Source organism: Durio zibethinus, chromosome 22, assembly GCF_047325235.1.
Source record: "Durio zibethinus cultivar Kanyao isolate XHJ-2024 chromosome 22, ASM4732523v1, whole genome shotgun sequence".
NCBI lineage: Eukaryota > Viridiplantae > Streptophyta > Magnoliopsida > Malvales > Malvaceae > Durio > Durio zibethinus.
In genome coordinates, this window is record NC_143183.1 from 16,993,950 (window position 1) to 17,066,038 (window position 72,089).

The 72,089-nt window shown below is 29.0% G+C and overlaps 2 protein-coding genes and 1 long non-coding RNA gene across 3 annotated transcripts; all 3 read left to right on the forward strand.

Moving 5' to 3' along the window:
* Positions 1-20,344: 20,344 nt before the first annotated feature.
* Positions 20,345-25,284, forward strand: LOC111307114 (protein ACCELERATED CELL DEATH 6-like). The gene is made up of 3 exons (XM_089752002.1): positions 20,345-21,715; positions 23,404-23,957; positions 24,613-25,284. Exons 1-3 carry the CDS (start codon positions 20,881-20,883, stop codon positions 25,150-25,152), a joined length of 1,929 nt encoding a protein of 642 aa, XP_089608128.1. The 5' UTR covers positions 20,345-20,880; the 3' UTR covers positions 25,153-25,284.
* Positions 25,285-33,413: 8,129 nt separating this feature from the next.
* LOC149512641 (protein ACCELERATED CELL DEATH 6-like) lies at positions 33,414-37,965 on the forward strand. The gene is made up of 3 exons (XM_089751408.1): positions 33,414-34,352; positions 35,982-36,523; positions 37,277-37,965. Exons 1-3 carry the CDS (start codon positions 33,551-33,553, stop codon positions 37,790-37,792), a joined length of 1,860 nt encoding a protein of 619 aa, XP_089607534.1. The 5' UTR covers positions 33,414-33,550; the 3' UTR covers positions 37,793-37,965.
* A 4,107-nt stretch (positions 37,966-42,072) lies between these two features.
* Positions 42,073-60,690, forward strand: LOC149512642 (uncharacterized). The gene is made up of 3 exons (XR_016331893.1): positions 42,073-42,111; positions 42,204-42,220; positions 59,614-60,690. It is a non-coding gene; the product is annotated as an uncharacterized LOC149512642 (long non-coding RNA).
* The last annotated feature ends 11,399 nt before the right edge of the window (positions 60,691-72,089 follow it).

The following is a 72,089-nucleotide window of genomic DNA, read 5'->3' on the forward strand; positions in this document are numbered from 1 at the left end:
ATGAAATTTTTCATTGGTAAAAACTAAAAATTCGTTGTTAATATTTTTATCGATAGTTTTACCAATGCAAAAATTTTATTGGTACTCGTTATGTCGATAATGCCATTCCTCGATAATGCTTAAAATCTATCGGTAAAATCTATTGGTAATTACGGATGGATTTATTAGTGACAAATTTACCTATGAAATTTTTCATCAGTAATTAGCTACAAAATTTTTTATCGGTAAAACCATTGGTAATGGGTTTTTTTTTTGTCGGTAAATCCATAAAAACAAAATTTCATCGATAATAAAAAAATTCTTCAGTAATAATTAAAATTTCATTAATAATAGTAAATTTTTGTTGGTATAGCTGTCAATAATAATCATAAAAATAATCACAAAAGAATTTTTTTCACCAATAAATCCATCTATAATAATAAAATTTAGTCAGCAATAAAAAATCCATAAGTAAATCCATTAGTAATAATAAAAAATTTGTTAGTAATAATAAAATTCTATTGATAGATTTCGTCACTAAAAGTATAAATTTATAAATAATTTAAATAAAAAGATTTATAATTATTAAAAAAACCTGTAATTATTTTCAAACCTTGTAAATTACAATTTAAACATGTGTAATTATTTAAATGTGCTATTATTATTAATTAAAATATCAAATCTAGGTAACATTCGCCAAATATATCATCCAACATTCATTGAATATCCATAACATCATAAAATATTAATTCATAAAACATCCATATTATCAATCCATCTAATACCTCATACAACTCTAATTGAAAATGTTACTGTGCTATTGTTACACCTTCTGATCCAAAATCTTTAGTATCATCATCAGGTCTAGAATATTGTGATCATGGAGTCTGCCTAGATCCTATCAACTACATCATCTACTCCATGAATGACCTAAGCTCAACTCTCAACTCAATCGTCAACTAATCAATTTGTTCTTTCATCTAAGGTTGGCAAGCTTAAGGAGGCAAAAATGACAGACCACAAATAGAGTTAGACGATCTTGTTGTAGCAATGGACTAAATTGAGTGAAGAAAGCTCCTGATCCATTTGTTGATCTAAAGCCATATGCATGAGTGCTTGTAGCTTCAGCCCCTCCAATAGCTTCAGTCCATGCTTATGGATCGAATTCTAGATGATTGAAACAGTTTTCATTGTATTTCTGAGATAATGCAATAGCAGAGTTTTTCGTACAAAAAGTTTAAAACAATAATAATTACTATAAGATCTATATAGTTCACTAAAATATCAAAACTTCAAATAATTCACAATTTTGAATAATTAACAACTTCAAACAATTCACAATTTCAAGCATAATTTTCACATTTTACAAATTCATTACGTTTCAATATACACCAAACTATATACTTTAATACAAGATTTCTTACAATGTCTTTGTTTTTAATTGCTTTACTATATACTTGAACAATAATCAAAATACACAAATGGAATAACAAATAAAAATACACAATAATTTTCACCCTTTCACAAATGTGATCTCAACTAAATAATACGCAGAAACCTTTCACAAATAAGTAGTTATCATAATATACTATTAACATATATTGTAGACAGCCAATTTTTTGTCCAGGAATTTTTCTAGAATTGAAATCTCATTATAATGTTTTTGAAAGATTTTTTAGATTTAATCCTAGAATCAATTCAGATTAAAATGATCTTAAGAGATTTTGGGGATTTAATTCCAGAATCAATTGGCATTAAAAATGATGGAGAGAAATTTTTAGGATTTAATTTCAGAATAAAATCAAATAAAATTATAGATTTAAAGAGAATTGATTGAGCATTAATTTTTATATAAATCTGTAATCAAAATAGGGGGAGCATGGAGAAAAAAATATTATGCAGAAACTCTTGAGAGAAGAGAGAGAAACTTTTTAGCAACTAAGAAGTTTTAGGTTCTGGATTTTATTTGTTTTAATTTTCTAGAATTCAGATTTGGTGTTTTTGGGTTTGAATTTCTATAGAGTTTTGCATTCTAGGGATTTTTTGGGTTTAGTTTTCTAGACAATTTGTTAGGTTTTTGAAAATTCTTTGTCAATTTTTGGGATTTATTTATTAATTTTTGGGCACCTATAAATTAGTTAAAGAGAAGACAGAAGAATAACTATTTTAGAAAGAGAGACATACTCAAACACTTTTGAAGAAATGCCTGAAATTAGAGGCACATAAATCTGCTTATTTTACCATGTACAACCCATCCTAATCGTAGGTATTTTCTTTCCATTTTCCACTTAAATTTTTGTTTTGATTTTATTTTTCTTATTTTATTTATGATATTTTTTTATTTTTATTTATTCTTACTATTTTATTGATTTTTATTATTTATTTATTTTTATTGAGTAACTTATTATTTATTATACATTTTGTAAAAATTCTTTTCAAATAAATTCACGAATCCTACCAAACTATTGGAGAATTTTCATGGATTTAAATTTTATGGAATCCACTAAACTATTGAAAAATTTTATAAATCAGTTTCCAAAAAGAAATATTTTTATTCTAGCAAACTATTAGAGGATTGTTTCTTAAATTAAGTCTTATCAAATTATTAGGAGATTTAATGAATTTTTTCTAAAAAAATAAAATAAAATTTTATAAACACTTTTACAATAAAATCTCACCAAACTATTAGGAGATCTATCTCAAAGTAAGCCCTACCAAACTATTGGGAGATTTTACTAATTTTTTTGAATAAAATACTATAATAAATTCGACGACAGAGCCTCTTTAGGGTGAAACATTAGTCTCCATGAATACTTCTGAGGTGAGAGAATTATGTTAAATTGCTACCAAACTATTAGGGTAATTTTAAGACTAATTTTCAATATTAAATATTTTGAAAAATCACAAACATGTTTTAAGGCTTGGATAATTTAAAATCAAATTGATACCATCTTTTGATGGGCGTTATAAGGGTGCTATAACCTTTCTCACATGTAACCACACTCCTGAACCTAAATTTGGTTTTATGGATCAAAATCTACTATTTAAATATACCTAAGTCAATCTTGGGACTCCTCTTTAAATAGGATAGGTTTAATTAAGTGGTCAATCACACATAAATAAAAAAAATTGGTAGTGACTCCCTCTAATCCATGTCTAGTGGTAGGTACATAGATCTATATGTTATGACAGTTTGACGACTCCACTGGGGACATCGAGAGTCAAGTCGATAAATGATTTCTTATTATCCAAGCCTTGCTTAATAAATTTGAGATTATTTTCTTTCTTTCCTATATCTTTCTTTTCATTGCTTATATTCTATTTAGTTATTCATTTATATATATCTATTATTCATTTACATATGCATAACATAAAGCTTTCTACTCGAGCTCTGCCTTTAGGTAAGAGTGAAGTACCTATGTTTTCGTGAGATTTCATGTCTCCATCTATGCCTGTAAAACACTATCACTCAAATTGAACCATTTGCATTTGTAGCCTATGATAGATAAAGATCGAGATGCCTTACTAGTTTGTGATGGACAATGATGTAAGGAACAATTTGAAAATCTTTTAAAAATGAACTAAACCACATATAGTTAACTTTAAGAGCCTAACCATAAGTAGAGCCATATCCTTTCACCCTTTATAGTTAACCTAAATTTTGGGGTCATGTTGTTATTTTACTTGCTTTATAGTATTTATTCTATATTTTTTATTGAGGTAATTAATCGATTTTCTTGTCTTCTTTATTTTTTTTTCTTCTTGTGCATATTCATAAACAGACTTTTATGTTGTATATTATTCACGCAAATTGAATTTCATAATCTTTTTTTTTTTTGCATTCATTTTCATGCATAATCTGATGGTTCCATAAACATCATTTTAAATTTGTACCATAATTATGAGAAATCAAGGTTCAAGAATAGCTCAACACCAGTATTACACTAGAGCCCAAGCTAGAAGAATGAAATAAGATAATGATAGCTATGTTGAGAAATTAGAAAAAGCCCAAGAAGAGATTAAATGAGAGTTGATCAAAATCTTCAAGGCATTAGGCAAGTTGATTAAAGGGAAGGCAGTAGAAAAAGATGTTGCACATGAAGTTATTGATCCTTTATATCCTCTAAGTTATGATCCATATCAAGTCCAATCCACTCCAAGTCTTCCATCTTAATAATTTGCATTTTTAATAGGCTATACTTATTTAAAAATATCACCTGCACTCAGCAAAGGGAATGTTCAAAGCTATAACAACTCTACCCTTGCTAAAAAGGTAGTTGAACCTGTCCAAGTTCCTAATTTGGACATCCCAAAAAAGAAATTGAAAATGCTTGAGGCTTTAAAAGATTCAAAAGTTTATTACAAGATGAATATGCTCGATGAGGGATGGCTAGCTATTAAAGAAATAGATTTTTATAGCTTTATAGATGCCGTTAGCCTTTGTTTAGTCTTGGATGTTGTGATTCCTTCAAAATTTATAGTTTCAGAGTTTGAAAAGTACAATGATACCAAGTGTCTAATAACTCATGTCACTATATATTATTGAAAGATGACTGCCTACATCAGTAATGAAAAGCTACTTATGCATGTATTTTAAAATAGTTTAACTAGTTTTGCTGCAAAGTGGTATGTTTAATTAGATAGGATTTGCATCTGATTATGAATTGATTTGATATGTTCCTTTATCAATCAATATTGTTATATTATAGATATAGCTCTTGATCACCTTTCTTTGTAGAGTATGGAAAACAAAGTGATGAAATCATTAAAAAAATATGCTCAGAGGTGGTAGGATATAGCTACTCAAGTTCAGCCACCCTTAACTGAAAAGAAAATAATGGTTTTATTTGTAAGTACTATAAAGTCACTCTATTATGAAAAAATAATAGGGAACATAACAAAGAATTTTACTAATATGATGATTTCAGGGGATATTATTGAAAATACCATCAAGAGTGGTAAGCTTGAAGAGGGAAAAATCGATAGTGCCAAGAAAAGTGGGATGCCTAAAAAAGAAAAAGATGAAACCCAAACAGTGAGTTTTGAAGGGCAGTAATCCATAAGTTATGCTCCATATCCACTATATGTTCATCTTGTTTACTACCCAACCGCTAATAATGTTACACAAGTTTTTTACTAGCTTTAATTTCCAACCATAAACAATGTCGCCTTAAATCTTCATCAACTAGCTTTTCAAGCACTTACATATAGGTCTAATCCTACTACTACACCAGTTTCAAGGCCTAAAAATTAAGCGAGTGATTTAAAAAGATCCAGGAGCAATCAAGCGAAAGCTCACATTGATCATATTCCTATAACCTATATTAAGTTATTTCAAAATTAATCAAGAATGATCTAGTATCTCTAGTTTTTTTGGAACTAGTGAAGCCACCTTATCCTAAATGTTATAATGTAAATGCCACATGTGACTACCATAATAGGAACGTCGGTCACTTCATAGAAACCTGCATTACTTTCAAGCATAAGGTGTAAAGTTTCATTCGAGCAAGCTTGATGAGCTTCGATGAATCAAAGAAGTTGAATATCTATAAAGAACCTTTACCCAATCATCTAAGGCCATAAAAAAGTAAAAAAAAAAATAAAGTAAAAAAAAAGTGATGAGTGGAATGTACAGTAAAAAGCAAAAACTATAGCATTTATATAAAGAATTAAGCCAATCACGCATCTGAATGCAAAAAAGATTTTGAGAAATAATCTATCATAAAAATTAAACAAATTAAAAGAATCCTGTGCCTATTGGTATGGTTAAAGATTGTTTAATTATTATTTAATTTTTTATATTGGATACACTTTTCTTTCTTTAAATATCAGTCATTAATGTTCCGTAAAATTAAAGAACACAACTTTGATGGTTTCTAGTTTAACGAGGCCCATTGAAACAATAAAATAAAATATATAAAAAAAGTGTAAAAAATTTTTGAAATGAAAAACGAAACAAATACAAACAAACGAAAAATGGTGGAACATACCATAAAAAGAAAGAAATTAAAAAAGTGATGAAGTGCACAATAAAAAAGCAAAAATGCAACATTTATATAAAAAATAAAGCCCATCATGTGTCTAAATGCAAAAGGTTTTTAAGATATAATGTTTGAAAAAAAAAATTTAAAATATATACGTGCCTACCACTATTAGAAAAATAGGTTTTACCAATAGAAATTTTCATTAGTAAAAGTTAAAAATTCGTCATTAATATTTTTATTAATAATTTTACCAATGAAAAAAATTTCATTGGTATTAGTTATGTCAGTAATGCTATTCCGTCAATAATACTTAAAATTTATCAGTCAAATCCATTGATAATTACCGACGGATTTATTAACGATGAATTTACCTACAAAATTTTCATTAGTAATTAGCTATGAAATTTTTTATCAGTAAAACCGTTGGTAATAGGTTTTTTCTGTTAGTAAATCTATTGATAATAATAAAATTTCATCAAGAATAAAAAAAAATTTTGGTAATAATTAAAATTTCAATAGTAAAATTTTGTTGGTATAACTCTCGATAATAATTATGAAAATAGTCATATAAGAATTTTTTTTGTCTAAAAATCTATTGGTAATAATAAAATTCAATCAATAATAAAAAATTGTCAATAAATTTGTTAGTAATAATAAAAATTTTGTCAATAATAGTAAAATTTTATCAATAGATTTCGTCGGTAAAAGTATAAATTCATAAATAATTTAAATAACAAGATTAATAACTATTCAAAAAACTTGTAATTATTTTCAAACCTTGTAAATTATAAGTTAAACATGTGTAATTATTTAAATGTGCTATTATTATTAATTAAAATATCAAATCCAGGTAACATTCGCCAAATACATCATCCAATATTCATCAAATATCCATAACATCATAAAATATTAATTTATAAAACATCCATAGCATCAATCCATCTAGTACCTCATACAAATCCAATAAAAAATGTCAATGTGCTGCTGTTGCACCTCCAAATTTAGAATCTTTAATGCCGTCATCAGGTCTAGAATATTGTGATGGTGGAGTCTATTTAGACCCCATCAACTACATCATTTGCTCCATGAATGACCTAAGCTTAGCTCTCAGCTCAGTTATCAACTCATCAATTCATTATTTTATCTGAGGCTGACGAGCCTGAAGAGGCATAAATGATGGACCACAAACATAGTTAGATGATCCTGCTATAGCAGTAGACTAACTTGAGTGAATGAGGCTCCTAGATCCATTTGCTAATTCAAAGCCATACACATGATCGCGTGTAGCTTCAACCCCTTTAATAGCTTCAGTCTATGCTTGTGGATTGAATTTTGGATTATTGCAATAGTCTTCATCATATTTCTTAGATAATGCAGCAGCATAGTTTTCCTATAAAAAGTTTAAAACAATAATAATTACTATAAGCTCTGTATAGTTCACTAAAATATCACAATTTCAAACAATTTACAATTTCAAGCATAATTTGCACATTTTACAAATTCATTACTTCTCAATATACACCAAACTATATACTTTTATACAAGATTTTCTACAATTTCTTTGCTTTTAACTACTTCACTATATACTTCAACAACAATCAAAATACACAAACAAAATCACCATGAAAATACACAATAGTTTTCACCTTTCACAAATGTGATCTCATATAAATAATATACAAAAACCTTTTACAAATAAGTAGTTATCATAATATACTATTAAAACATATAGTTCATCAATAATCACAATACACAACCATCACTACAATGCAAAAAATGCAATACTTGATTAACAATCACAATGCACAACTATCATCATAATATACAACCAGAAACACAAAGTAAATTATGCAATAGTTTTCACAATTTCACAAAGTCTTTACATCACAAAACACACAAGATATCATTTATTTCAATAAAACAAGAAAGCAATTTCATCATTCTTCAATTATTTGAAAGTCATTTACATTGACAACTTTTGACTTATTGTCAACAAAGTTACCATGTCCTCCTAAACGTCTGTAAGTGTGATTGAAAAGTTCTATAAGGGTGGGTTCTTGTTGCAACTCAAGTAACTATATTTGTTTAGACACATTCAATGAAACATGTAACAATATGATTTATATAATTTATTGACATTTCATGATAAAAATAACTTGTGAAATAAAATAATACCCTTTTTTTTTTTATAAACAAGAAAAAGAATCGATCTGTTAGTGTGCTTCGTAATACTTATTTCCTTTTTGTGTCTAACAATTTTGTTGGCTTTGGTGGAGATATTTTACCATTAAAGAGTGTTTCATACATTGTCAACAAGAACTTTCCAAATCAGAGCTATGATTCACCTCTACTCCATATCTCTGCACTGTATAATGTTATCAACTCCATGCTCTTTCATTGCCAAGTCTCTTTTATTGGACAATATGTCTTTCAGTCAATTTTTTGAAATATTGTTCTAGGCTTATTGAACAAATCATCATTTGACTCAACCCTTGACATTTTTTCTAACATAATAAATAGGAATACAATAAGTCGTTGATAATAATTTGAACTTTTAGTTAAATGAAATAAAAAAATATACAAAAAATATAAATATCTATTTACTACCTTAAATTTATCAAATATCATAGACTTAATTGATGCAGGTATTTTACCCCATGTCAGCCAAGGACCAATATAATCCATTTGAATTATTCTTGAAATTGTTGAGCTAACTAATTATTGCTCTAAACAACTACCAACATCTATTTGTTAGAAAGATTAGGTTAACTTAACAAATTCATTAATAATTAAATAACAATAAGAAAACAAGTAATACCATCTCTAAGCGAAGTAATTCACACTTACTTATCTATATCTGAAGGAGTCGATAACCCTTTATTTTTCTCCTAGTCCTCTGCCTAGTTGTTCTCCCTTCTTATTTTCTAACTGGTGGATTATTGACTAATTATGGATTGACGTATTACTTCATCGATAGATCACCATCATCAGTGCTAGAGGTGACCAGTATGGTCAATTAAACTATATTTGGGCTGAACTTGACCCATATGGTTCAGCTTACCTGTATGATGGATCATGCTATATCAATTTTGATGATGACCTAATACGTACATCACCTCTAATAGATTATGCCATAGAACCACCTCAATAGACAGTTCTCTTTGTATGATGTCCCATCATTTAATTTATATAGAATTAAAATATTCCATCAGTATTTCATAACACTAAGAAAAAAAATATATATATATATACATAATATTACTTTAGTAATACAAAATTGAATGAAATTAGCAAAATATATTTAATTTCATATAAAACAAGCAATAAAAGATTATATTTACTTGAAATATATTGTGAAGATCGAATAAACATTATATATAGCATTAAAAGTCATACTGCATAAATCACTCGCTATTAGAAGAAGCAAAATCATGTGTTTTATCATCATTGTCATCATTATCATCATCATTATTATCGTCATCATCCTCATCATCATCATCTTGTTCTTTAGCTCAAATCGTTTCTACTAAATCTATCTCTCCAAATTCACCAGCCATAATAAGTGTATCAAGTTCTTCTAAGATAGTAACATTTTATGGAATAAAAATTTTAGCTTCTTGGAACACATCTTCATTTAAATCAATTGTCTATTCTTTATGTCCATCAAGAGTACTTACTCGATATATACTCTTGGCCTTTATTTTAAAAGCTACCTACCAATCATTTTGATATCTTCTTTTAGAAAGATAACTTGTATAGAAAACTTGATGTACTTGCAAAGCGAAGACAAATAGTTTATTTCGAGCAAGCATTGAATTATATTTAATTTCAACAAGATCATGACGGAGATCTACCTTTACCCCATTCTCTATGTCAAAACAATGACATTTAAAAAGCATAATCTTATTCCTTATTCCAAAGCACTCTAATTCAATGATATCTTCTAAAATACCATAAAAGTCACATTCATAATCATTGTAACAACTCTTTTCCAAACATATCCCATAATTCATTATCTTTCAAGTTTGGCCATAATTAACCATATGAAACTTAAAACCATTGACAAAATAACCTTTGAAACACCTAACCATATGTGCAGGGCCACAAGTTATCTCAATTACACAACGATCAATATTGCCATTTTGTCAATCAACATATCTAATCGTAAAATAAAAAATTTGATCATTATTATTAATACAAGATAGCAATAAGTTTTATATTCACATATGTTAATATACGCTAAACCCTTACAAATTATCTAAACCATTATGGGAATCTAGCATTACATTCTTTATCCAATTTTGCATCACTTATATTCACAAAGTCTTTTCTCATCGATTCATCAAATATCCTATCATTGTCAATTATGAATTAAAAAAATTATGAACTTACTAAAAACATAAATTATAGACTTCATATATTACTTACTTAATGTAAGGATTTATCTTTTCACAATTCAACAAAACATATTAATATGCCTTGCTTTGCTCATCCGTTAATAGCCATCGAGAGTTATCTTGTGGACCAAATGCTTAGCCAAAATGACTCAAATATAAAAAATGTCCATCAGAATCCACGACATCCTTATCATCATTACATTAAAGTCAATTCAATTTTGTTGATACATTTGAATCAAAATAGAACGACCAAAAAGTGAAAATCTCTTTGATAACATATGCCTTACATATAAATGCTTCAACAAATGCTCGATTGATTCATTTTTTTTCTTAAGATAATGAAAAATCCTACTCATCATGATACCATAACACTTATATTATTGAAGAAAAATTAAATTAATCAATGTTAATGTTTAACAAGTTTAATATATTACCTTTCAAATCGATACATCCAGTGATATTGAACAGGTCCACCAATTTTTGCTTTCTTAGGCAAGTGAATGGGCAAATGCTCCATAGAATCAAAGAAACCTAGAGGAAAAATCTTTTTAAATTTATAGATGTTAGAGGTAAAACTAAAGATAATATAAAGGCAAAACTAGATCTTAAGGTGTATTGTAAGCAACTGGAGTTGGAATTGGTTGACGTGATTGGGAAAGTTTCATGCCTAAAGCTTTGTACACTTTAAGCAAAAAGTAGAGAAAAGATGTTTGCGCCTGGGTTAAAAAATTATAACTTTTTGATGGTTTTGTATCTAATATTGCACAATGCATAAACATAGTTGATTGCAAGTTTTATAGGATTAAAAATCATAATTGTCATGTTTTCATACAACTATTACTCCTAATTGCATTTTGTGATTTGATGTTTACTTCCATTTAGGATGCAATTACAAAGCTATCTCATTTTTTCATAAATTTGTATTCCATGGAAATGTATGTAGATCATATGGCAATGTTGAAAACAAATATTGTAGAAATAATATGCAAATTATGCTCAATATTCATGCCAATTGAAGAAGTAAGGCTTCTTACCATAAGTCAATCAAAATGACTTTTCTTGTACCATACAATAAGGAACATAATAAGTTTTCATGAGTGATTCAACTAGACAACATACCATATGCAAAAAATCATTAATTATCCATAAAAGAGTTGCACTCAAATGAAAATTTTATTTTCTATAAGCATCATATATCACAAAACCATTTGACTATAACATTTGTAACTCATCTGTTAAAGGTCTCAAGAAAACATTTATATTTTGACCCAAACTATTTGTCCCTGAAATTACCATATTTAAGAAGAAATATTCTCATTTTAAACATAATCATAGTGGCAAATTGTATACCATTATCATTACTGGCCAACAAAAGTATGGTTTCATACTTAGACCAAATGGACCAAAATTATCAGCATATATCCTAATTTTACATTTCTTACTTCAAGTGCAAATGATTCATGGCTACGATTGAAATATTTCCAAGCATCACCATCAATAAGATGTTGAAGCATACCATCTTGACTTTGGTTATAGGCAAACCATGATATATATTCAGTAGTTTTAGTTGACATATAAAGTTTTTAAAGTCTGGGTATCAGTGGTATATAACATAAATTTTTATAAGGAATTTTTCTATCTCACTACTAGTCTTATTCCTTATATATCGAGGATGACCACAAACCAAACAATAAATCAATTTTGTCGCTTCTTTATAAAGCAACATGCAATTATTTTCACAAACATGAAATTTCTTATAACCAAATCCTAGTTTTGTCATCTTTTTTTTTTAATTTTGTATAAGTTTTCTAGTAATTTATCATCTACTAGCAACATATCATTCACCATGCTCAGCAAATGATCAAAACACGACTCAATAATGTTAAACTCTAATTTATAATTTAAAAGTTAGGACATAGCAAAAATGATTGTGTTTCATATAACCTGATCACAATGGTTTATCTGCATCATTCAACAAAGAATAGGAACTTCCCACATCTACACTTGACACTTCTTCGAATGGTTCTCTTGCCTCATTGGCATCCATATCTAGTTCTCTTGTTGCATCTATTCCAAAATCAGGATATACAGCATACATAGTCATTCTACTATAGGAATTTTCTATTCTCATTTTCTCTGTCAATTTAAAGGTATCTCTAGTTATCAAAGAAGTTTGTCCTATTTCTAACCCTTTATATGAGACTCAACTCATATTGCTTATTGTAAACCCCTTATAATAAAGGTACTTAGCACAACATTTTGTTTTTAAAAACTTGTTATTCTTAAATTCGATACAAAGATACCTAATCTTACCATTACTAATAAAGTTTAGTTGAAAATAAACATATCTAATAAATTTTTCCACATCATCACGAAACTTTTGAGTCATGTGTCCCTTAACATCTAAAGGAGAATACATCCAAAAGCCATCTTTGTCTATTATTGAACTCTAATTGAATTTAAATATGAACAATTAAAGTCATATAAAGTATTAAATCTTTGTATTGTTAAACCTTTTTTTATTGATTGACCATATGAGCTGTTATTGTTATACTAAACAAAAGAAGAATAAATAAAAATATAAGGTAATTATTGGTCTACTTTAACAAATAATTTATCAATGGCATAGATGATCTTGCAAAAATTCATCATAAATACTACATGACAACACATTCATGAAAAAATATTATTGGTTTTAATGATAGGATTTTACCTTTGATATTGGCCTTCTTAGTACAATATCATCGATTTTGCGACTAACTCTTCTAATCGAGACACTTCTGTGTACGAAATTTGTTTTACTTTGAAAATAGTTGAAATGGAAAAATTAAACAAGTTAGTATAATGAAAAGGAATAAAAAATCATATTCATTTCAAACTATACATCTACTTGAACCCACTTTCATAACACACATTCATCAATAGATTATGAAAAAAAATAAAGTAGATTAATTTAATTTATTTATATTAAGTTTGATCAATACAATCGAACCACAATATTTCAATAATTATTAATATATAAATTTCATTAAACTATCAAATATATAAACTATTTCAAAACAAATATAAATCTTAATAATATATATAACTTACTTCAAAATGATCATTGGCTATTATTAATATATTAATTATAACCTCAAATCAATATAAATAAATTTTATTTCTATAATTATTATTAAAATCTAGAAAATATTAACTATAAAACAACCATACAAATATATATAAATATTAATACACATCAAACCCAAATTAATCCACTCTAAATTTTACACATCTAAAAGTTAATAAATATATAATTTATTTATTTTAAGTTTGATCAATACAATCAAACCACAATATTTTAATAATTAGTAATATATAAATTTTACTAAACTATCAAATATATTAACTGTTTTGAAACAAATATAAATCTTAATAATATGGAAGTTACTTCAAAATGAGATAGCTATTAATAATATATAAATTATAAACTTAAATCAATATAAATAATTTTAATTTTTATAATTATTATTAAAATCTAAAAAATATTAAATACAAAACATCCATACAAATATATATATATATATATTAATACACATCAAACCTAAATTAACCAGTCATAAATTTTATATATCTAAAAATTAATAAATATAGAACAAAATTAACCTAACAAATATCAACAAAACTTTCATAAATAAAAAATAAATAACTCAACATATTTAAAAAAAAAAAAAACCCTGAAACCAATATTAAAATAAATCCAAAAAAAAAATAACAATACTAACCACGTTTTATGAGTCCCTCGCAGGTGCCCTCCTTTATCCACATTTCCTCAATGAAAAATCTCTTCCTTCTCTTACTTGTTCTTTTCTTTTCTTTGCTGCCCTCCGTATCAACCAGTATAAGGTTATGGTTCGAGACTGAAGCAGGTACATTGGTTATCGAAAAATCTAAAAACATGTCCATCCACTGTTTGCTTCCTATTGCCCTGTCAAGCCTTTACTGTATCAATCGATTTTCTGCGTTTCCTCTCTCCCACGTATACCAAACCCCCTTAAAACCCAAATCTTAATTCCGGTTTCTTCTGCAGCATTTCTAAAATTATACATCTGCCATGCTGGCTGAATAACACCACCCCATTTCTCAGTATCCCACATGATTTTGTTGAAGTTGTCATAGCACATCCATGGTTCATGGGAGCTGGCAGCAAGTTGTCACATTGGTACCCATATTTAATGTCTAGCGGTTGTGTTTGGTTCACCATAAACGTTTGTCAGTCTCCATTATCGATTCTGCTAGTCCACCGTATTCATGTCTATGTGATGTTTTGAGTAGCTAATCAGTTCCATTTCCACGCCTTCTTTCCATATGAATGCCAACCCCTTACTTTTGCCACTAGCACCAATTCCAAAACCTGAACTCTTAAAATAACATCTATTTCTAAAGGGTTTATTTCAAAGCTACAAGCTTACGGCATGTGATTGAAGAGATTGGCATATGGTTGCCTTGGTCCCATAATGACGGAGCGTGTTATGATGACAGAGTCAACAAGTTCTACTTAATTTTTAATAATTTACCTATATAATAGTAAAAATTGCTAAAAGATTAAAAAAACTTTAAACTTTCAATATTTTTAAGTAATCATCTAAATTTTTATCATACTTAAATAAATTTTCACTATTAGAAATTTAGCTATTATCAATGAAATTTTACCAATAAAATTTTTTCATTGTTATTTACCAACAAATTACAAATAGAATACTGAAATTATTTTTTTAAAAAATGCTTTTACCGATTACTGCTAATTACTGATGAATTTTTCTATCGGTATATTCATTAGTAAAAGTTATTGATGGATTTAGCAACGAAAAAATTCGTCGGTAAAAAAATTTACAAAAAAAAAATAATTATTGATGAAAATTCGATTGCTAAATCCATAGGTAAAAGAAATTGAAAAAAAATTATCACATTACCAACAAAAAATTCCATTAGTAAATTCATTGCTAAAACCAAAAAATTTTGAAACCCCTTTGTACAAATTCATTTTCCCCCAAATTCTAAAATCAAATCCCTAATTCCTCTCTCCCCTCACCTCTCCTACTCTCCGTCTCCCTTTCTCCCCATTGTCATTGCTGCTCCTCCTTATCGTCCAAGTGTGTCGAGCAGCTGACAAGTCATCCCTCCAGTCCAATAAGTTTTTTTTAATATTTTATTTTATGATATATTTTATGTCGTATATTTGTTAAGTTTAGGGTTTAATTTTTTGTTATAAATTTGTTAAAAATTTGTTGGGTTTAGGTTATCAATGTGTTGAGTTTTCATTGGTTATTTATTTGTTGAAATTTATTTGGGTTTTAGTTACCAATTTGTTGAGTTTTTGTTGATTTTATGTTTGTTGAAATTTGTTTGGGTTTTGGTTATATATTTATTGATATTTGTTGGTTATATATTTTTGTTGACTTTTTTTTTGTTGAGTATCAATGTTGAGTATTGTTAAATTTTTTTGGATTTATTTTTAGTATTGTTAAGAATTTTTTTTATTTGTTGAGTAATTTATTTTTTATTTGTGAAAATTTTGTTGAGATTTGTTGGGTTTTGTTATAGATTTATTAACTTTAAGATGTGTAAGATTTATATTAGTTAATTTGGATTTGATATTTATTAAGATTTATATATATTTTGATGGATATTTTATATTTAATATTTTCTAAATTTTAATAATAATTATAGAAATTAAAATTATTTATGTTAATTTGAGGTTATAATTTATTAGTTCTAATTTATTTATTATTTTGGAGTAATTATATATTATTAAGATTTATATTTATTTTAAAGTAATTTACAAATTTGATAGTTTATTAAATTTACATATTACTCATTATTGAAATATTGTGATTTTATTATATTGCTTAAATTTAATATAAATAAATTAAATTATTCTATTTCATTCTTCTTTCCCATAATTTATCCGTTAATGTGTGTTATGAAAGTGGGTTTAGGTGGATGTATATTATGTAATGAATATGATTTTTTATTCATTTTCATCATACTAACTCACTTTATTTTCTATTCCACCTATTTTGAAAGTAGAACAAGCTTCGTACGTTAAAGTGTCTCGATCAGAGAAATTTTTCGTAAAATCGATGAACTTACACTAGGTAGGCCAAGATCAAAGGTAAAGTTCTGTCATTAAAACCAATAATGTTTTGTTGTGAATGTGTTGTCTTGTAATATGTATGATGAATTTTTTCAAGACCTTTTATGCCATTGATGGACTATTTGTTAAAGTAGATCAATAATTACCTCATATTATTATTTAGATAATTTTATTTAGTATAACAATAATTGCCCATATAGTCAATCAATAAAAAGGTTTAACACTTTATATGACTTTAATTGCTCATAGTTCAATTCAATTAGGATTTAATAATGGACAAAAATCACTCTTAGATGTACTCTTATTTAGATGTTAATGATACATTACTCAAAACTTCTATGATAGTGTGGAGGAATTTATTAGATATCCTTATCATCAACCAAACTTTATTAGTAACAGGATGATTAGGTGTTCTTTTGCCAAATGTGAGAATAAATTATTTTTAAAAGCGAATGCTATGTATAAGCATCTTTATTATAAAGGGTTTATAATAGGTTAGGTTTCACATGGGGAGTTAGAAGTAGAACAAGCTTGTTTAATAAATGAAGATACCTTTGAACAGATTGAGGAAATAAAAATAAAAAATTCTTATAGTAGAATGGTTATGGATGTTGTATATCTTGGCTTTAGGGTGGACGCGATAAAAGAACTGAGTATGAATGCTAGTGAGGCAAGAGAACCATTTGAAAAAGATCTAAGTATAAATGCAACAAACTTCTATTCTTTATTGAATGATGTGGATGAACCATTGTGGTCAGGCTATATGAAGCACATAATCCTCTCTACTATGTCCCAACTTTTAAATTGTAAATAAAAGTTTAACATTAATAAGTCATGTTTTGATCGTTTGCTGAGTATGGACAAGGATATATTGCCAGTGGATGATATATTATTAGAAAATTTCTACAAAATGAAAAAAAAATGATGAAACTCGAACTTCATTATAAAAAAATTCATATAATTGCATGTTATTTTATAAGGAAGTAGCAAATTTGACATATTGTTTGGTTTGTGGTCATTCTCAATATATAAGGGATAACTTTGGTTGTGAGACAACAAAAAAAATTCTTTATAAAATCTTACATTATATGTTACTGATATTGAGATTTCAAAAACTTTATATGTTAACTAAAACTATTAAATATTTGATGTGGCATCCTTATAACCAAAGTCAGTGTGGTGTGCTTCGACATCCTATTGATAATGAAGCTTGAAAACATTTCAATTGTAACCATGAATCTTTTGCACTTGAAATGAGATATGTACAATTAGGATTATTTGTTGATGGTTTTTGTTCATTTGGTCTAAGTGTGAAACTATAGTCTTGTTGGCCAGTAATGATAATGTTATATAATTTACCACCATGGTTGTCTATAAAGCGAGAATATATCTTCTTCAATATGATATTTCTAAGAAAAAATAGTCCAGGTCAAATATCTTACATGTTTTGTGATGAAAAACTTTGTGAAAAGTGAAAACTATTATAAATTTGCTTTGTACTTATGTTTGTGTATTATAAATATTACTTAACTATCTTTATAATATATTGCAATGAGATAATATTTGTAAAGCATAAAAACTATTATGTTTTTTGAATTGTAATGATTGTTCTGTATTGTGATTGTTGATTAACAATTTTTATTATATGTTTTTTGCATTGTAATAATGGTTACATATTGTGATTATTGATGAACTATAATATATGTTAATAGTATATTCAATTACTACTTATTTGTGAAAGTTTTCTATATATTATCTAGATAAGATCGCATTTGTGAAAAGTAAAAATTATTGCATATTTTTATTTTTTGTTTTGTTTGTGTATTGTGATTGTTGATGAAGTATATAGTGAAGTAATTGAAAACAAATCAATTAAAGAAAGTCATGTATTGAACTAGATAGTTTGGTGTATATTGAAATGCAATAACTTTGTAAAATGTGAAAATTATGCTTGAAGTTATGAATTGTTTGAAGTTATGATATTTTAGTGAACTATATAGGTCCTATAGTAGTAATAATTGTTTTAAACTTTTTGTATGAAAACTATGTTGTTGCATTATATCAGAAATATAGTGAAAACTGTTTAAATCATCAAGATTTCGATCCGTAAGCATCGATTGAAGATATTAGAGGGCTTGAAACTACACGCACTTATGTGTATGGCTTTGGATCAACAAATAGATCTAGGGACCTTCTTCACTTAACTCAGTCTACTGCTACAGCAAGATCATCTAACTATGTTTACGGTCTGTCATTTATGCCTCCTCAAGCTCGTTAGCCTCAGATAGAAGAATGAATTGATGAGTTAAAGACTAAGCTGAAAGTTGAGCTTAGGTCATTCATGGATCAGATGATGCAATTGATAGGGGCTATACATACTCACCATCACAATATTCTAAACCTAATGACGATACAAAAAATTTTGGATCAGGAGATACAGCAACATACTATGACATTCTTTGTTAGATTTGTATGAGGTATTTGATGGATGAATGCCTATGGATGTTTTATTGATGGATGTTATTTGGATTTGATATTTAAATTAATAATAATAGCTTATTTAAATAATTATTCATGTTTAAATTGAAAATTACAAGGTTCGAAAATAATTACAAATTTTTTAAATAATTATAAATATTTTTATTTAAATTATTGATAAAATTATATTTTTACCAGTAAAATTTACTAATAAAATTTCATTATTATCGATAGAATTTTTATAATTACTGATGAAATTCATTATTACTGATATAATTTTTATGATTATCAATAGATTTACCGACGAAAAAAACTTTTTTGTAATCATTTTTATGCTTATTATTAATGACTTTATCAACGAAAAATTTTACAGATAAGGTTGTTGATAATAAATCTGTCAATAATTACTAACATATTTCAACAATTACCGATAAAATAATATTGCAGAATCGTTATCATTGTTGAAATTTTTTCATTGCTAAATCTGTCGCTAATAATATTATCGATGAACTTTCAATTTTTACCGACAAAAAATTTTATTAATAAAACCAAAATTTTCAGTAGTGTTTAACATTCTAATTCAATTAAATATTCTCTCTTTTTCCATAAATATTGTCTTAATTTGACTTTTAATTATTAAATTTTTTAAGTTTAAATGAAGAGCTTTTTAAATATTTTTTCGGTAAAAATTTAGTTCAAAACATTATTTAAAATATCAAAAATAAAAAAAATTACTGTAAAAAGTTAAATTAGACATTATTTATTTGTAGAAGTATTTCACCTATAAAATTATTAATTAATTAATTATAATTTAAAATATATAAAATTTATTAAAATTTTATATAAAATTTATATTTATAAATAATAAAATTTTATTATAATTAATTAATTATAATAAAAAATTATAAATGATCCACTCTTTTATTCATGAGATAGAGGAAGTGATTTTTCTTTTTCCCAAATGGAAGGTTGATTTGCGTTAGTCAATGACAACTGGTTTTTTTTATGCACGCCAAATTTGAAAGAATCGGATGATGTGACTCAGAATTTAAAAAAGTATTTTTGAAAGAATAAGAAAATAAAAAGTTTTGCTTTTTCTTTATGTTTTTCTTTCTCTGTCTTCTCTTCTCATGTCTTACTCTTAGCTGTCAACTAGATTGATGTTGACCATTGGTTGGTCGAATCAACCAGTGGAGGTGGATCTTGATCGACATGGCCGAAAGTGAGCTTAAAACACGTTTAGAGTGGCTTGAAACAGTTGAGATCTATCTCGAGATCCAACTTCTTTTAGGTCCCTTCGAGCTGCTATAAAGTCGTTTCCAGCCATGTCGGTAATTGGTCTAACCAAATAATTGTTAGAATTGATCAGAACGAGGGAAAGTGAGAGTGAGAGAACGAAGCAGTCGAGAGAGAAAGAATAAAAAAAGGATATTATTTATTTAATTTTTTAAAAATATTTTTTTCAAAATTTAATTTTAGGCCGTTTCAAGTCATCACGTTAGCTTACCTCTGAACAAAAATAATTGAGTTAATATGGTCAGAAACATATATCAATGTTTCATTTGAAATAAAAATTTATTTGAAATTAAATTACAAATTAAAGATTTATTAAAACAATAAATATAAGAGGCTCATTGAAAAGTGGTGCGAAAGTTTAGAGGTTCTTTTAGTATTTTAGCTTAAAAATGTTAAACAATATTTATTTATTAGAAAATTTATTATATTTAATTTTTTCAATACTATCGTATAAAAATACTCTAAATAAAAGAAAGGGATAATATTATTCAATGAAAAAGTTCCGGGGTCAGCCACTGGTGTTTGAAAGAGTATTTTAAAAGGGATGTAAGCAGAGACGAATAGAAAGCTGTGAGCAGTAGATAAGTAGTGAGGCTTAGGCGCCATACAAATGGATCCGTCGTCATCAAACTCCAATCCTTCGGAAATTAGCGTAGCTAATCAACCAGATCAGCCAGTAAGGAACATCTCTTGTATGGGCGTAGCTTTGTATAAGGCTGCAGTTGAAGGCAAAATTAATGAATTCGAAAATTACCGAGAGACACAACTTAAGTTACTAAAGACCCCAAGAGGAAACTCGGAGCTCCATGTTTACTTGGCGACGGATAAAGATCGTTACCCGTTACTGTTAGCGCTGCAAGCTATAACTAAAAGTAGCCCCTTTGTTGCTGTTTTTGGACAACTGCCGTCACAGCGAGTGTCCAAAACCGAAGTAGGACGACCTACCAGTTTCGTTGCACAAATTCTTCGAAAGTGCTCGTCACTACTGACGCAGCTCAACGCCAGAGATGAAATTCCATTACATATTGCAGCGAGGTATGGTCATTCTGCTGTTGTGCAATTTCTCGTCAGACACGCAATAGCTCCAAATGGATACCCAGAGCAGGACGGAGTGGAAACAGCCAGAAAGATGCTCAGAATGTGCGATAAGGAGTTAAATACGCCTTTACATACAGCCGTTAACCATGGCCATCTTGGAGTGGTGCGAGCATTGCTCGAGTCAGAAGATCCTAATTTTTTATATTCTGCCAATAAGAGCGAGGAGACTCCGCTTTACATAGCGGCTAGGAAAGGAAGTGACCGCCTGGTGGACGAGATACTAAATAATCTCAATTCAGAGGCTCATGGCGACCACCATGGCGGATCAGCCCGGGAGGCTGCAGTTACGGTTCGCGGCCCCCATGGCAGAACAGCTTTGCATGCTGCAGTTATGGCCGGAAATCGAGGTAATCAAATAAAACCCCTTTGTACTGCATCTACGTGTGAACAGTGTCCATCTACATATTGGCAAAACTTTTAAACTAAAGTTCATGAAGGTTTTTTTTTTTAATAAATATTTAATAACAATTTTAATAAATAATTTAAATAAATAAATTATAAAATTTAATATAAAAATCAATAAGATGTAAAAAATAAAAATATTATTTATAATTTAAATTTAATCTATATTTATTTATAAAGAAAAATTTTATAAATATTTTTATTAAAAATATTTATTTAAAAATATATCAAAATTTATTAAAATTTTTAAAAATTTTATACATTTAATTTATGTAATGAAAATTTTAATTTATTAATTTTAATTTTTATTTAATCACTTTTAATAAAAACTTTCATAAATTTCATCTGAAAATTTCATTTAAGTCTTTCCACTAAATCTATCCTCATTTTTAACTAAAACCCATCTAAATCCATCTACCAACCATTAACCGGTATTTTTGGGAAAAACAAATGGCCGTATAATATAGTTAACCTGATTGAATTAATATAGTGTAAAAATAACATCATTTTATCGATTAGATAAATCAAATTTTCAAAATCTTTTATATATACGTTCAAATATATATATTTAAAATTTTTACTATAAATAAAGTAAATAGAAAGAATGATCATAAATTTTGAGAGAAATATCACATTGATCTCAAATTACCAAGAGTCACTTATAGCCCCAAATTTATAAACCCATAGGATTTTGGTATTTCTCTTAGTTTTTCATCAATCGAGCCATTAAGTAATACTTATCGTAACATATAAATTTGAGAATTCCATTACTAGATACGAAAAATAAATAACTAAAAATCATTTTTATTACATGCTTTCCTTTTGTATAGTAAACATTACCTACATCTCTTGTGGCTTCAATTTTTCTCGGTGATTTGGTTTCTTCTAATTGTAATCCTGTGATTACATTTTGTTTCAAATTTGGACCATTCATAAGACTCACGGTCTTAACCAAGATTTTTAGGTCAAGTCTCATTCGACCCGTTATGTTATTATATCAATAAATAATATTTTCTATCTTAAAATATATATTAATATAAAATATTTTAAGATTTTAATATATTTATTACAATTGAAATGGACGAGCCTGGATTGATCTGACTCTAGACTTAGAATTTAGAGGCGTCAATTAAGCGAGGGCTATATCTAATTGGCCTATGTACACCTCTAACGGTAAGATCACTACAATGATAAAATCAAAATGATAATAATAATATCATGGTAATATATAATATAAGATTACTATAATAATTAGACAATCACAATAATAATAATAATAATAATAGTAGGATCATTGTAATATATAATATAAGATTTTCGAATCTCTTCTTCCCCGATAAAAGAAAGTTAGGTGGCATGCATGCTAGTGAATGGTATCTTACATGTTAAAACTTGAAGACAGTTTATATTGGTTGATTTAAATAGTAGATTTTAAGTTCGAATTTATGGAGGATATTAATTTAGCATAGGAAATGAAAGATATATAGTTACGTAACTTCAAATTTATAATCATACCAATAAGCTTTCACATATATTAAAGTAATTAATTGTACAATCCATTCTTTAAGCTAATTTTGTTAGAACTGCGATAACCTAAACAGGTGTCCCTAACAATTTTTTTTCCTCATTTTAGAGGCAACAAGAACGATATTAGAAGCGAAAGAGAGTTTGATACAGGAACTAGATGAAAAGGGTCACACTCCTCTTCATTATGCTGCACATTTAGGTCACTATTCAGTCGTGAAAGTGTTACTAAAATGGGATAGAACTGCTGCCTACATAGCTCATGAAGAGACAGCGATGACACCTCTTCTAATGGCAGCCAGGCAAGGCCATGAACGGATAGTAAGGGAGATTATCACCTCTTGTCCAGATTGTTGCGAAATGGTGGACAAAAGAGGTTGGAATATACTTCATTTTCTCTCAATTAGATGCTCTCCTTATGCAGCCGATCTTTTTCTACACGGTCAAAGAGGGACGGCACATGCATCCGTTGCAAATCTTAGAGATGAGAAAGATGAAAAGGGTAACACCCCTCTAGAAGTGTACATTGCCCGTGGAGGATTTTTGGGTATCTTAGAACCTTTTGACGCATATTTTGTCTCTGGAAAAGGGCGACTACTCTTCGGATCTAGCAGCAATTTAAAAAAAGGCATGTTTCGCAATAACCTGAGTGTCACAAAAAAGGTATGTTCATCCAATACTTAAATATTTTTTAGAAATTGATGCCATCACAAAATTAAATTTCTACCAAATTTAGATGCTAATTTATTTGAGATCGGAGGTTTTTATGGGCCGAGCCTGGTTGACACAATAAATTGCTTGTTAAAGGTTTGATTTAATTAGCTTATCAAATCCCCTTTAACTCATTTTATTTAAATTTATTATTAAAATATATTTAAAAATATTTTTATATTAACATTTTAATAACTAAAAAGTAATTTTAAATTAACATTAAATAACTATATTTTTTAAATAAAATATTCTCACGAGCTGTACCAAGCCAAGCTCAAGATTTTTACCACTCATTGTTGAATATCATTATTGAATAAATTGGCAAGGACAAGATCAAATTTTAATATTATGTTTAAGGTGATAAATCCAATTTACCACTCATTATTAAATGAGTGATGTTTTACCATACTGTACTTTTTAATTTCGTTAAAAAATAGACTATTGTGTGAAATATTCCTTTATTTTTCATTAATTTTGTACTTTATAATTTTGTATGCCTAACAGTTTTTTCAATTATTTTCATTCCATGTGTTGACTCTTCTCTTTTTTTTCCCGATATATTGCTATTTCTATTCCAAGAATTAGATGATTATTCTTAGTGTTATAGATACAAATTGCCAAAATGGTGAAAGATGTTGTTGGCGGAAAAGTGGCCGAAGTTCAAGTTCGTCCCATAAACAAATTTGGGAAAAACCAATCGGACATTGAGAAAGCAAGAGAAGCACACTTAGTCGTGGCAGCACTTATAGCAACTGTGACATTCGCAGCAGCAATAACCTTACCCGGTGGTTTCGTCAGTGAAAAAACCGCAGACGACAAAGGCACCGCTGTTCTAATTCATAACGTAGCTTTTCAAGCGTTTGTAGTAACAGATGCCGTGGCTTTGGTTTGCTCTCTTGTTGCCGTTATCACGCACTTTGCAATGGCATTGCCTTATTTTCAAAGTGAAAAATCATATTCTTCACTTGGATTCGCCACTCGGTGCACCGCTTATGCAGTGGGAGCCATGGTGCTTGCTTTCAGTACAGGTACATATGCGGTGTTAGAACCATCTTCAGGGCTAGCCATTGCCACGTGTTGCATCGGCCTCAGTTTCTTTGTGATTATATTTTTCTATTTAACTGGAGAGTTTGAACGAGCAATGTGAAGGCTTGAAGAGCGTTGAGTCTTGAGCTTCTTTTCTTCATGTATGTTTTGTTGGTAGTTGAAAATAAAACATTCAATAAAAATGTATAATTTGTATTTTAAACTTTTAAATAATTTATCATTTTAATCATAATTTTAAAATTGTTAACTTAACTCATTTATATGATATTAAATCAGTTTAACTTTATTATATACATATTATTTGTTGAATAAAATTGTAAAATATTTTGTAAACACTTTTATTTTTATGTCACATGATAAAAAAAATGATTGAACAATTATGAGCATTTTTTATGATTTAAGCCAATTATAAAATATATATTTTGATTTATATGGAAAAAATTTTTGATAGCATGTATGATAAAAAAATAATTTGATAATATTTGTCGAGAATCATATATAAAAGATATAATTAGTGAGATTAAAGTTTAGGTTAATATGATATATAATTTAAAAGTTTAAAGTATAAATTATATATTTTATTTTTTTAAGTATCAATTTATATATCTTTCAAAATTTAAATACTAAAAATATAATTAACTCTTTAAAATATTTTATCTCATTATCATAAAAAAAAAAAAAATTGAAGCAATATGCTGAAGAAGTATTTAGAAATTTAACATTCGTTTGCCATCATGTTTTCAATTGCATATTATTATTATCGTTGGGTCATAATAGATAAGATAATAATAATTACAATCGTCAATGTTGTGAATTTTGCCCAGTCAATATTAAAATTTCAAGCAAAAAAATAACTAAAAAGTTGAATGCTTTTTAAACAAGGTGCATACCTAAACGCAACAGGCGATAGCTAAAAACATCATAGCCATTACAAAAATCATACACCAAAATCTGAAATCACCAAGTATAGGAGATCAAATCCGTTCACTCCCAACCTAAAGAGAGAATCTCTAAAGCAACTTTAATGGCCACAAAATCTACAACAATCAAATCTTCAAATTGAAAACATTAGACTTCAGAACCATCTCATAGGAAAAAAATCCAAGCTACCTGATCTCATCCAAAAAGCTCCACCCAAAATAAATGCACTGTCTAAAAACCTCCACCGAAAACAAATGCACCATCCGTCCTCAAAGGAAACATCCAAGATGGATAAGCACTCCAAAATTAATAAAATCCTTAAAATTTGTTGCCCCACTTCCATTGGAGATACAGTTAGGGGTGCAAACAATCAAACATGAATGAATATTATTATATTCGTTGTCTGTTTATTTAATTAACGAATCATAAATATAATTATTTGTTAAATTTAATAAATGAATATAAACGAATAAAAATTAAATATATTCATGAATTATTTATTTAATATTCTATTAATTTTTACAAATAAATTATATTATATTCGTAATTTATTCATTTAATTAATAACTTTAAAATGTTATTCATTATCATTTGATAAATTTAATAAATAAATATAAATAAATAAAAATCGAACATATGTATGAATCGTTACGTTCGTTTACACCCATAAATACATCCTATCTTCTTATCAATATATCTAACTGTATTAACATCCCAACCAAACACAGTTTCTTCCAATACCATCTTTCAATTCCAACAACTCTGATGATATTTTCTTCTTATCACCAAGAACACACAGGGCATAAACATTAACCAAGATAAAGTCAAAATCAAGGAGCGTTCATCTTTCTTTCATCATTACAAATCTATCCTTCACCACTCTTGATGAAAGCATTCTTATCCAAATTATCCACAAACCATCATACCACTTTTGCGCTGGACTAAACACCTAGTCAACATTCTCATAATGACCAAAATATTCAATCTGCTTATTATCACAAAATTTCATCTTAAGCTCGAAAATCAAGACCTCTATGATTACAAAGTAAATTGACCACGTCAAAATTTAACATTTTATTCCACTAGACAAACCATAATGTTCCATGAAACTATCCTCATTTCTCACACCCACAGTAATGAACTGAACTAACAGAATTAACCACATACACCAGAACCACCCCGCACAAATCACAATCATCGAATAGCTAATTATCCAAACAAGCGTAAATCTTGCCATTTGATTATATCTGTAATATTTGATTACAAAATATCTGTAATTCATTTGATTATAAAATCTGGCAGATATTAACCCAAACGTACATAAATTTCCACACTCATAAATATCAACGTGCTCCAATTCCAACGTCGGGGTTGATGGAATGTTGATGGTCTTTCCGTCTCATTTGCTTACATCCATCTGCCTCTTGCCCATTTGTCGAAGACCTAAATGAATTAATAAATTGTAGTTGACCTCAAGTCAATTTCTAATCAAATTTGGTAAAGTCACTAAAGTAGAAAAACGAAATACCGCTCCGTTTGGTAATTAGAAAAATCGATTCTAAAAGTCATTTTTCGCATAGTTTAGTATTTAGAAAAATATTAATAGCTTGATCAACGAAATTTATTTTTGGGTCAACAAAAGAAATGATACCATAACATGCATTTTTTTTTTTTTCAGTAAAAGATAATTTTCATCACTTTCATTATCTCAAATTCCATTGAAAAACCAATATCTCTCTCATCTATTCTCCATCTCTAGCCACAATCAAAACTTACAAATTTCCCTTGATTTTTCACTCTTTCATTTTCTTTTTCTTTTTTTTTTTTGTTTTTGCACATATCTTCTATTTGCTTCGTAGGTGTCTTGTTGTAGCATCAGCTAATTTGTGGCTCGCTTCAGGTAAAGCATTTTTGTTCAGCATTTTAAGTTTTAAGTTTAACAAAAATCTTAACCCACTAAAATCCAACCCCAAAATAAATAAATAAAACCCCCAAAATCTATCCTTCCACACTCTCCAAACAGTAGATCTAGTCATTCCACAACTTCCATCCGATGGCAGCTTTAAACAAATACAGTGCCCACTGTCAAATGCTAGAAGCGATGCACTCAGTGGTCGCTTTACTCTTCATTTTAGTACCCTGCATCGAACTATGCAACACCACCATCAACATCTACCGTCTAATCCAATACGACATGTCCAGTTCCTTTTTTAAATCCTACACTAAACCAACAAAACTCACCGAACCACCTGAGGATCGTAAATACTAAACCATGTTGACTGGGTCCAATGACAACTGGATTTTTTTTATGCACGTTTTTCGATGTGACTCAAAATTTAAAAAAGTATCTTTTAAAGAATAAGAAAATAAAAAGTTTTGCTTTTTTTTTTTATGTTTTTTTTTTTCTGTCTTCTCTTCTCATGTCTTACACTTAGCTGTCAACAGCTGTCAACTACATTGATGTTGACCATTGTTTGGTCGAATCAACCAATGGAGGTGGATCTTGATCGACGTGGCCGAAAATGAGCTTAAAACATGTTTAGAGTGGCTTGAAACAGTTGAGATCTATCTCGAAATCCGACATCTTTTATGTTACTTCGAGCTGTTATAAAGTCGTTTCTAGCCATGCCGGTATTTCATCTAACCAAATAATTATTAGAATTGATGAGAACGAGGGAAAGTGAGAGCGAGAGAACGAAGCAGTCGAGAGAGAAAGAATAAAAAAAGGAAATTATTTATTTAATTTTTTCAAAATTTAATTTTAGGCCGTTTCAAGTCATCACGTTAGCTTACCTCTGAACAAAAAATAATCGAGTTAATATGATCAAAAACATATATCAATGTTTCATTTGAAATATAAATTTATTTGAATTTGAATTACAAATTAAAATTTTATTAGATACAATAAATATAAAAGGCTCATTGAAAAGTGGTGCGAAAGTTTAGAGGTCATTTTAGTATTTTCGCTTAAAAATATTAAATAATATTTATTTATTAGAAAATTTATTATATTTAATTTTTTCAATACTATCGTATAAAAATACTCTAAATAAAAGAAAAGGATAATATTATTCAATGAAAAAGTCCGGGATAAGCCACTGGTGTTTGGAAGAGTATTTTAAAAGGGATGTAAGCAGAGAGGAATCGAAAGCTGTGAGCAGTAGATAAGGAGTGAGGCTTAGGCGCCATACAAATGGATCCGTCGTCATCAAACTCCAATCCTTCGGAAATTAGCGTAGCTAATCAGCCAGATCAGCCAGTAAGGAACATCTCTTATATGGGCGTAGCTTTGTATGAGGCTGCAGGTGAAGGCAAAATTAAGGAATTCGAAAATTACGGTGAGACAGATCTTAAGTTACTGAAGACCCCAAGAGGAAACTCGGTGCTCCATGTTTACTTGACGACGGATAAAGAACGTGACAACCGGCCGTTAGCGTTAGCGCTGCAAGCTATAGCTAAAAATAGGCTCTTTGTTGCTCTTTATGGACAACTTTTGAACCACCTGCGGTCACAGCTAGTGTCCAAAACCAAAGTAGAACGACCTACCAGTTTCGTTGCACGAATTCTTGAAAAGTGCCCGTCACTACTGCTGCAGCCCAATGCCGGAGGTGAAATTCCATTACATATTGCAGCGAGGTATGGTCATTCTGCTGTTGTGGAATTTCTCGTCAAACACGCAAAAGCTCCAAATGGAGACCCAGAGCAGCAAGGAATGGAAGCAGCCAGACAGATTACATACAGCGGTTAACCAAGGCCATCTTGGACTGGTGCGAGCATTGTTCGAATCAGAAGATCCTGAATTTTCATATTCTGCCAATAAGAGCAAGGAGACTCCGCTTTACATAGCAGCTAGGAAAGGAAGTGATCGCCTGGTGGCCGAGATACTAAATAAATATCATTTTTTTAACTAAAAATTTACGCCTGTCATACGTCATTGAACAGTTTGTTGGTCGATCGTTAGTAACTAACGACGGTAATTTTGAATTTTAAAAATGGTACATTTAATGCATTAAATTTAAATTCGATAAAAAAAAAAAGAAAAAAAAAAGAAAACAGAAAAGAAAAAAAAAAACGTAAAAAACGTAAAAAACGAAAAAAACGAAAAAATAAATAAATAATAATAATAATAATAAAAATAAAAAAAATGGTGATTACAGAATTGTTGACAGAGACAGAGAAAGCTTTCATGAGATGCACCTAATTCGCTATATCCAATTAACTTTTCTGGCAACATATCTTATAATATATATACATATAATTATTAATAAATCTGATTTAAGATATAATATGTCGACGCCAGGAGGGGCTCGTTCAGAGTAAGAAACAGTCCAATCATAGAAAAGTTGTGACCTGCCTCCATCAGCTAATAACACCACTAACATGGAAATGCAAAGACAAAGCTTTTACGATGTTAAAAACCTGGTGTGGTTTTTGGAGGAAGAAATATTAAAAAAAGGAAGAAGAAAGAGTTGTGTTATTACTATTTAGAATAGCAAAAACTCACTATGTTTTTAATTTTATATTAAGTATTTCATAATATAAATAATTGAATATATTTTTATTCATTATTTAAATATATGTTTTTATCCATTTATTTAACTAAAAATTTAAAAAATAGATTAAGATGAATTTTTTAAAGTTTTTAAATCAAAATTTTTAAATGATAATTCATATATATTCTTATCAATTTAAACAAATTTAAATATTTTAAATGAATATAAATAATAAAATAAATAATTATATATCTTTTTATTCGTTTTCAAACCGATATTTGAACGTATTGAATATTTATTATAATTTAATGATTTAATTTAAAATTTTTTTATATTTGATTAAATTGATAATATATAATATGATTATTTAGTGTTATTTTATGTGTCATCCAAAAAGATTATATGCATAAAGATTTACGTGATAAATCTTATCAAATATATATTATAATAAAATATTATATATAATTATAAACAAATACAACGAATTTTTTTCTGCAAACTTTCATAACGGAGGGTTTTGTTTAATTATTTCTCTAAGAGAAGATAAAAAATAATTATTTTAACTGAAGGTACTTTTATTTTATTTAACTTTTCAAAGATTAGATTATTTTTGTGAAAGTTTATATTAATTTTATTGCTATTTCCCCATTTCTGTTTTCACTACTCTTCGGATAGAAATAGGATTACGGAGAGGGTTTACTCTTTGTTTTTCAATAATGAGTTTTTCATTAAAAAAGAAAATATCATAGGGATTTATAGTGATTTACGCTGAATGGTTTTTGTAACCGGGTACAATTCAAAACATCATCATTTATTATTGGTTACGATGATTGTATGTAAAATTAAAATCTAATTAACTACACAAGTTTGAGAAATATATGTACCAGGACTACCGCTAGTAATTTTCAGGGTAACTCGTTTCTCTAGTCATATAACTTAGTTGTCTATGAGTTTGGGTTCGGTTAAGATCTGCCAGAGTCTCGGTCAACTCACGTAAGCTCATTTAAATTCATATATTATTAAAATTTGTTATTGAAATATTAAAAAAAAAAAGCATTTGTTGTTTTAATATTTTAAAATATATTTTAAAATTAAATTTATTTGAAATATTTTATAATCAAATATATTTTTTATGCCAGATTTCTCCTTCACATTGACCTCATCATCTTTGAATAAGTTCAACAAGTTAGGTACGTACATAAATTTCCACACTCATAAACATCAACGTGCTCCAATTGGAACGTTGGGGTTGATGGAATGTTGATGGTCTTTCCGTCTCATTTGCATACATCCACCTGCCTCTTGCCCATTTGTCAAACACCTAAATGAATTAATAAATTGTAGTTGACCTCAAGTCAATTTTTAATCAAATTTGGTAAAGTCACTAAGTAGAAAAACGAAATAACACTCCGTTTGGTAATTAGAAAAATCGATTCTAAAAGTCATTTTTCGCATAATTTAGTATTTAAAAAAATATTAATAGCTTGATCAACGAAATTTATTTTTGAGTCAACAAAAGAAATTATATCATAACATGCAAAATTTTTTTTTTTTTTTTCAGTAAAAGATAACTTTCATCACTTTTATTATCTCAAATTCTATTGAAAAAGTATGATCTCTCTCATCTATTCTCCATCTCTAGCCACGATCAAAACTTACAAATTTCCCTTGATTTTTCACTCTTTCATTGTCTTTTTCCTTTTTTATTTTTGCACATATCTCCTATTTGCTTCGTAGGTGTCTTGTTGTAGCATCAGCTACTTTGTGGCTCGCTTCAGGTAAAGTATTTTTGTTCAGCACTAGGTTCAGTTTTAAGTTTTAAGTTTTAAGTTAAACAAAAATCTTAACCCACTAAAATCCAACCCCAAAATAAATAAATAAAACCCTCAAAATTTATCCTTCCACACTCTCCAAACAGTAAATCTAATCATTCCACTACTTCCATCCGATGGCAGCCTCAAACAAATCCGGTGCCCACTGCCAAATGCTAGAATCGATGTACTCAGTGGTCGCTTTACTCTTCATTTTAGTACCCTGCATCGAACTATGCAACACCACCATTAACATCTCCCGTCTAATCCAATACATGTCCAGTTCCTTTTTCGAATCGTACACTATACCAACAAAACTCACCAAACTACCTGAGGATCTTAAATACTAAAGCATGTTGCACGGGTCAATGACAACTGGATTTTTTTTATGCACACCAAATTTGAAACTGTCGGTGATGTGACTCAAAATTTAAAAAAGTATTTTTTAAAGAATAAGAAAATAAAAAGTTCTGCTTTTTCTTTATGTTTTTCTTTTTTCTGTCTTCTCTTCTCATGTCCTACTCTTAGCTGTCAACTAGATTGATGTTGACCATTGTTTGGTCGAATCAACCAGTGGAGGTGGATCTTGATCGACATGGCCGAAAATGAGCTTAAAACATGTTCAGAGCGGCTTCAAACAGTTGAGATCTATGTCGAGATCCGACTTCTTTTAGATCACTTCGAGCTACTATAAAGTCGTTTTTAGCCGTGCCCGTATTTGATCAAACCAAATAATTATTAGAATTGATCAGAACGAGGGAAAGTGACAGTGACAGAAAGAATAAAAAAAAAAGGAAATTATTTATTTAATTTTTTAAAAACTTTTTTTTCAAAATTTAATTTTAGGCTGTTTCAAGTCATCACGTTAGCTTACCTCTGAACAAAAAATAATTGAGTTAATATGGTCAGAAACATATCAATGTTTCATTTGAAATATAAATTTATTTAAATTTAAATTACAAATTAAAAATTTATTAGATACAATAAATATAAGAGGCTCATTGAAAAGTGGTGCGAAAGTTTAGAGGTTATTTTAGTATTTTAGCTTAAAAATATTAAACAATATTTATTTATTAGAAAATTTATTATATTTAATTTTTTCAATACTATCGTATAAAAATACTCTAAATAAAAGAAAGGGATAATATTATTCAATGAAAAAGTTCCGGGATCAGCCACTGGTGTTTGAAAGAGTATTTTAGAAGGGATATAAGCAGAGAGGAATAGAAAGCTGTGAGCAGTAGATAAGTAGTGAGGCTTAGGCGCCATACAAATGGATCCGTCGTCATCAAACTCCAATCCTTCGGAAATTATCGTAGCTAATCAACCAGATCAGCCAGTAAGGAACATCTCTTATATGGGCGTAGCTTTGTATGAGGCTGCAGGTGAAGGCAAAATTAAGGAATTCGAAAATTACGGAGAGACAGACCTTAAGTTACTAAAGACCCCAAGAGGAAACTCGGTGCTCCATGTTTACTTGGCGACGGATAAAGATCGTTACAACCAGCCGTTATCGTTAGCGCAGCAAGCTATGATTAAATATCGCCGCTATTTTGCTGGACAACTTTCGTACCAACTTCTGTCACAGCGACTGTCCAAAGCCACAGTAGTACAACCAACCAGTTTCGTTGCCCGAATTCTTGAAAAGTGCCCGTCACTACTGCTGCAGTCCAATGCCAGAGGTGAAATTCCATTACATATTGCAGCGAGGTATGGTCATTCTGCTGTTGTGGAATTTCTCGTCAAACACGCAAAAGCTCTAAATGGAGACCCAGAGCAGCAAGGAATGGAAGCAGCCAGACAGATGCTCAGAACGACCGATGAAGAGTTAAATACGCCTTTACATACAGCGGTTAACCATGGCCATCTTGGAGTGGTGCGAGCATTGCTCGAATCAGAAGATCCTGAATTTTCATATTCTGCCAATAATAGTAAGGAGACTCCGCTTTACATAGCAGCTAGGAAAGGAAGTGATCGCCTGGTGGCCGAGATACTAAATAAATTCAAAGCAGACGCTCATGGCGGCCCCCATGGCAGAACAGCCTTGCATGCTGCAGTTATGGCCGGAAATCGAGGTAATCAAATAAAACCCCTTTGTACTGCATCTACGTGTGAACAGTCTCCACTACATCGTTGGCAAAACCTTTAATAAATAATTTAAATAAATAAATTATAAATTTTAATATAAAAATTAATAAGATGTGAAAAATAAAAATATTATTTATAATTTAAATTTAATCTATATTTATTTATAGAGAAAAATTTTATAAATATTTTTATTAAAAATTTTTATTTAAAAATATATCAAAATTTATTAAATTTTTTTAAAATTTTATACGTTTAATTTATGTAATGAAAATTTTAATTTATATTTAATACTTTTAATAAAAACTTTCATTAATTTCATCTAAAAATTTCATTTAAGTCTTTCCATAAATCTATCCTCATTTTAAACTAAAACCCATCTGAATCCATCTACCAACCATTAACCGGTATTTTTGGGTAAAACAAATGGCCGTATAACATAGTTAACCTGATTCAATTAATATAGTGTAAAAATAACATCATTTTATCGATTAGATAAATCAAATTTTCAAAATCTTTTATATATATGTTCAAATATATATATTTTTAAAATTTTTACTATAAATAAAGTAAATAGAAAGAATGATCATAAATTTTGAGCTAAATATCACATTGATCTCAAATTACCAAGAGTCACTTATAGCCCCAAATTTATAAACCCATAAGATTTTGGTATTGCTCTTAGTTTTTCATCAATCGAGCCATTAAGTAATACTTATCATAACATATAAATTTGAGAATTCGATTACTAGATACAAAAAATAAATAACTAAAAATCTTTTTTATTACATGCTTTCCTTTTGTATAGTAAACATTACCTACATCTCTTGTGGCTTCAATTTTTCTCGGTGATTTGGTTTCTTCTAATTGTAATCCTGTGATTACATTTTGTTTCAAATTTGGACCATCCATAAGACTCACGGTCTTAACCATGATTTTTAGGCCAAGTCTCATTCGACCCGTTATGTTATTTTATCAATAAATAATATTTTCTATCTTAAAATATATTTACATATAAAATATTTTAAGATTTTAATATATTTATTACAATTGAAATGGACGAGCCTGGATTGATCTGACTCTAGACTTAGAATTTAGAGGTGTCAATTAAGCGAGGGCTATCTCTAATTGGCCTATGTACACCTCTAACGGTAAGATCACTACAATGATAAAATCAAAATGATAATAATAATAAGATCATGGTAATATATAATATAAGATTACTATAATAATTAGATAGTCACAATCACAATAATATTAATAATAGTAGGATCATTGTAATATATAATATAAGATTTTCGAATCTCTTCTTCCCCGATAAAAGAAAGATAGGTGGCATGCATGCTAGTGAATGGTATCTTACAAGTTAAAATTTGAAGACAGTTTATATTGGTTGATGCAAATAGTAGATTTTAAGTTCGAATTTATGAAGGGGGATATTAATTTAGCATAGGAAATAAAAGATATATAGTTACGTACCTTCAAATTTATAATCATACCAATAAGCTTTCACATGTACTAAAATAATTAATTGTACAATCCATTCTTTAAGCTAATTTTGTTAGAACTGCGATAACCTAAACAGGTGTTCCTAACAGTTTTTTTTATCCTCATTTTAGAGGCAACAAGAATGATATTAGAAGAGGAAGGGAGTTTGAAACAGGAACCAGATGAAAAGGGTCACACTCCTCTTCATTATGCTGCACATTTAGGTCACTATTCAGTCGTGAAAGAGTTACTAAAAGGGGATAGAACTGCTGCCTACATAGCTGATAAAGAGACAGCGATGACACCTCTTCTAATGGCAGCCAGGCAAGGCCATGAAGGGATAGTAAGGGAGATTATCACCTCTTGTCCAGATTGTTGCGAAATGGTGGACAAAAGAGGTTGGAATATACTTCATTTTCTCTCAAGTAGATGCTGTCCTTATGCAGTCGATCTTTTTCTATACGGTCAAACAGGGACGGCACATGCATCCGTTGCAAATCTTAGAGATGAGAAAGATGAAAATGGTCACACTCCTCTAGAAGTGTACAAGGCATGTAAAGGATTTTTTGGTATCATGGAATTTAGATATTTTGAAAGAGGGCTACTACGCTCCGGATCTAGCAGCAACTTTAAAATTGGCGAGCTTCGCAATAACCTGAGTGCCACAAAAAAGGTACGTTCATCCAATACTTAAATATTCTTTAGAAATTGATGCCATCACAAAATTAAATTTTTACCAAATTTAGATGCTAATTTATTTGAGATCGGAGGTTTTTATGGGCCGAGCCTGGTTGACACAATAAATTGCTTGTTAAAGGTTTGATTTAATTAGCTTATCAAATCCCCTTTAACTCATTTTATTTAAATTTACTATTAAAATATATTTAAAAACTTTTTTATATTAACATTTTAATAACTAAAAAATAAATTTAAATTAACATTAAATAACTATATTTTTTAAATAAAATATTTTCACGAGCTGTACCAAGCCAAGCTCAAGCTTTTTACCACTCATTGTTGAATAATCATTATTGAATAAATTGACAAAGATAAGATCAAATTTTAATATTCTGTTTAAGGTGATAAATCCAATTTATCACACATTATTAAATGAGTGATATTTTAGCATACTATACTTTTTAATTTCGTTAAAAAATAGACTATTGTGTGAAATATTCCTATGTTATTAATTTTGTACTTTATAATTTTGTATGCCTACCAGTTTTTTCAATTATTTTAATCCCATGTGTTGACTCTTCTCATTTTATTGTCGGATATTTTGCTATTTCTATTCCAAGAATTAAATGATTATTCTTAGTAATTGAGGACCAAGTGTTTTCTTATTTCTTTTTCCAAAGCAACGTAGAACAGAACAGAGGTAATATATAATGAGTGATAATTAATCCAAGTCAGGAATGTGTTACAGAAACAAATTGGCAACTTGTTAGAAGATGTTGTTGACGGAGAAGTGGCCGAAGTTCGAGTTCGTCCCATAGACAAATTTGGGAACCAACTGGCCATTGAGAAAGCAAGAGAAGCACATTTAGTCGTGGCAGCACTTATAGCAACTGTGACGTTCGCAGCAGCAATAACTTTACCTGGTGGTTTCGTCAGCGAAAAAACCGCAGACGACAAAGGCACCGCTATTCTAATTCATAACGTAGCTTTTCAAGCGTTTGTAGTAACAGATGCCGTGGCTTTGGTTTTCTCTCTTGTTGCCGTTATCATGCACTTTTTAATGGCATTGCCTTTTTTTCAAAGTGAAAGATTAAATTCTGCACTTGAATTCGCCTTTGGGTGTACCGTTTATGCAGTGGTAGCCATGGTGCTTGCTTTCTGTACAGGTACATATGCGGTGTTAGAACCATCTTCAGGGCTAGCCATTACCACGTGTTGCATCGGCCTCAGTTTCTTTGTGATTATATTATCCTATTTCACTTGAGGGCATGAACGAGCAATGAAAAGGCTTGAAGAGCGTTGAGTCTTGAGCTTCTATGTTTTGTTGGTAGTTGAAAATAGAACAATCAATAAGAATGTATAATTTGTATTTTAAATTTTTAAATAATTTAGCATTTTAATCATAATTTTAAAATTGTGAACTCATTTATATGATATTAAGTTAGATTAATTTTATCATAAACATATTATTTGTTGAATAAAATTGTAAAATATTTTGTAAAAACCTTTGTTTTTATGTCACGTGATAAAAAGTGATAAAAAATGACTGATCAATTATCAATTTTTTTATGATTTAAGTAAATTATAAAATATATAATTTGATTTATATTGAAAAAAAAATTGATAATATTTGTCTTAGTATTGTATATAGAAGATGATATAATTAGTAAGATTAGAGTTTAGGTTAATATAATATATAATTTAAAAGTTTAAGGTGTAAATTATATATTTTATTATTTTAAGTATCAATTTATATATTTTTTAAAATTTAAATATTAAAAATGTAATTAACTCTTTAAAATATTTTCTCTTATTATCATAAAAAAAAGTTTTGAAACAATTATGATGAACAATTTTATAGAAATTTAACATTTGTCATCACGTTTTCAATTGCATGGTATTATTATCATTGGGGTCATTATAGATAAGATAATAATAGTTACATTCGTCACTGTTGTGAATTTTTCTCAGCCAATAATTAAATTTCAAGTAGAAAAATAATTAAAAAGTTGAATGCTTTTTAAACAAGGTCCATACCTAAACGCAGCAGGAGATAGCTAAAAACATCATAGCCATTACAAAAATAATACACCAAAATCCGAAATAACCAAGTATAGGAGATCAAATCCGTTCACTCCCAACCTAAAGAGAGAATCTCTAAAGCAACTTTAATGGCCACAAAATCTACAACAATTAAATCTTCATGTTGAAAACATTAGACTTCAGAACCATCTCACAGGAAAAAAATCCCAGCTACCTGATCTCATCCAAAAAGCTCCGCCCAAAATAAATGCACTGTCTAAAAACCTCCACCAAAAACAAATGCATCATCCGTCCTCAAAGGAAACAACCAAGATGGATAAGCACTCCAAAATTAATAAAATCCTTAAAATTTGTTGCCCCACTTCCATTGGAGATACAGTTAAGGTGCAAACAATCAAACATGAATGAATATTATTATATTTGTTATCTTTATTTAATTAACGAATCATGAATATGATTGTTTGTTAAACTTAATAAACAGACGTAAACAAATAAAAACTGAATATATTTATGAATTATTTATCAAACATTTTTTTAATTTTCACAAATAAATTATGCTATATTCGTTATTTGTTCGTTTAATTAATAATTTTAAAATATTATTCATTATTGTTTATTAAACTTAATAAATAAACATTAATAAATAAAAATCAAACATGTTTACGAATCGTCATGTTCATTTACACCCATAAATACATCCCATCTTCTTATCAATATGTCTAACTGTATTGACATCCCAACCAAACACAGTTTCTTCCAATACCATCTTTCAATTCCAACAACTCTTATCATGTTTTCTTCTTATCACCAAGAACACACAGGGCATAAACATTAACCAAGATAAAGTCAAAATCATGGAGCGTTCATATTTCTTTCATCATTACAAATCTATCCTTCACCACTCTTGATGAAAGCATTCTTATCCAAATTATCCACAAACCATCATATCACCTTTGTGCTGGACTAAACACCTAGTCAACATTCTCATATGACCAAAATATTCAATCTGTTTATTATCACAAAATTTCATCTTCAGCTCGAAAATGAACACCTCATGATTACAAAGTAAATTGACCACATCGAAATTTACATTTTATTCCACTAGACAAACCATAATGTTCCATGAAACTATCCTCATTTCGCACACCCACAGTAATGAACTGAACTACAGAATTAACCACATGCACCAGAACCACCCCGCACAAATCACAATCATCGAATAGCTAATTATCCAAACAAGCATAAATCTTGCCATTCCCTCTCAAATAGCTGCAGCTCCCTTCAAAGTAACTTTGTTCCTATCCAAAATCCCTATCTAAGAGTAACTCGTTGTTGATTGGAATCCTCTGTTTCTGTTACAAAAGGAAGACATACAACCTTTTTTTCATTGGGGTTAAATACTTAACATCACATAAGGCACGAAGCCCAATTCTTCCACTCCCTTACAAGCCCTTTCTTCCTTTTCTAGGTAGTTCTATCAACACCTATTTTTTGTTTTCTTTTTACCCCCAATTATTTATTACACCCTACAATCAAAATTCTCAAATCCTTTTTTACTTAATACTTCTATAACCCTTACCACCCATTTCATCATTTACCCTCTCGATTATCTATAAACTTACAAATGGTAAAATCCTTTTCAAATCTTGAAACCCCAATTCAAACCCTCAAGCTAGATTCATTAATTTTCAGAGTTAATCAAGTCAACAAGTTTCAATTTAAAGGTAATTTGTCTTCGATTTGGTTGATTCTATTTAGGGTCTAGATGAATATTGTGCGTGAAATTATAGGTTCCAAACATGAATTTTCGAAAATTTTCAAAAGCCTTCGGATATGGTTCCAAAAGCTTTGGATTGTAAATTTGGACTCCTAAACACCCTAAACCTTTAAACCTTAATCCTTAAACCCCAAATCCCAAAAGAAAAACTCTAAACCTCAAAACTTAAACTCAAACCTTATACCATAAACTATTGTGTTCTATGTGAAATTATCAAATTGTTGAATTGACTGTTCGATATATTGTTATATGTGACAACTAATATGGCATGAATAAAAGGGGCAGCTTTGGTAAAGGTCAAGGTTATAACATAGTTAGGCTTGGCCTTTTGGAGGATCGGGGGTGTCCATATGCCTCTGGAGGCAATAACAAGAATTAGAAGAACATGTTGATGAGCCAATTGTTAGACCTGTAAAGGACGATATTGTTGTAAAAAAAGATAGCTCGCACCTACCAGCAATCTAAGCCTTTCTTAGAAGATCAAGAGATACTTTTATCCTTGAAAGTTTTAGGTATCATGTTGCTACCAATATATGAATGGCCAGGTAATTAATTCAATCACAATTATGCTTATACTTTATTCTTGTTATTTAATGTTTGTAAAGTTAATAACTTGTTTGTATTTGTTGTCATAATGTTTAGGTTGGAAGAACCTACCCATTAGACACAAAAATCATAGAGTCACCACTAATAATTTTTAGTTAGCTATGATTAGCCACCTATGTGAATATATCATTTTTAAGATATCCTAAGCCCAAGCTGAAGGTCCCTAAAAAAAATAGATTCTGGTCTACATCAACAGAACTAAGGTTCAGGAGTCGGTTACGTACAGGAACAATATTAGCACCCATTATGCCCAAAATTGGTACTAGATTAATTAGATGTTATCTTACCTAAGTCTTGTCAAAGATGGTTTTTATCATGCAAATCAAAATCATAACATGGTGATACAAAAAATTCTACCAAAATATCAAGTATTCATACAATAAATATAAAATTATATCATGCAAATTAATTATCATACAATAATATCACTAATGCAAATTTATTAATTACCACGTAATCAAATAAAATATCATGCAAAATAATTATAAATCACACAAATAACATATTAATAATCATACAAATAAATATATTAATAACATGGAATCACACATAAATGTACTAAATAATCATGCAAATATAAAATAATTAAGCAAGTATATATATTAATATTCATGCAAACATATAATTAAATATATTATTATGCAAATAATTTATAAATAAACATGTAATTAAATATGTTAATAATCATGAAATATTATAATAATCATGCATTCATGCAAAAATATATTAGGTAATCATGCAAATAAATTGTATTATCATTATTCATGCAATATATATATATTATAATTATTCATGTGAAAACATGCAATTAAATTAAATTCATACAATAAAATAATTATTCATGCAAAAATAAATCATACACAAATACTATTACAAAAATCTAAACTAACAAACATTAAATTAAAATTAAGGAGAATAATAACTAATAATAATAAGTTAAGAAAAAAAGAGAGAAGAAAAAAAACCAAACCTAAAAAGAACAGGTCGGGTCAAGCTTAATGGCACGCGGATCCATTTTTACTGAGTTCAAAATGCTGTAATTTTAAGTATTTTCATTCTTTTCTTCACAAACATAACAGTTAATAATGGAGTCAAACTTTCATTAGCCGCACGTTCTACTTTTCTAAGATTGTCCAACCTAGCAAAGAAAAAGCCTAGTAAGTTTAATTTGATTTTTTCCCTATTTTCTTCACTGAAACTTCCCTAACATCACCTTTGTGGCTCTTTGCTGATTTTCTATTGCTTCTAGGTTTGGGTGATTTCAAGGTATGTTAATTGAAGACTTTCTGTTGGATTTCGATTTCAATTGTTGGTTATTGTGCTTGCTTATGCATTTGTTGCTTCAATTGCTTTTTGGTGATTACTTCTGCTTAATTGATTAATGCTTGATTGCTATCTATGTATGCTCGATTGCTGGATGTATTGTATTGCTCTGTGCTTGATTGTTTGTTGATTGGATCTATTTTTGTATGTTGAGCTTTGGGTATTGTAGGAAACTGGTTTTTGTTTGCAGGATTGCTTCTTTCTTGCTTGTTGGGGTCTAAAATTAATGGGGCTATCGAATGAGTTTTTTCTACCGATTGATTATTCTTGTTGCTGTTCAATTCCTTCCTTATTCATAGATTGGGGGTGCCTTTTATAAGGATTGAATCCTTTCAAACTTGGAAATTTTAAATTCTATTAAATCTAGGATTTCACAAATTCTGTATGATTTTTGGCATGAATTAAAACCCAAGTTTCCCATAATTGATTAATCAATAAATCTTAACATTCAATTGAATCAAGACCCAAAAGATTTTTCACCTTTTTTTCTTTTTATTTTTGACTTTTTTTTTAACTTTTTACCAAAACTTAAACAAAAAAAACAAAAATAAAATTAAAATCGAAATCAGACTAAAATTAAAACTAAAATTATAATTAAAACCAAATTAAAATCAAAATTAAAACTAAGATAAGATTTTTGGGCTTTTATCCCTTAAGCCTAAAGAATTTTATTAAGACTTAATTTACGATCAAGGCCCATTTCAATTTCAACAAATTTTTTGGACAAAATAGAGTATCTATAGTTGTCCTTCTTTGTGTATTTTTTATGAAACATGAATTGTACAAAGACAAAAGACATCCATTTTATTCTGGTTAAGAAAATTTGAAAGAGAAAATTGTAAAGGCTTCTCTTCAAAGGTTTGAAATTTTTTGAAAAATGCTTCTCCCACAATTGAGGTTTTAAAACTTTTGGAAAATAAAATGTCCCACACAATTAAGGCTTTGAAAATAAAATGTTCCCCCATAACTAAGGCTTTGAAACTTTTGAAAAATAAAATCCTTCCCCACAACTAAAGCTTTGAAACTTTTGAAAAATAAAATGATATCATTCTTACCTAGGAAAAAGCTCCTCCCTGATAAAGGCATTGAAATTTAAAAACTCTTGCCTTAAGTTGAGTCTCTGCATCTCATCTAATTCATCATTGATTACCTTCTAAAGTGTCTTTCAAAACATTTCAACATCAGCTTCTTTTTCTATTTTCCAAATGTATGCAATGAAAGCAAACAATGAATGAAAAGATTTTTCAAGATTCATTTCAATTTCATGATTCAATCTTTAATTATCTTATCTTTTTCAAACATGCATGATGTATAGAATGAATGCATTGCTTTCAGTGTGATGCATATAATGTATATGGAAAAGTGCGATGCATGCCATGCAATTCATTTATCTTCTCAATTTTGATAAATTAAAGGGTTCTCAAAGCTCTTAATTTATCTTTTTACTTTCTTTAACTCTTCAACCCTTGTGGCTTTCAACATGAGTTATCATGCCCTATCAAGTAATCTCATCTAAATTCAAGATTTTTTATCAACATGGCTTATCATGCATGATCCTTATAGACATCATGCATTATCAAGTAATCTCATCCATTTTATCATCCTAATTCAAAAGTGGGTTATCATGCGCGATCCTTATGGATATCATGCATATCAAGTAATCTCATCCATTTTATCATTCAAAGGCAAGATGGGACCTTTAAGAATTTTATTCTAAATTACTGGGGATTGATATTCTTTCGGCTTTCTTATTACCTTTACTATTTTTTTCCTTTTTCTAAAGTAATGTGGAGATCTTTTATGCATTTTTTCATTTACTCATCATTATTGCAATAATACAACAAATACAATGCAATCATATATTTTTTCAATCAAAATAGAGATAAATAAGGCAACGTGAAAGGTAAGAAATATATTTATTGAAAGAAATGGATTTGGTAAATAAAAGACAATAATCAATCGATAATTAAATGGGTATCAAAGCATCCAAATAAGAAAAAGACAATGGTTGATCAATAATTGAATGGGTAATAACGTATTCAAATAATGAATGTTTTTGATCAAATTTAGTTTTGAGCAAATAATTCAAAATTCTTCTTTCAAAGCATATTCCATCAATGTTTTTGATCATGTCTAGTTTTATCAAACCAATTTTGCTTCATATGGTGAGACTTTCATAATACTATTTTATCTTTATATCTAAGCCATTTTTTCAATTTTTAACTTAGATACTTTTTTTTTTTTTTACTCAAACTGCCTTCTTTAGATTTTCACTTTGAATCATCTTTTTTTTTTATTTTTTCAAATAAAATATTTTTTCATAACATCAGAATTGGTTGAGTTTGGTAATTGATCTTTATCCATTTTAGTTACAATTAATGCACCACTAAAAAAAGCTTTCTTCACCATATATGGCCCATCCCAATTTGGTATCCACTTTCCTCGATTGTCAAGCTAATTTAAGAGGATCTTTTTCAAAACCAATTCTCTTTCTCAAAATTATTGAAGGTGAGCCTTTTTGTCATGTGCTCTCATTATCCTCTTCTGATGCAATTGATCATGGCATAATGGTATCATTTTTTTCTCCTCAATAAGGTTTAGTTGTTTATAGTGATTTCTGATTCATCCTACTTTTTCTAATTATGCCTTCATTAGAACTCTTAAGGAAATAATCTCTACTTCAATTAGCAACACTACTTTTATACCATAAACTAGTAAAAATGGAGTAGTTTCAGTGGATGTTCGTACTAAGATCTTATAAGCATGTAAAGTAAAAGATAGCTTATCATACCAATTTTTATAAGTATCAGTCATCTTTTCTAAGATTCTTTTGCTATTTTTATTAACAACCTCTACTACCATATTTGTCTTTGGTCGATAAAGTACATAATTATGATGCTTGATTTTAAATTAAGCACACACTTCCTTTATCATCTTACTATTTAAATTCTTAGCATTATCAGAGATAATCTATTTTGAAAGCTCATATTGATATATTATCTCTTTCTTCAAGAACTTGTATAATATTGCCTTTGTGACATTAGCATATAAGGTTCATTTCACCCACTTGGTGAAATAATCTATCATCACAAAAATAAATTTATGCCCATTTGAAGCCTTTAAAGTAATAGGTCAAATCACATCTATACGTATGATAACCAACATTGAGAATAGCCATGGTGATGCCAGAACATGCAAGTTTATTGGTGGAGCATTAATCTTATCTACATAGATTTAACATTTATGACACTTCCTTGCATAATGGATGTAATCATTCTCCATCGATAGCTAGTAATACCCTACCCTCATTATTTATTTGGCGTCATATGACACTTAGCATAGGCCCCATAAAGTCTACTATGTACTTTTTCAAGTATTCTTTTAGCTTTAATGACATTCACACATTTTAAGAGCACTTAATCTTAATTTTTTTTGAAAAGTACTTTCCCATATAGAAAGAATCCCATTGCCATTCTTTGAATGATTTTTTTATCATTTTCTGTTGCATACTTTGGATACTATTGACATTTCAAATGCTGTATGATGTCCTGATGCCAAGGTAGCCCATCAGCTTCTTTCTCAATGCTTGAACAATGTGCTAGTAAGTTTTTTACTTATAGCTTGATGGGTTGGATTTCAAAATTCTCATTTACTTTTATCATAGCAGCTTAAGTAACTAGACCATCAGCAATTTGATTTTCTTCTCTAGGTAAGTGCTCAAATTGGATATTTTTAAAATGCTTAATCAATTTAGAAATGTATTTTTGGTACTAAACTAGCTTGGCATCTCTTATTTCCCATTCTTCTCACAACTATTAAATCACCAAGGCTAAATCCCTATATACTTCTAATACTTTAATTTTCTTTTCAATTGTGGCTAATAGGCCTATTACACATGCTTTATATTTAGTTACATTATTAGTATAGCTGAAATTTAGTCTAACAGTGATTGGTTAATAATGGTCATCTAGAGATATCAAAATTGCTCCAATCTTATGTCCAAAAGTGTTGGAAGCCCCATCAAAGAACACCTTCCATGACTTTTCTGTGGATACCTCTTTCTCAATAGTCATCAAGTCTTTATCAAAGAAATCAAGCTTTACTAGTTCATAATCATTAGAGGCTCAATTTGCCAAGAACTCAGTTATTGCGTTTCTTTTGATCAATTTTTGAGTCACATAAATAATGTCATATTCTGAAAGCATAACTTACTATCTACCTAGTTTTCTAGTTAGTGAAGGCTTTTAAAAAATATACTTGAGAGGATCTAATTTTATAGTAAGCCATGTTGTATAGTATAACATATATTGCTTGAGTCTTCAAGTTATCCAAGCCAATACGTAACACATTTTCTCCAAAGGTGAGTATCTTACTCATAATCAATGAATTTTTTATTTAAATAGTAGATAGATTGTTCTTTCTTGCATGATTCATCATGTTGCCCTAATACACTTCCCATCAAATTTTCATTCACTATTAGATACAATATCAAGAGTTTCCTAAAGACTGATGGTACCAATACTGGTAGGCTTGATAAGTATTTTTTGACTTTTTTAAAAGTCATTTGATAGTCATCATTCCATTCACTTGAATTGTTTTGGTGGAGCAATTTGAAAAGGGGCTCATATTTCAAAGTAAGTTGAAAGATAAAATGAGCAATGTAGTTTAATCTCCCAAGAAAGCCTCTCACTTTATTTTGCATTCAAATAGGGAAAAAATTCTAAATAGCTTGTACTTCACCTAGATCCACATTTATCTCTCTTTCACTAACTATGAATCCTAACAATTTCTTAGATTTAACCCCTAAATATGCATTTGGCTAGATTGAGCTTGAGTTGGAACTTTTTTAATCTTTTAAACAGTTTTCTAATATTAGTAACATGATCCTTTTCTTCACAAGATTTGGCAATCATATCATCGACATATATTTTAATCTCTTTATGCATCATGCCATAGAATAGAGTTACCATTGCACTTTGATATATGGCTTAACATTCTTCAATCCAAAGGACATTACTTTGTAGCAAAACGTTTCTCACATTGTTATGAATATGGCTTCTCCATATCCTCAAAGGCCATTTTAATTTGGGTATAGCCTGAAAAACCATCCATGAATGAGAACATAGAGTACTTAGCAATGTTATTAACAAATGTATAAATATGAAGCAGGGAAAAATTATCTTTGAGGCTTGCTCTAGTTAGATCTTAATACTTTATATGCATTTTGACCTTGCCATCTTTTTTGAAAATTGGGACTATGTTAGCCACCATTCATGATATTTGGCTACCTCAAGAAAACCAATATCATATTGCTTTTAACCTCTTTTTTGATTTTTAGCAATATTTCAGGCTCTATGTATCTTAACTCTTGTTGCACTAGCTTACATTCAGACTTCAAGGGCAACTTGTGTTTTACTATATCAATGCTAAGCCATAGCATATCTTCATAGGACCATGCAAGTACATCCATATACTCATAAAGTAGATCTACTAGCCTCTTCTTATAGTTTAATGACAGAGTTATGCTGATTTTAACTTTTTTTATTTTTTCTTCCTCAAAATTAATCATTCCTAGAGCTTCTTAATGTGGTTCAATTGGTTTCTTCTTTTGCTCCATTAATCTCATTAATTTAGGAGGCAAACCATAGTCATCTAAAGCTTTTTCATTATCAAGTTCATTAGTATGAATAAAATTTTCAAAGTCAAATCTTGAATCACTGTCATGATTATCCTCACATTTATTATTTGAAAACATAAAAAATAGGTATAATAAAAAGATGTGGGCAAGTGTTTATGTAAAAGGATGAAAGAATTGAAAGAAGAAATGAAATGATAATGCATTATGCAAATCATTTTATTGAAACAATAATGAGTAAATTAGCCCATGCATAAAAGAGACCCCCAATGCTTGAGCTTAAGCAGTTAGGGTTTGACTCATTACATTACTTTTTTAGAGGTTCAAGGATAGTAGGTAGTTTTATTATCTTTCAATTTTTTGCATCATTGCTTGGCAAGGTAAGATGCACAAATGGCTTTTTTTCTTGATCTTTAACAACTTCATCATCCACCATCATAATAAAGAACTCAAAAAAGATCTTTCCCAGATTTCATGCCACATCCCTATCGATAGCTTGAGAGAACTCAAGATACATGCATCCTTCAGAATGAAAGGTATCATAAAGTTAGAGAATGACTAACTTTTCATCTTTAGGTTCACATCCCTTGAGATCAACCATTCTTTTCTTTTTTTTACCATTTTTTATTTTCATCTTGTCTGTCCTTATTGGCCTGTGTCCTAGATTGCTTTTATCCTTATTATCTAGTATCAATCATTTATTTTATCCTTTGTAGATTCTTCTTCAATCTTTTCCTAAGATGCCAACCTTTTTCAATCACTTATTTGATTATTATGCTAGTGCTTGTAGACAGTTAAAGGGCATAAAGTTTAGATCTTTCCCTCACATATGTTGTATTGATTATTTCAAAGGATCTAAATGAGCACTCCAATGTCGCATCCACTGTTTCTATATATAGAGTGGATATGGATTGTGTTACAAGCAAATCTTCTTCCCAAAAAATATAAACCAAATATCCATCAACAATGAATTTGACCTTTTTAGTATAGAGAGAAAGGAAGAGCACTTGGCATGTGAATCCATGATCTTTTCAATAGGCAGCTATAGGCTGAAAAGATGTCCATCACTTGGAATTTGATATTAAAAGTACAAGGATAAATTAACAATGGTATTTTAATTTCTCCCATCACTTTTTTTCATGAATCATCAAAAGCTCTTACTATCATGTGGTTAGCTTTCATATAGGATGTGTCAATTGTGAGCTTAGCCAAAGTACTAATAGGCATGACATTTATCAAAAAGTCATTATCAATCAAGATCTTGGAAATGGTATGACTCATGCAATTTGTAGTGATATAAAAGGCCCTTATGCTTCCTTGCCCTTCAGAGGGTATTTTATCATCATTCAAGGCTATGTAATTTGAAACCACCAAATTTCCAACAATGTTGCCAACTTCTTCCACAAATATATTGTGAAAGATATAAGCTTGGTTTAGCACTTTTAGCAAAGCATTTATATGGGATTTTGAGGAAAGAAGCAATGAAAGAAGTAAAATCCTTGCAAGTATCTTGTTCAATTGTTTTACCATGCTATATTTATTATATTTGATTAATTTCAAGAATTCGCATGCCTTTTTCTCATTGACTAATTTTTAGCATCCTCTATCAAAAATTCTAATAGGCTTATTTTAGTCACTTTTTTCATCCTTTTAGGCTTTTTTTTTTCTAGTCTTATCCACCATTTCAGGTGAATAATACCATCCACTTCTAGTCATGCCTCATACTCTAATTATATTTGCAAAGTTAGTTACAATTTGATTATCATCCAATATTTGAGTTACCACCTTACAATTATATTTCCATGGCATTGCTTTGTTACTTTGATATGAAAAAAGATTTGAGACTTTGATTGTTAAAATCGATTTTGGAGTAGGTTTATCTTAATTCTAAATTGGCTTGCAGTAAATTGTAAGAGGTTTGACCCAAGCCTTATAAGGTCTTTCTTTGTCTATTACATTCATCATATATTTCTCAACTTTCTCATAAAACTCAATTTGAAAGGCATCCATCATCTTTTATGGCTTTTGGTGAAAAACATCATAATACTGGATAAAATGCCTCAAAGCTCCTTTATGATATTTGCAAAATCAGTTCAAATCTATCTTGTCACAATAGTCTTTATGACTTAAGGGTACTAGACAAATCATGTTGCCTCATGTTGCCTTAACCAGAGCTTTAAAAACTTGTTCCAATAGAGTTTTAACATCATTGACATTTCCTTTAATGTGGCAAGTTTTATCATTATTTATAGCATTAGTGGTTCCAACATGAGTTGGTAAAGGATTTACATTGATGTTTGGTCCCTTAGAAGTATTAAATTTTAACACACCTTGGTTGATGAGATGTTACACCTTGTATTTCAAAGTAGGGTAATTTTCAATTAAGTGACCTATATTTCCAACATGATAATCACATCAGGCAGTAGCATCATACCATTTGGGGTAAGAAGCTTCAATGGTGCAAAATAGAGAGATACTATAAGGTGACATTCCACTAACTAAGGGAATAGTTCAGTATAGGTCATAAGGATGGGATCAATCTAGATATTTTCTTGGGTAGCTTGAGGCACCCTTGAATAACTAGCTTGTACATGTGGCTGGGTAATACAAAAAGGGGTAAGGCCACACCTAAGAGTTATAAGTTGAAAACTAGGTTGATAAGTAGGTTGTGCGAGGTGGCAAGGATAGGTGTTTAATGAAATGTTGTGAGTGGAATGGTAAGGATCTTGGTGTATAGGGTATAAAGGATATCGATGGTATCTTTTGAATTGTGGCCCTTCATGAAATACAACCTGAGCATCAACCTTTTTTTTGGGTGTAACTTATTTCTTTGCACTAGACAATTCGCCCCTTTCTAGCTTCCTATTCTTGATAGCATTTTCAATGATTTACTCAGAGATTACCATATCAACAAAATTATTGGTGCATTGTCAATCATTTTCTCATAGTAGATAGCCTTGAGGTTATTAACGAATAGAACTGTGGTTTTTTTTTAGTCAATTGAGGTTGAACTTGGGCAACCATATCTTTCTATCTTTGAGAATATTCTTTGAATATCTCACTCGCCTTTTTCTCTATGTTTTGGAGAGACATATGATCTGATGCCATGTCTATAATATACTTATATTGTGCAATAAAAGTCTTTGCAAGTTCTCTTAATTCATAAATACAAGATCTATCCAGTTGCACATACCACTTAGTTGTTGACCCAATGAGACTATCTTGAAAGACATGGAGGAACAACTTCTCATTGTGAGCATATGCAGCCATTTTGCAACAATAATCTTGACATATGTAATAAGGCATTTGTTCCCATCATACTTTTTGAACTTGGGCACTTTAAACTTTGGTAGAATCACCATATCAGGGACTAGGTAGAGTTCGATAGCATCCACTGACCCATAAATATCTATCCCTTTGATAGCTCTAAGCTTTTCTTCAATAATGTTCATCTTTTAGGTTTTACAGTTTTTTTTTTTTAATTTCAATAAGACCAATTTTCAGCTTTTCTTACCCTTTAAGATCATAAAGATTTGGAACTTATGTAGGATCAAGTATTTTGATGTCAAGAGTAGGGGTAAGGGGAGCAAGTTCAACAGTTGTTGGCATGTTAGTTTGTACATAGGGTTAGTTTGCCATGAATGCAATTTGGTGTTGGGCCTCTTGAGATGCCTATGCTGAACATGGGCTAAAACGAAAGGGACATAATTGATCAATCTCATTGTGTATCACCACCTCTTACATTTTCTTCCCTTTGCTCATATTTTTCAACAATTCAGTAATAGTTTTCCACTGCCCTTTTCAATTTTTCTTATGACTTTTTTAGCTTTTAAAGGTGAAGAGTATTTTTTTCTTCTATGAACCTTGCTTGATATCTAGTGTTGTAATGCCTTAGATTGTTTGAAGATTGAGGCATCCTTGAACCTTGATTTACCACAAATTTTAAAAAAATTAGGATGACTTATTATCATGCACTTTAGAAAGATATTTATGTATGAATGCAATAAGAAGGATTTACCATATAACAATTGTTAACAAAAAAAATCTTTTTGAATTAAAAGTTATTTCTAACTAAATCGAATATTACATCTATGAAAGGTCTAAAATTTATTATAAAAAGAAATCCTTAATTTGTTGATATTCGCCTTGCACTTCATTAAGGACAGCTAGTAGCTCTCACCTATGTGTTTTTACTGGTAGTACCTTTGTCTTCCATTCTTCAACCTTTTTTATCTTGTCTTTGGCTTAGTAGGTAGCTATAGTGATTTGATCAAGCAGGCACTACAATTGGCTATGTTTTCTCACATATGCTTCCTTGGCTTGTTTACATTCCTCATTTGCAAAACCCATTTGTGTTTCGATTTTGATATTATCATATTAAGCATTTGGATTTGCTTTTGTGTTTCAATGTGTGCTTCATCTTTTTTTTTTTTTTTTTTGCATCTTTGCTTGCAATTGTCCATTTTCTTTCAAAAGTCGGGCTAACTCATGATTAGTGGATAATTATGAGATATTGATATAAAAAAAAATTTATTTCATTCATCCCTTTCTTGTCTGAGTGCTTGAATCTTTTAGTCCATTCTTCCCTCTAACTCATTTTTTAGCCTTTTGTTTTCAAGCTTCAATTCATCTTTTTTAACTTGGAGTTTTCTTTTTGCAATTTTCACTACCAATAGGGGATCAAGAAGGGGTAATTTTATTGGGCCATTTGGAGTTGTTTTTAGGGATTTTAATGTTTTTCCTCGCCTAATGTGCCACACAGAATATTTAGGGGTAACCTTATGTATGCATCTCCTCATGTCTTCCTTTTGAGGCAAATTTTAAGCTTGCAGGACTTTGGCTCTTTATGGAGGCATCAATTTCAACATATGAAAACTCTGTTTTACTAAGTCTGAAAGTAGCTGGGATAAATTGTTCATAATCATATTGTCTTTACACCGTGATCGGAGAATAACTCATTACACCACAAAGGCCTAAGAGGAACCCAAAGTTTATCTTCACAACCATACAACATTGATCTATAAGATATCCAAATACCTTTTCATATCACATCTTGGCTAGTGAGCTTGCATAGAAATAAGATCTATGTTTCTTTGAATTTTTGTATGGGCCATTCATTATCACAAAATTCCTTGATAGAAGTGCTTGTAGTGAAATATGGCTTGTGAAATTTACCACCATTATTTTCGATATGACTTTTCATCCAAATGGTTAACAATTGAACATATTTAATAAAGCGGCCCTCTCCATTTCGACGATAATAATTTAAAGATCTAATAGTTTCAGCCAAAATTGTAGGAATATGGTTGATTTGGTAACCAATTGATCAAAGAAATCCACCAATGAAATATCAATATAACCCATTACTTTTGGAAATACCATCATCCCATATAAAGCCAATGCCATCAAATCCATTCTTCTTTCAGTGCCAAAATATTTATATATAAAGTCACAAACAATAGACCAAGAAAAACCAACACTTTCACCTTTTTCTTTTATCCAATTATCAGTAGTTTAGACATCGACGGCCATCATTTGAGCAAGCTTTTTTTAGTAACCAATCTTTTTATTTTTTCAATATACCTTATCAAGATTAGGGAGATCCAAACAAAGAAAAGTTGAATATTCTTCAATAGTTGACACCATGACAACCTTATTGAACACAAAGCAGTGATATGAAGGGTCCCAAAGCTGAACCATGGCTCTAATAAGATGATCATCAACAGAAACTAAAAGAAGTAACATAAGATCCCCAAACTTCTTTTGGAAAGTCTTCGTGGTAGTGACACTCCATTGGTTCCAAATACTAACCAAATCATTAAGATCATTTGGTTTGAGATTAAGATGGATTTTGACAATCATAGTAGTTACATAATTGGTTAGTAAACAATCGCCTCCTTTAAGCTGAGCTTCCTCGAACTTCATTCTTAGGTATATGGGGAACTTTGATAGGCTTCCATGGATGAAATTAAGATTCCTTTTGTTAAGAATTTTTTATAGCAATCACTCTTTATGTAAATCTAATAATGCATGCATGCAAAATAAAGTAAAGAAAAAGGTTAGTTAACAAATTCAAAGAATAACATAACTTATACAACGAGCAAAATAAAAGGTTAGTATGCAAAAATATATACAAGGAATAATAAATTTACAAAAATAGTAATTGTCCCATCATGTGTCCTATTTAAGTTTTTTCTAATAAAAAAGAGGATAAGGCTTTAACCTAGGTTTGGATCCTTAAGGTTCATGTTCATGCTGGGTTCAAAGCCTTGACAATCTAAAGTCTCCTAAATTGTCTCCTTCATCATCGTCCACTATAGACTAGTAAGGCACTTCAATCCTTGCTCACCATTATAGGCTTAAATAAAAAGGATTCAATTTGAGTGGAAGTTTTCGCTAGCTCAAACAAAAGTTATCACCTCATGAGTATATAGGTACTTGCTCCTTTTTAATAAAAGATAAAGCTCGAATATAAAGCTTATGCATGAATGTAAGTGTGGTGTATGTAAAGAGACATGCTGAGTAATCAAATAGATATGTGTGAATAAAAATAATATCTGCAAAACAAACAAATAAGAAATCAAACAAATAGGTTAGTCTATATAAATAACTACATAATAAAAGCTATCGAAGTAAGGCTTAAGATAACACATAACTAATTAATGACTTGACTCTCTAATGTCCTCAATAGTATCGTCAAACTGTCATAACATTTAGGTTGAGAGAACCTACCCATTAGACACGAAAATCATGGAGTCATTACCAATTGTTTTTAGCTAGGTGCAATTGGCTATCTATGTGAATCTATCCTTTTTAAGATTATCTTAAACCCAAGTTGAAGGTTCTTAAAAAGAATAGGTTCTGGTCTACATCAACATAAGTAAAGTTCAAGAGTCAATTACGTGCCGGGAAGGTATTAGCACCCCTTTATGCTCAAAATTGGTACCACATTAATTAGGTGTTATCTTCCCTAAGTCTTGTCAAAGATGATTTTTATCATGCAAATCAAAATTATAACATGGTGATACAAAATTTTCTATCAAAATATCAAGCAATCATGCAATAAATATAAAATTACATCATGCAAATTAATTATCATGCAATAATATCAATAATCATGCACATATATTAATTACCATGTAATCAAATAAAATATCATGCAAATTCATTATAAATCACACAATTAATATATTAATAATCATACAAATAAATATATTAATAACATACAATCACACACATAAATATATTAGATAATCATGCAAATCTAAAATAATCCTACAAGTAAATATATAAATATTCATGCAAACATGCAATTAATATACTATTATGCAAATAATTTATAAATAAACATGCAAATAAACAAGTAAATAAATATGTTAATAATCATGAAATATTATAACAATCATGCATTCAAGCAAAAATATATTAGGTTATCATGCAAATAAATGTTTTATTATTATTCATGCAAAAATATATATTATAATTATTCATGCGAAAATATGCAATTAAATTAAATTCATACAATAATATAATTATTCATGCAAAAATAAATCATACACAAATACTATTAAAAAAATCTAAACTAACAAGCATTAAATTAAAATTAAGGAGAATAATAACTAATAATAATAAGTAAAAGAAAGAGAAAAAAAAAAAATCAAACGTAAAAGGAATAGGTCGGGTCAAGCTTAATGGCACATGGATCCCTTTTTGCTGAGTTCAAAATGCTACCATTTGAAGATCTTCATTCATTTCTTCACAAACATAACAGTTAATAATGGAGTCAAACTTTCAACAGTTGCATGCTTTACTCCTCTAAGATTGTCCAACCTAGCAAAGAAAAAATTCGGTAGGCTTCCTTTGATTTTTCCCTATCTTCTTCACTGAAACTTCCCTAACTTCGCTATCTTAGCTATTGCTAATTTTTTATTGCTTTTGGGTTTAGGTGATTTCAGATCTGTTGATTAAAGACTTTCTATTGGAGTTTGATTTCAATTACTGGCTATTGAGCTTGCTTTTGTATTTGCTACTTCGATTGCTTTTCGGTGAATGCTTCTGCTTGATTGATTGATGCTTGATTGCAAGCTGTGTATGCACGATTGCTGGACGTATTGTATTGCTCAACGTTTGATTATTTGCTGATTGGCTCTAGTTTTGTATGTTGAGCTTTGGGTATTGCAAGAAACTAGTTTTGTTTGCAGGATTGCTTCCTTCTTGCTTGTTAGGATTGAAAATTAATGAAGCTACTGAATGGGTCTTTTCGGTCGATTGATTGTTCTTCTTGTTGCTCAATTCCTTCCCTGTTCACAGATTGGGAGTGCCTTTTATAGGGATTGAATCCCTTCAAACTTGGAAAATTTAAATTCTATTGAATCTAAGATTTCACAAATTCTGTTGTCCCAAACCTCCTTTGCCGATGAATATGAAATGTTCGTATCAAACAAGAAATCAAACATACTATATAAAATACAGCCCATGCATGTGTGGTCATCATTCTCCCACTTTTACCCTTTGCAGTTTTAGCGTAAGTTTCATCTTCTTTCTCTTACGGTCTTAGAATGGGGAAAATATTTTGTTGCCACCTTAAGAAATTGCCTTCATCGAACCTCTTCAATATTTGAAAATTGGTTGCCATCTCGTTTATGGAATTGAATTTGTCCATGTTGCAAAATAAGTCTTAAAATTGTTAGAAAAAATCACAAAAGCTAAGAACACCAAACAATACAAACTTGATGTGATATTCTTCTAGTCTTCTAGTAACCCTCTTGTAATGCAATGGAACCTTCAATCCGAACGAAAATGGCTTCAAAGCGTGCAGTAATTCACTTTTCTAAATGTTTATTTTGTCCTCACCAATTATAATATGATAATATGCAAGAGAGGTTAAATTGAATAACTTCAAGACACAATGAACGTTATAGACACCACATTTTATCTAAGATTTAAAATTTACTTTATTTTATTTATTGTTTACTTATCTTTTCAGTACAAAAAAGGAAATCATAATTGATTAGAAGATTGACCGATGATGAGTCAGTTGATAATTCAATTTTAATGGAAAGAATTTTTATTCAGTTTCAATCTGGTGAAAAGATAAACATGATTTGAAGATTTTAATTACAAGTGAAACTCTATTCAAGTAAGGGAATTATTCTATAAAAAGACATGCAATCACCCAAAAAAAAAAAAAAAGGGGGCCAACATCCTAGCCTTCAACCATTTACAACCAAGATTAAGCCTGACCATCACGCCATTACCAGCCTATTAACAAAGGAGCAATACAAAGACCATCATTTCATATTTCCTCTTTCCCAATACCACTATGTTCATTTTCACTTCTATATTACACCAGTACAAGCCCAAAAATCAAAACTGAACCCTATAATCAAGTCTATAATTAACCCAAGGTTTGTCACAATAACAGAGAATACAAGCAGCAAATATACAACTCAACTTTCAAGCTCAACTTTTCAATCAGCAACAATACATAATCAAAAACAGACCAACACAGAATTAGAAATATTAAGAAGGAAGGTTTGACAGTAGTGCTTTTGGGATTTTCAAATTTTATAGGTTTTTAAATTTCAAGGTTTTTGAGTTTAGCTTGAGAATTTCATAAAAGGAAAGAAGAAAAGCAAAATTGGTGGTTGGTGGCGCCAAAGGCGACTTACGGTGGCTGTGATCCATATAGATTAGAGAGCTTTCGAGGCTTTGATTGGCAAGGAAGAAGGGGGCTAACAACGATTTCCAGTGGCTTCATTCTAACCTTAAACAGAGGTGGAAGGCAGAGGTGCTCATGCCCTGAACTGTTCGATGGCGATCTGATTAGGTGGCTAGCCTTGTAAGAGGGCTGGTGTTGCTGATTCTGTAAAAATAGAGGAAGAAAAGTGCTTTGAAGTGAAGAACGGAGGCGACGGTGATGAAAAGCCACTGAATTTTGGACAAAAGAGGTCGTTGACTGGGAGCCTAAGAAGGAAGAAAAATGCGAAAAGGACTGAGAGAAATTGAGAAAGAAGAGATGCGTGGAAATAAAAGGGACTTTGAATGAGAGTTTCACATACAGAAACAGTCTTATTTTGGACCTAATTACAGCCCATTTCATACCCAGTCCAAGTAGCAGATAGGGCCAGCCATTCGTAAACAGTAAAGGCCTGATTCAGCTTGTGATTAAATCAAGCCCAAAAAAGTTAGCCCAAATTGATTGTTGACTTCGACCCTAATTCTGGTATTGCATTTTCTTGTCTTTTCTATCTTGATTTATTTATCTATTTTCACTTTGTTTTGCTAAGATTAAGGATATATTATATCATTTGGAAGCAATGGTTAATAATTAAAAAGTAATAATTTGAACAAAATAATTCCAATTAAGAATTATTCTAATGATGAGACTTTAATAAATTTTAAAAAGTTAATTTTTTAAAAAAATTTTAGGTGAGAAACTTTTTTAAATTGAACTTAAACGGTAAATTAATTTAGATGAAATTTTAATAAAAGTAATTATATAATTTTCAAATAAAAATAAAAACCATAAAATTTTGTTCGAAAATATATAAAAATTGTTCAAGGATGAAATTTAAATAAAAATCACAAATTGTTGAATTACTATGAGATTTTTAAGTGAAAAGATTTTTCTTAAATCAAACTCAAATGGTGAAAGAATTTGAATAAAACTTCAAAAAAAATTGTTATATTATTTTCTTTTTAAGAAATAAATGACGAATAAATAGAGATTAAATTCTAAAAAAGAGATTTCTAAATTAGGCCAAATAATGAAAATTTTAGAAATAAAACTTGTAAAAATAAAAATTAAATTTCGAGGATAAAATTCTTAGTAATAGCAAATGAATGATTATCTAAGATATTTTTAAATGAGAAAATATTTTTAATTTTTACCCAAATGGTAGAATAATTAGATATATTTTCAATAAAGTAAATTTAATAAAAAAGGTGATTAAGTTTTCTAATGATGGAGTCTCTTTAAAAAAATAAATGAGATTCTTGAATTCTATCAAGGTGAAAGTATTTTTAAGAATTTTTTTAGATTGATGGAGAGTCTTAAAAGTTATTTTTAATATTTAAATATTAAATTTAAGACCATTAGAACTATAAACCTTTAGGATAATTTAAAATAAAATGGTATCATTTTTTATGATAACATTATAAGAGTGTTATAACTTTTCTTATATGTAATTGTATTCTTGAACTTAATTCTGTTTAGAAGGTTAGAACTTATTCTTTAGGGACCTTTAGTCAAGTTTAAGAGCCCCTTAAAAGGATAAATTCATTAGGTAGCAAATCACACCTTAATAAAAGATTTATGGCGACTTCTTAGTTTATGTCTAGCTATATCTCTACAGAGTTATATGTTTTGATAGATTGGCGACTCCAATGGGGACTCTAAGAGTAAGGCCATTAATGAATTTTAAATTTTCCTAATTTTTTGTTTGCTTGGTCTTAAATTACTGATCATTTTTGTTTGCATTTTTTTTATTTTTATTCATTGACTTGGCTTGTAAAAATTACGAATAAAAATATATGTATTCTTTCACACACACTATCACTTACATATGCATCACATGAGCTATATACTCGAGCTTTATCCTCTTTAGAAGGGAGTAAAGTATTTATGTTTTGTGAGATGATAATCTTCTTAATGGCCAGTGAAATACTCATACTTAAATTGAATCATTTCTATTTATAGCCTATGATGTGTAAAGATTGAAGTGTCTTACTAGTCTATGATGGATAATAATGTGAGAACAATTTGGGAACCTTTAGATTTAACCAAACCACATGTAGCAAAACATAAGAATCCAACTTTAGGTTAAAGCCTTATCTACCTATCATTAAAATGTAACGGTAGTTAAGACATGTAACTAAACTTTTTTAGTTTTATTTTATTTGATCCTTATTTATTATTAAGTTGTTATATGTTGTATATTGTATTCTAATCCAGCGTCACTAACATATGTATTCATCCACGCATTATAATGTGGCAAACATCAATACATGCACTTATACATTGTTATGTACACATTCATGTGTTTATGAATCATAATTGGTTATGTCAAATGTTCAATGCATTCATTCATTTATGCATATAAGATTATTAAAAAAGTTAGGTTAAGCTTCTTCGCGTACACACTTAGTAACATGAGCATGCCAATTATGATATACATGGTTCAAAGATAACTCCACCGTCCAAAAATTCAGTTCAACCTATTCACCATCAATACAATACAAGAATTCAAACCAAACAAATGGAATAAGACAATGTCAATCATCTTGAGAAAATGGAAAAGGCCTAAGAAAAACTCGAAAAGGAGTTAAGTAAGATTTTGGAAGCCCTAAAAAAATTGAACAAGGGAAGATTGTTGAAGAAAAAGATAACCCGTAAAACCATCATTCCATAATGTTATTGATCTATTTTATTCTCTTAGCTATGGCCTATATCAAGCTTAATCCACATAAGGCATCTCATTGTAGCAGTTTACACTTCTTATAGGGTGTATTTATCTAGGGATGCCATATGCATCAAATCAAAGGCATTATTAAAGTTTTGTGAACGTTGTCTTTACTTAAAAAGTAGTAGAGCCAGTCCAAATTCCCAATTTGTATGATTCCAAGAAAAAAAAAAGTTAAAAATAAAAGTGGTCAAGTTGTTAGAGGATTCAATAGTTGACTAAAAGATGAACATGCTCAAGAAAAGATTGCGAGCAGTGAAGGGAATTGGTTTTAATGGTACCATGGATGCTACTGGGCTTTATTTAGTCCAGACGTTGTTATTCCTCCAAAATTTAAAGTTTCGAAGTTCGAGAAATATGATGGTACAAAATATCCAATAACTGATATTACCATATACTATCAAAAAATGATTATCTATGCTAGTAATGAGAAGCTGTTGATGCATGTATTTCAAGACAACCTTATTGGTTTTGTGGCAATATGGTATGTCCAACTTGATCAATCCCTATTCACTCTTGGAGAGAGCTAGCCCATGACTTCATCAGTCAGTATCAATACATCATAGATTTGATTCTAGATCGCTTCTCTTTCTAGAACATGAAAAAAAAAAAAAGCGATTGAGTTCTTTAAAGAATATGCTCAAAGATGAAAGGACGTAGCTATCCAAATTTAACCACCTTTGATTGAAAAAAAGACTACGGTACATTTGCAAATACTTTGAAATCTCTATATTATGAAAAGATGTAGAGAATACAACAAAAAATTTTACTGATATGATAATCTCATAAAAGATTATTGAAAATACTATAAAAAATGGCAAGCTTCAGGAAGCAGAAATCGTTAAAAAAAAAAGGCTACCTAAAAAGAAAGAAACTAAAGCCTAAGCTGTGAATTTTGATGGGCAACAATTCAGAAGCTATGCTTCATATCTATCACCTATTCATCTTGCTTACTACCCCATAGTTAATGGGATTGCGTAGGCCCTTTACCAACCTGTTCCACAACTAGCTTATCCATCAATTTATCAATCAACTTTTCAAGTATCTATATACGGGTCTAATGGTATCGCTACATCAACTTCAAGGCCTAACAACTAGCTGAGTGGTTTGAGAAAATCTCGGAATAACCAATAAGGACCCTCATTGACCTATCCCCATGACTTATATGAGTTATTCCTAAAACTAGTCAAGAATAACTTGGTGTCTTTAGTTATTCTAGAACCATTGAAACCACCTTATCCAAAGTGGTATGATGTTAATGATAAATGTGATTACCATAATGGGAACATAGGTCATTCTATAAAAACTTACCCTGCTTTCAAGCACGATGTGTAAAGTTTGATCTAAAAGGCTTGGTGAGTTTAACGAATCAAGGGGAGTAAATGTCAATAAAAATATTTTTCTTGATCACATAAAGGTATAATTTTAGGAAAGATAAGGATGTTAAGGCTGGTTGAAAGTTACTTGTCATTTTAAGATTTCTTTTAAAGTAATATTAGAATTTCTTTTATCTAATAAGATTTTATTTTTTTATCATTTTAATAAGAGGTAAGTTGATGCATTTCATTATATTTACTCTTTCATTCAAGCCATTGTTATATGCTTTTTTATTTCCCATATCTTTTTATTCCCATTCTCAAATTCTAACTAATGAATGTTTAGATAATGATAAATAATAATTTTAAGATTTAGTTTTGAGAACTCATTCATATTAATCTTTGGAGACTATTTGAGCAAAAAACAAAAAAAAAAAAACTACGAGCAGATATCATTTATGGAAAAATGAAATAGACATATATTGAAAGTATTTATCAATTTGTCTTTGTTTAATAAATGATTTTCAAGGAAAGTATTCACATTTGAAATGAAAAATGATCATTTTTCTTTTACCATTCGTAAAACCATCCATTGTTACCCTTTTTATGCTTGTTATGATTTCTTTTCTAAAAAATCTCAATCAAGGATCACCTTCTATACTAGGGGTAAATTTTGAGAATAACTTACTTGAAAAAGAAAAAAGACAAAAGACCTCAAAGATAGAGTATAGAAAAATTTGCTTGTACAAAAAAAAATGAGAAAGAAATAAATGCCACAAATGATTTGGGGCAAAGTAATGAGAAATCTTTTATGAGGAATAAGATGAATGAAAAAAGAAAAAAAATCAGTGAAATGATGTTGAATATGGCAAAGTGCCAAGTTGCATCAAATTATGAGAAATAATCCTTTGGTTTTGAACCTTTTAAACATATGTTTTGAGCCTATTTTATCTATTTCTTTCATGATCCCTTATCATAACCTACATTGCAACCTTTAAAAGTCCATTTTAATTAAATATGAATGCTCAAATTGAATGATCATATATATTAAGCTAAGACATGCTTGTAATAGAGCAATAAAATCATGCTATGTTATCATATTTTAGATATTGATGTGTGAGAAATATCAATATAAATGAAGCGAAAAAAATGAAAAAATAAAAAAAATAAGAAAATAAGAAAAATGTGAAATGAGATATAAGGAATATTTAAATTGAAAACCTGAAAAGGCGATATGGGTAGAAAAATATCTGAGCTAAAAGTTGGATGAGCAGTTAAATATATGAAAAACCTTCCAAAGCTAAGGAAAAGTTTGATGAGCTTAAAATGATTTCGAAGGTCAATGGAATGAGTCTTTGAAAATGAATTCTAGATTAATGTTAAGAATTGTATGAATATTCATTATTTAGACATTGTTGTACCATTCAAATACCATCCCTAGTAGAGCTAGTAATCTAAAACACGACATAGGGACATGACATGAATATGATATGAATATAAGACACGAAAGTGATATAATTTAAAATTTTAGTAATAACTATATCTAGGTTTAACAAAATTAAAAATACATATTTTATGTTTTCTTATCGAAATGAATTATGACATGTAATTTTCGTGTAAAATACGATATGAATACACGAATTTTAATATTTTACACGATACAAATACTCAAATCACCGGTCTAATCCCTAGTGATATGCTTTGAATTGTTCATTTACCTATTTATTCTTGTACCAAACTCATTTTTGTATTGATTACTTTTTTCCCAATTCATCTTGTACTTTTGCATCCTTAAAATAAATTGACGAAATTCATGATTGTATTATATTTGTTATGAATTGAAATGGTAATGAATGAATGATAATATTCATAAAAGATTCATGCATTCCTTTAAAAAGAAATCTAAGACAACAGTGGCAAAAAGAAAATGAAAAGATAGAAGAAACCTAAAAGATGAATTGAAAAAGTAAATGGGGTGACCAAGTGACGAATATAGTGATGGATTGATCGACATAACCTGTGAGTTATGATTTGATGATGGAAATAATATGGATTAGTTGATAGAGTTTATTCTGAAATGGCTAGTGCTAAGATGCTAGAAAGGAAATGTGAAATGGTGAAGTTTTGAGAACCTTGTTACCATAATTAATTGAAATTTCATTGATTTTAGTAACATTTGCATGACTTGCATTACATTTGTATTGTTGTTTAAACAATACATGTACATAATTTGGTGAATATTTTGGCCATGCAATGAATGGTTTAGAGTATGACATTTGTATTATTGTAAGAATCTAAACTATTGCATTTGCATCATTAAAAAAACATTTACATTATTATCATGACATTCTTTATATACATAATTTTGACTTGGATGAAAGATTGAGAAATTTTAAACCTTTTGAAGAAAGCTTTTTAAGATGAGATTATGAATCCTCGAATGGAAATATGTTTTATGAAGAAAATGTTTAAAATTTTAAGGAGCATTTTAATGTTGAGAAGGATTTATAAGACTTCTAGGCATAATTTCTAAGAATTTTTTAGTGAGAATCTTTGAGTTTTAAATAAAAATTTTGAAGTTTTTTTATGTGAATCTCTAAAGTTTTTGAATGATTTGAAAACTTAAAACCTTGAGTGTGAATTTCTAGAATTTTAGTATATGAACCTCTAAAATTTGTCAAATGTGAATATTTAAACTTAATTGAAGATCTTGAAAATTCGTGTGAATCTCCAAACTTTTTTGAATGAGAACTTTGAAATTTGGGTATGAATCTCTAAAAATTTTCGAATAAGAATTTTTGAGTTATAAATTAGAATATTTAAAAATTTTGAATGTGAATTTCTAAGATTTCTTAAATGAGAATTTATGAAATTTTGAATGTGAATCTTTTAATTTTTGGTGTGAATCTCTAAGAATTTTTGAATGAGAATCTTTGAGTTTTTAATGAAAATCTTTAAAAATTTTAGATGTGAATTTTTAAAGGTTTTCAAATGAGAATGTATGAAATTTTGAATGTGAATATTTGAATTTTGTGTGAATCTTTAAAATTTTCGAATGTGAATTTTTGAATGTTAAACATGAGTCTTGTAATTGTAATACGAATCCCTGAATTAAACTTTGGATGTGAATCTCTTAAATGTGAATTTGAAAAATCTTACAATTTTGAAAAATCTTGCGAATTAAATTCTTACGAACCTAAAAATTTTTACGAACTAGAAATCCTTAATAATCAAATTTTTATGAGCCTGAAATCCTTGCGAATCAAATTCTTGTAAATTTAAAAATTTTTGTAAATCTAAAAATTCTTACGAAACTAAAATTTTTTATGAATCTAAAGCTCTTGTGAATCTTTAAACCTTGCAAATCTTTGAATTGAGAACCTTTGAACTTCAAAATGGTGATTCTTTAAATTCAAATTGTAAATCTTTTAAGTTTTAACTTACATTACTGATTATCAAATTGTGAAGTTCTTGAACATTTCAAATTGTGAATTTTTTAAGTTTTGAGATTTTGTAATTATTGTTAAGCTACACTCAAATGTAATGTATGTCTATATCTTTGTATAATTTATGTTTCATAAAAAATACATAAAGAGAGACAATGGTAGACATTCCATCTTGTTTGGGGTTTAAAATTCATTTTATTTTATTTATATTATATTTATCTTTTCAATAAAAAAAAAATCGTTATTGGCTAGAAGAGTGACCGATGATGAGGTTGAGTTAAACTATTATCTTCAATTGATAATTCAATTTGAATGGAAAGAATTTTTATTCAGTTACAATCTAGTGAAAAGATAAACAAGATTTGAAGATTTTAATCACAAGTGAAACTCTATTTAAGTGAGGGAACTGTATTATGAAAAGACATGCAATCAGCAAACAAAAGGGGCCAACATCCTAGTCTTCAACCATTTACAGCCGAAATTAAGCCTGACTATCACGCCATTACCAGCCTATTAACAAAGGAGCAATACAGAGAGCACCCACCATTATTTCATTTTTCCTCTCTCCCAAAACCGCTATCCTCATTTTTACTTTTATATTACACCAGTACAAGCCAAAAATCCAAACTAAACCCCATAATCAATTCCACAATTAACCCAAGGTTTGTCACAATAACAGAGAATACAAGCAGCAAAAATACAACTCAGCTTTCAAGCTCGAGTTTTCAATCAACAGCAATACATAATCAGAAACAAACCAACATAGAATCAAAAATATTCAAAAGAAAGGTTCGACAGTAAGGCTTTTAGGATTTTCAGATTTCAAAGGTTTTTAAATTTCAGGGTTTTCGAGTTTAGCTTGGGAATTTCATAAGAGGAAAGAAGAAAAGCAGAGTTGGTGATTGGCGACGCCAAAGGTGACTTACGATGGATGTGAACCATATAGATTGGAGAGCTTTCGAGGCTTTGATTGGCAAGGAGGAAGGGGGCTAACAGCGATTTCCAGTGGCTTCATTCTAACCTTAAACATAGGTGGAAGGCAGAGGTGCTCATGCCCTGAACTGTTCAATGACGATCTGATTGGGTGGCTAGTCTTGTAAAAGGGATAGTGTTGCTAATTTTGTGAAAATAGAGGAAAAAGGTAACGATGTGTGCAGTGCTCTGAAGCAAAGAATGGAGGCGACGGTGATGAAACGCCATTGGATTCTAGACAAAGGAGGCCGTCGACTGAAAGTCTAAAAAGGAAGAAATAAGTTGAAGGACTGAAAAAATTGAGAAAAAGGTAAAGGCTGGAAATAAAAAGGGCTTTGAATGAGAGTTTCACATACAAAAGCGGTTCTGTTTTATAGGGAAAGGACCAAGGCGTTGGACCTAATTACAACCTATTTCACACCCAGTCTAGGTAGCAAATAGTGACAAGCCCATTCGTAAAGCAGATAAAAGCCAGATTCCTCTTTTGATTAAATCAAGCCCAAAAAATTTAGCCCAAATGATCATTGACTTATACCCATATTCTGGTATTGCATATTCTGTCTTTTCTATTTTGATTTATTTAGCTATTTTTACTTACTTTGTTTTGCTGAGATTAAGGATATATTTTATCATTTGGAAACAATGGTAATAATTAAAAATTAATAATTTGAACGAAATAATTCCAATTAATAGTTAGTCTAATGATGAGATTCCAAGAAACAAATGGTAAATTTTTTAAAAAATTTGTAGATGAGAAACTTTTTTAAATTGGATCCAAACGGTGAATTAATTTAGATGAATTTTTAATAAAAGTAATCGTATTCTTTTTCAAATAAAAAATAAAAATCATAAAATTTTGTTTGAAAATATATAACAATTGTCTAAGGATGAAATTTCAAGAAAAATCACAAATTGTTGAATTTCTATGAGATTTTTAGGTGAAAAGTTTTTTTCCTAAATTCAACACAAATGATAGAAGAAATTGGATGAAACCAGAAAAAAATAATCGTTATATTATTTTCTTTTCAAGAAATAAATAACGAATAAATAGAGATTGAATTCTAAAAAGAGATTTCTAAATTAAGCATAAATGGTAGAAAACTTTAGAAACAAAACTTGTAAAAATTAAAAATAAATTTCAATAATGAGATTCTTAGTAATCGTAAATGGATGATAATCTAAGATATTTTTAAGTGAGAAAATATTTTTAATTTTGATTCAAATTGTGAAAAAATTAGATATATTTTTAATAAAACAAATTTAATAAAAAAAGGTGATTAAGTTTTCCAATGATGGAACCTTTTAAAGAAAATAAATAGAATTTTTGAATACTCTCAAAGTATGGAAGTAATTTTTAAGAATTCTTCTATATTGATGGAGAATCTTAAAAGTAATTTTTAATATTTAAATATTAAATTTAAGATCATTGACTTATAAACCTTTAGGATAATATAAAATAAAAGCTACTATTTTGTAAGGTGAACATTGTAAAGCTGATATAACATTTCTTATATGTAATCATATTTTTTAATATAATTTTATTCAAAAAGTTAAAATTTATTCTTTAGAAACTTTCAGTCAAGTTTAGAAACTCATTAAAAGGATAAATTTACTAGATAACCAATCATATCATAATAAAATATTAGTGGCAATTCTTTAATTTGTCTAGCTATAAGTTTACAAATTTATACATTATGATAAAACTTAAAATTGGTTTACTTTGCACTAAAAAAAAACCCATTAAACACTCTCTAATAAGAAACGATAGTACCTTGTCTTGAACAAAGTTTTTTTTTTTTTGCAACAAATAATATTAATTATTTTTTGTTGAGAATATTCAAAAACAAATTAAGAGAAAGAAATTTAGAATTTAGAATTTAATTATATTTTAAATGAACCCATGATCAATCTCTATTTATAAAGATTTAATAAAAAATTATGTCTCTTTAATTGTATTGCTTCAATTATAAATCTCTTCCTTTAGTTAGAAATATGTCTATTTTAAATATTACAAATAATTTATTCATTTGAATAGTTTCATTTTCATACAAAAAAAATTATTATTCACATTTTTAAAAGTTATAATTCTTCATAAAAAATAATTTGTTGATTTGACTCTTTTTATTATAAAATCATATCAATTTCATCATAACAAATTTTTTAATCTATATTTTAACTCAACATAATTTTTATTTGATTAAATTTTTTAGTTAATCATATTTTTATTCTTTTGAAAATCAAACTATGCAGTCCGCACCAACTCCGACGTGCACTTTCTCCGTGATGTTGGCCGCTTGTCTGTCATTAGCACAAAGCGCACAAAGCAATTGACTTCCATCAAAAACCCTTTTGTATAGCTATCTGCCGCACAAGACAGAATGAACTGTTAATTTTTAATAGCCTGTTTTTCTTTCTTATCTGCCCCACGGGGGTTTATATTCACGTTTTTCAACAAAAATTCGTATACCATGGCAAACCATCATAGATTTCAACATTTAAAGCTCCACAAATAAAGGCCTTATCTTTTTGCTTAATCACATCTAGAGTGATTTTCAATGTCCTCCTGGGCTTCCATCATTGAGGCAAGTGCTGCTAATGCATCAACGAAATGTTTTTGGGTTCTAGGAACTTATTAGTAAGTGAAGGAAATCTCTTCAAACTGTTGTAACGTCTTCTCAAACAAATATTGATATTGTTTCAACCAATCATCTCGAGTTTTTCACTTTCTCGTGCCTAGGCAAATTTTTGAAATGAATTTCCATACACTTCCGCCCTTTGACTCCCAAAGAGGTTAAAGCCTTCTTGCCAATGATATCTGCTCCATGTTTTACTTGTCAGTGGTGCCGAAGTTCAACTTGAATGACAAAAGGCATTATCAAATCATTGAAGTAAGCTTGTTATCTATATACCAAAGCCCTACCAAATTTGTTTGTGATTTTTGGGCCATTTTATTTTATGATTTGGGGATGGACAAAACCCAAGTGCATATGTTTTGTGGTGGAGCTTTCGGTTCTATCAGCCCAATAGAGGAGTGTTAGTGTTAAATGCATATATTTTTTATGTTAAATAAGTATTAAATATTCACAAAAAGTATTAAATATAGTAAATAATTACTAAAGACATGCATTAAGTTTTTTAATGCAAATTTAAAAGATCAAAAGTTTAAAACACACTGCTTAAAATTTTTTTTGACCAATTAAACAGTAAAATTAACATACAAAATTAACTTTCAAACACAAATTTAAAATAAATTTTAGTGCATATTATTAAGAAAATTAAGTTAATAAATTAAAGTTAACTCAAGAAAAATAAATTAAAGTTAACAATCATAATCAAAATATTTAATGAATTAATTTAATTAAGTAATACATTAATAATAAATAATTTATAAATAAAAATATATTATTCATAATCAAATTTTGTTAATAATTATCCTAAGATTACTATCGAATTACTACCCAAACCCAATTATAGAATATCATAATCTTACTTAATCATGTTGGATAGTACCGGGTGCCCATTTATAAGGTACTCTTTGCCATCCTACTTAAAACAACTTCAGTACTTTGACCATTGAATTAGTTATACTAATTACTTAATTTTTAAGAATTAAATCATTTGTAGTTATTTGATAACTGTAAGAATTCAAAACATTATCATTTATACATTGGTTATGATGATTGTAAGTAAAAGTAAATTTGAAATATTTGGGAAATATTATATATAATATGTATATCAAGGCTACTACTATTAATTTTCAATGTATATAAAAAAAATTAAATTTATATAAAAAAATTTCCTCTATCCCAAAATTATTGTCCCATGTTGAAATTTTATTAAATTAACTTAATTTTGACCACTATTTTTAAATAAAAAATAAAAATACAATCTTGCAACTTTTAAGTTTTAAAACTTTTAAAACATTTTTTAAAATTGTAATTTAATATAATATTTTAAAAAATAAGGTCAAATTTGAGTTAATTTGATCAAAAAAATTAATAAGAGAAAATTATTTTGAAACAAAAAAATATGTTACAATAAACAAAACTTTCATGCAAGATTAAAACCTCATTTAGTATTGCTATTGAAAGTAGTTTTTGTATTCAAAAGTTGTTTCGGACTCAAATACAATAGTAAACAATAAAAACTTTTGGCTTTTCAATCCAAAATTCTGATTTTTCAACCCAAACCAAAATGTTTCTCAAGAAATGCTTTTATAATAAAAAAAAAAAGTGCATTGAGCTAAAAAAAATTATTTTATTATTTCTATATTTATAATATTTTATTATTTTGTACATATATTTTATATATTTCAATTAATAACAGCATTTTTTTACAATAATATTCAATATTTAAAATTTGTAATTATATTTTTAAAATATATTTTTTCAATCTAAACAGTACAACTGCAATGACTATAATAAATTAACCCTAAATCGATCTCAAACTTAAAAATGTTGGCCCAAAGTTTGGTTTAAGACGTCGAGATCCGGCCGCAGACCTGAGTGATTGGCTGATCCATGTACAGAGCTTTTCCTACCAATCATTGATCAGTGAATGCTACATTCACCTTCACATTGACCTCGTCATCTCTTAATCAAGTCAAAACGTACATATATAGGTTTTCACACTGTCATATATCAACGTGTTCCATCTATATATAGCGCCGATAGAATATTAATTGCAGGTCTTTCCATCTAATGTACATGGTAACAAAATATGGCCCATTCACCAAACTAGATAAACGAAACAAAACAAACACAATGAATCATTTAGAACATTTAATTTAGCCCATTTGTTACTCACCCACCGCAAAATTCATTAACTTGTTTTGTTAATTAAAAAAATAAAATCCACTCATTGCCACCTCTCACTGACAATCTGCCAACAACACAAATATTTTGGGCTTTTATTAGCCCTAAGTCTCACTCTTACTCTCTCGATTCTTACACCTAACGCCGCTCCTCCATAGCCATTTACCATTTTTTTTTTTTTTTTAACTCCGTTCGCCCTAAGAGTTAGGTTTCACCTCACGCTTATAGAGTCACGGTTCCTCTTACTCTTAGTCTCTAACTCCGGAAAATACCATGGATCTTCAAGGTAAATTCAATTTTTGGTATTAACAGAACTTAGGAGTAGCTCACATGGAAGCAATTGTCAATGATAGAAGATTAGGTATTGCTCAAGGTTCCTTTTTAATTGATACTAGTTATTTTGGTAGGTTATTTTATTTGGATAATCTTTTTTTTTAACTCAATTTGTTTAAAGATATTTCTATTAATTTAAATTACAATATATAATTAAAATATATTTTAATTATATATTATTATTTTGTTTAATTGAATAAAAACCCAAATTCTGATTCAATCAAAATCCTAAGTTAAAAAAAATTTAAATTGAAATCAAAATCTATAAAAAATCTTACTAATCAATCTGAATTTACGAGGATGGATTCTATCTAAATGTTTCTTTTATGCGAATTGAATATGAATTATAAAATAAAAAATTTGCATAAATCAAATCGGATAAAGAAAAAACTAAATATCTAAATGGATCCTATATCGCCCCCTACTCGACACCCATTGATTAGGCCTAACAAATAACCATATCAATCTTAGCGATATCCACATGTTCTACAACTATTTTAATGCTTTTCTGTCTTATTTTGTAATTTTCTAGTTTCATGCAGTAGTAATTAAAATTGCCAACTTGATATTTGTCGTCGAAGAAGGAGGTAGATGTTGTGAACACATAAGATGAAATGGTGCAGATTGTCAAAGTTGTGTTTAATTTAATTTCACTATAAAGGTATATGTGGATTATCGTATTTGATAATTTATATATTAATTAATATAAAATAATAAAATTTTATACATTTAAATTATATTTTATACGAAAAATATTTGTTATGTTTTATATTAATGTAAAATATATTTTTTTATTTTTGAAAAATTATATATGTTTTTTGTTAAAATAAAA

Bases quoted from the DNA above. Each gene is read 5' to 3' on its own strand.
- LOC111307114 (XM_089752002.1), top strand. From the start codon at position 20,881: ATGGATCCGTCGTCATCAAACTCCAATCCTTCGGAAATTAGCGTAGCT. The intron at 21,716-23,403 runs GTAATCAAATAA...TCCTCATTTTAG, and splicing joins AGTTATGGCCGGAAATCGAG to AGGCAACAAGAACGATATTA. The intron at 23,958-24,612 runs GTATGTTCATCC...TTAGTGTTATAG, and splicing joins ACCTGAGTGTCACAAAAAAG to ATACAAATTGCCAAAATGGT.
- LOC149512641 (XM_089751408.1), top strand. From the start codon at position 33,551: ATGGATCCGTCGTCATCAAACTCCAATCCTTCGGAAATTATCGTAGCT. The intron at 34,353-35,981 runs GTAATCAAATAA...TCCTCATTTTAG, and splicing joins AGTTATGGCCGGAAATCGAG to AGGCAACAAGAATGATATTA. The intron at 36,524-37,276 runs GTACGTTCATCC...AATGTGTTACAG, and splicing joins ACCTGAGTGCCACAAAAAAG to AAACAAATTGGCAACTTGTT.